At 41.3% G+C, this 67,983-nt stretch overlaps 9 protein-coding genes and 1 non-coding gene across 14 annotated transcripts; 3 read left to right on the top strand and 7 right to left on the bottom strand.

The window, feature by feature from the left end:
• The first annotated feature begins 12,873 nt into the window (after positions 1-12,873).
• On the top strand, positions 12,874-15,031 carry LOC115752758 (transcription factor CSA-like). Its single transcript, XM_030691107.2, has 3 exons — positions 12,874-13,398; positions 13,531-14,028; positions 14,431-15,031. Exons 1-3 carry the CDS (start codon positions 12,975-12,977, stop codon positions 14,736-14,738), a joined length of 1,230 nt encoding a protein of 409 aa, XP_030546967.1. The 5' UTR covers positions 12,874-12,974; the 3' UTR covers positions 14,739-15,031.
• An 863-nt stretch (positions 15,032-15,894) lies between these two features.
• On the bottom strand, positions 15,895-18,574 carry LOC115750121 (cyclic dof factor 1-like). Its single transcript, XM_048278541.1, has 2 exons — positions 18,103-18,574; positions 15,895-17,231 (listed from the first exon to the last, which is right to left on the bottom strand). The coding sequence occupies exons 1-2, from the start codon at positions 18,325-18,327 to the stop codon at positions 16,047-16,049; spliced, it is 1,410 nt and encodes a 469-aa protein (XP_048134498.1). The 5' UTR covers positions 18,328-18,574; the 3' UTR covers positions 15,895-16,046.
• Positions 18,575-28,799: 10,225 nt separating this feature from the next.
• On the top strand, positions 28,800-30,965 carry LOC115750140 (myb family transcription factor PHL8). 2 transcript variants are annotated; one of them, XM_048278542.1, is made up of 6 exons: positions 28,800-29,380; positions 29,486-29,562; positions 29,655-29,712; positions 29,817-29,892; positions 29,994-30,063; positions 30,144-30,965. In XM_048278542.1, the coding sequence occupies exons 1-6, from the start codon at positions 29,254-29,256 to the stop codon at positions 30,777-30,779; spliced, it is 1,044 nt and encodes a 347-aa protein (XP_048134499.1). In that variant the 5' UTR covers positions 28,800-29,253; the 3' UTR covers positions 30,780-30,965. The 2 variants fall into 2 exon arrangements, with proteins under 2 accessions (XP_048134499.1, XP_030543178.1); XM_030687318.2 differs by having other exon boundaries at positions 28,809-29,380; positions 29,655-29,730.
• Positions 30,966-31,075: 110 nt separating this feature from the next.
• LOC115750112 ((R)-mandelonitrile lyase-like) lies at positions 31,076-34,439 on the top strand. Of its 2 annotated transcripts, none has more exons than XM_030687287.2 (4): positions 31,076-31,502; positions 31,664-32,308; positions 32,433-32,453; positions 33,501-34,439. In XM_030687287.2, exons 1-4 carry the CDS (start codon positions 31,412-31,414, stop codon positions 34,352-34,354), a joined length of 1,611 nt encoding a protein of 536 aa, XP_030543147.1. In that variant the 5' UTR covers positions 31,076-31,411; the 3' UTR covers positions 34,355-34,439. The 2 variants fall into 2 exon arrangements, with proteins under 2 accessions (XP_030543147.1, XP_048134497.1); XM_048278540.1 differs by having other exon boundaries at positions 32,433-32,463; positions 33,505-34,439.
• Positions 34,440-35,612: 1,173 nt separating this feature from the next.
• Positions 35,613-36,179, bottom strand: LOC115754493 (E3 ubiquitin-protein ligase MPSR1-like). Its single transcript, XM_030693512.1, has one exon. The coding sequence runs from the start codon at positions 36,177-36,179 to the stop codon at positions 35,613-35,615; it is 567 nt and encodes a 188-aa protein (XP_030549372.1).
• A 5,560-nt stretch (positions 36,180-41,739) lies between these two features.
• LOC115750147 (ribonuclease 3-like) lies at positions 41,740-43,461 on the bottom strand. Its single transcript, XM_030687329.2, has 4 exons — positions 43,279-43,461; positions 43,014-43,169; positions 42,100-42,298; positions 41,740-42,017 (listed from the first exon to the last, which is right to left on the bottom strand). Exons 1-4 carry the CDS (start codon positions 43,384-43,386, stop codon positions 41,794-41,796), a joined length of 687 nt encoding a protein of 228 aa, XP_030543189.1. The 5' UTR covers positions 43,387-43,461; the 3' UTR covers positions 41,740-41,793.
• A 2,911-nt stretch (positions 43,462-46,372) lies between these two features.
• On the bottom strand, positions 46,373-48,357 carry LOC115750157 (ribonuclease 1). Its single transcript, XM_030687342.2, has 4 exons — positions 48,105-48,357; positions 47,840-47,995; positions 46,919-47,117; positions 46,373-46,642 (listed from the first exon to the last, which is right to left on the bottom strand). The coding sequence occupies exons 1-4, from the start codon at positions 48,204-48,206 to the stop codon at positions 46,422-46,424; spliced, it is 678 nt and encodes a 225-aa protein (XP_030543202.1). The 5' UTR covers positions 48,207-48,357; the 3' UTR covers positions 46,373-46,421.
• Positions 48,358-48,455: 98 nt separating this feature from the next.
• On the bottom strand, positions 48,456-51,422 carry LOC115750102 (pentatricopeptide repeat-containing protein At2g02980, chloroplastic). 2 transcript variants are annotated; one of them, XM_048279263.1, is made up of 2 exons: positions 49,464-51,422; positions 48,456-49,351 (listed from the first exon to the last, which is right to left on the bottom strand). In XM_048279263.1, exons 1-2 carry the CDS (start codon positions 51,238-51,240, stop codon positions 49,284-49,286), a joined length of 1,845 nt encoding a protein of 614 aa, XP_048135220.1. In that variant the 5' UTR covers positions 51,241-51,422; the 3' UTR covers positions 48,456-49,283. The 2 variants fall into 2 exon arrangements, with proteins under 2 accessions (XP_048135220.1, XP_030543136.1); XM_030687276.2 differs by having other exon boundaries at positions 48,456-51,420.
• TRNAT-AGU lies at positions 51,355-51,428 on the bottom strand. Its single transcript has one exon. It is a non-coding gene; the product is annotated as a tRNA-Thr (tRNA).
• A 255-nt stretch (positions 51,429-51,683) lies between these two features.
• Positions 51,684-53,741, bottom strand: LOC115750131 (amino acid transporter AVT1I-like). 2 transcript variants are annotated; one of them, XM_030687306.2, is made up of 3 exons: positions 53,586-53,741; positions 52,558-53,165; positions 51,684-52,204 (listed from the first exon to the last, which is right to left on the bottom strand). In XM_030687306.2, exons 1-3 carry the CDS (start codon positions 53,674-53,676, stop codon positions 51,686-51,688), a joined length of 1,218 nt encoding a protein of 405 aa, XP_030543166.1. In that variant the 5' UTR covers positions 53,677-53,741; the 3' UTR covers positions 51,684-51,685. The 2 variants fall into 2 exon arrangements, with proteins under 2 accessions (XP_030543166.1, XP_048134903.1); XM_048278946.1 differs by having other exon boundaries at positions 52,558-53,093; positions 53,586-53,730.
• Positions 53,742-67,983: the final 14,242 nt, after the last annotated feature.

The following is a 67,983-nucleotide window of genomic DNA, read 5'->3' as shown; positions in this document are numbered from 1 at the left end:
ATAAAATAAAAGAAATTGATAGGCTCTCGGGTACCACGGAACCGACCCTAGAACCTGTGACATGGTAGGTTCCAGGTTCCAAAGTATAGCGGGTAGGTTCCATATTCCAAAAAATGAGAAACCTGTTTCGACGGGTAGGTTCCAGGTGGAACCCGTAAGGAACCTAAAACCTCTCACCCCTACATGGTAACACTTTTGAAAGTAGATTTCTACTCGAAAAGTGTTTCCGGAGCGAAAATCCGTTTGGTTATGTAACTTCTAAAGTAGAAATCCATTTGATAAAAATTTATACTTCTAAAAGAAATTTTTACTCATGAAGTGAATTTTCACTTTAGAAGATATTTTTCTCCTTAATTTGAAAAGTTAAAAAAAATTATTTCTCAACTCAAAAAGTACTTATCATCTCACCCTCTTTTCAACACACCCTCACCATCTTTTTTACCACGCCCGCCTCCACCGCCGCCCATCGCCGACCACTGTTGCCAACTATCATCCATCGCTAACCGAAGCCCATCACCGCCCCGCGACCACCGTCAATCTCAAACCATCGCCAGCCGCTGCCCACCGCAAACATCCGCCATCTGCCGACCACCGCCGCCCCCCATTGCCAATCACCGACCTTCACTGGTCATCACCCATTGCTCGCAACCACCGCCAACCGTTGACCACGCCCACTATCGGCCGCCGCCCCCTACCGCCAACCATCGACCACTGCTAACCACCGCCCACCGCAGGTTGTCGCTAATCGTCAACCACCTCGTTGCCCACCGCCGCAGTCTATCGCCGAGTCGCTGTCTCTGGCCGCCGGAGTAAAAAATAAATAGTAATTTTTTATTTTTGAAAAGTTTAAAAATGAAGTAGAAATTTTTCAGCCGCCGATAATAATTTTTCATAGAAGATTTTGTGTTAATAATATTTTAAAAGTAAAAATTTTCAACCGTTACTAAGCGAATTTCTCCGATCAGAAATTAATTTCGGAGCAGAAATAGAAAAATCAACTTTTTTCCTTTTGAGTAGAAGTAGAAAAATCAAATTCTGATTAGAAATTGATTTCTGAAGCGGAAGCGTTGTCTTGAGCACCCTTAGCTACACTCATCCTAATCAGCCCTCATTTCCTTTGTTAAATACAGATGGAGAATCTTCAGGCTGCAAGTTTCTTAAGGACATAAAGCCAACCAGCAGATCCGTAGTTCATTGATTACTGCAGGAGTTCATGAGCAAAGACACAGCTACCGCCCTGAAAATGAAATGAGGAACCTACGCAGTGTTGTTCAATAGCGCATTTATGCTCCCTTCGGGAGAATAGTTACCTGTCTTTCAACGAGTTCAAAGGGTCTTGTGGGTCTCCGAACGTGTGTTTTGTTTTGTGCTTGCATCCACCAAAAGAACAGTGAAGTGAACTATCTTCATGACGAGTGGGTTGGTTCGTACTCGCACGAACGCACATCGCGAGTTCGAAGCAGAGAATAGTCTGACTGTTTATAACATGTGTGCTCGTGTGTGCGTGTGCGTGTCCCATCAAAATTTAAATGCCTGTTCAACTTCCAAAGTTGAATACAAGCTCGCTCTCTTGTCTCTCTCATGGATGAGGAGCAGAGACTGTGACGTGTGTGCACTGTCTCAGTTCTTAAAGCTTTGCAGAGGGTTAGTGGTACGGCTTTGAAGTTTCAGAAATGGGGAGGCTGGCTTATTGATCTGATCCCGAACAGTATGAGGAAACGATATTCAACACCACACCTAAGGAGTGACGAGAATTAGGAGCGAGTACGATTTCAGGTAAAATCGAGTGTCGTAAATTTTAGGCTAAAAATTAGAGAATCGATTTCGACAGGTAGATTTCAAATTTCAGAAGGCGAAATCTGAAATAAGTTTTTATGTGTGTGTGTTTTTTTTTGTTCTATATCTTTGCGCGATCATACGATATTTCATAGAGTCCGATGAGCGTGTAATTCTAAAACCATCCATCCGAGCTTTGATTTTCGGTGATATTCACGACTAAGACTTTTATTTTGTTAATGATTATATTTTTCATGTGTATAAATATAAGTTATGATCAGTGGATTATAACAGCAAATTGTGATTATTAGATATGATAATTCATAATAATCGTTCGATTAAGAATACATACGAAATTTGTATAAATTCTGGAACCTGTGATATGGGCAGGTTTTAGGTTTCGGAATATGCATGAGATATTTCCGATGCCAACAAATAGGGAAGCGATTTCGACGGATAGATTCTCCACCCGGAAAGAACCTCGAACCACTCACCCTCGAAAACGACAGTCATCCCCCTGTGACTCAAATGAATGCCCTTGGCCTAAGCTTTCAGTTACGCTCATGTCATTACTTGGTTGCTGTCCTGTGTTTGTTGAAGGCTACGGAGGTTGCTGGGCAACAACAAATGGTGTACAGTAAACCAACTAATGTACAAACTATGATTCCTGTTGCTTGTATGTTCCAAGGGGACAACCCCAACAGAAACTTATGTTGGGGAACCCTACATTTGATCTTTGAGGGCCCGTCTCTCTTCCCCTAACCTGTGAATGGCGATTCTTTTCTTCGTCCTTTCATCTATCTATGTCATTTACCTTCATTTGTGTTTGGCCACATCCTTTCCACACAACACGATAATGATTTCATCTAATTCATTTTCGACAAGAGCAGTCCGGGGTGCGGCCTCGCCAACCTCTTCCTAACACCAAATGCTCGCATCGAGGGTGATGACCCTGAGCAAGAAAAGGGTTAAGCATTCGGCCTACAATTAACTCTTAATTGAACTAGGAGTTGTGCCCGTGCATCCTCGGAAAAAAGGCAGGACCGAATCAAAATCAAGGCTACCTCATAGAAAACTTTTCGAACCATTGCAAAATGGCAAACATTTAACCAAATGCAACGACATTTATGGTGCTAATGACAATACAAAATGGCTCGAACGAACAACAATGCGATGCGGATCGTCAGCGCAAGAAAATGGTCTTTCGTCGAAACACGAAACGGTTGATCCGGAACACTTCACGTGGGCACCTGAGATCATAGAGGAACATGGTGTCCATCACCCCGTGGGACACCAGAGGAGGGTCATTGATGCTATAATACGAGAAAAGTTTGCTGTCTGCCTCTCGGTTCGGAGAATCAACAACATTTCCAGCTCAAGTCGCACATCATGTCCACTCGAACTAAATGTCCGTACGCGGGTCCTTCTCTAGTCCCGGCCCCGGCCCCAATTTGGCTCGTGATGTGGAAATGGCCACCACTACCAGCATCTGTCTTCATTTACGAACAGTGTTTGAGTGTCACAGCTTCTCATCTTCAGAGCGCTACAGCTCTAATAGTCCGTACATGGAGATGAACTCTGTATTGTTCTTTTGTGTAAGGAAAAGGAAAGGGGGGAAAAAAAAAAAAGAGACGGGCTAGAGGAGGCTCAATACCCGAAAACACCTTCAATTTTAACTCTTATCTTGATTCTGCCATTTTATCTTAGAAGAAAATATACTATCTTGATTTCATTACTGATTCTACCCTAAACATTATTTTGTCTTATAAAAAATTCTCATCTTTAGGGTTTGTCCCAATTTTACCATATATATATTTGTCCTATGAAAAACGTTCAACTTTAGATTTCAATCCTAATTTTATCATAATTTTTTTAATTTCACAAAAAATCACAAACTTTTACTTGAGTCACAAATCTACCCCATTAACCGTTCGTCCAAAGTTTCTCGTTGGGAACCGAGATATGAAAAACTCCCAGGCATGAATTATTCGAACATCTCGAGTGTAAGCTCTCCGGTCACAAGATATGAAACATTTCCAAGCACGAGAGATTGAAAACCGAGCGCAAAATCATTGAGGGAGATTTTAACGGAGGGATAATGAAGGCACATTTAGGATTCAAGTAAGAATTTGTGATCTTTTATGAGACAAAAAAAATCTAGTAAAATTGAAATTGGACCTAAAGCTAGAATTTTTTTTTTATGAGACAAAAAAAAATTTAGCCTAGAATTGGTACTGGACATAAAATTGAGGGTTTTTTACAAGACAAAAAAATATTTATTGTAGAATTGGGAATTGACCTAAAGTTGGGATTTCTTATGGGATAAAATTAGTTTATCATAGAATTTGGACTCTCCTTAAAGTTTAAGGTTTTTTATGAGACAAACGGTAGAATTTTAGGAAAATTTGAAAAGAGGGAGGGTGAAATTCCCTTACATAAGTTTACACTAGAGAGTAAAGAAGATATTTCAACCTTTTTTACTTTTTTTTTTTTTTTTGCATTAGACGGGTCACGCGACTTTCATAGTATACCAATAAGAGCACATCTTGCGACTATGGTTGGAATTCATTGATGTGTTGCTTATCTAACTTTTGTTACGTATGTGTAACACACTGTTAGAGATATTCAATATATTTTTTCTGATTTTCTATGTTTATTTTAATTATGCATATATAATTTGATTTTATTAGATAGTCCTCTAATAAAGCCTACAAATAGGCTCCCTGTAAACATTCTTCAAGTCGCTCTAAAGAGATGTAAGGTAAACATGGTTCGGATTCTAGCCAAACTATACTAATGGTCCGTGAATTTTTTCCCCACGTGCAATCCGATCCCGAACTTATAATTTATTAAATGTAATCCTCGAATTTTAGGTCAATATGTAATGATATTCCTGAACTTTTGATTTATTCAATGTAATCCTTGAATTTTTTATACATATTCAATGTAGTCCTTGAATTATATAAAACGTTTAATGATGTCATTCCGTTAATTCAAGATGAGGGATAAATATTGAACAATTTCATATAGTTCGAGGATTAAACTGAACATGTACCAAAAATTCAGAGATCACATTGCATATTGAGCTAAACTTTAAGGACTATATTAAATAAATGAAAAGTTCGGAGACCGTATTGCATATTAGATCAAAGTTCGAGTATCATTTGTGTTATTTTCTCTAAAGATTATAAACAGTAAAGTTCCATTTGTAAAATCAATCTAATAAAAAATCGTGATAAATATTTATCAGCCAAATAATGTGTGCACAACCCTTTTTTTTTTTTTTTTTTGACAAAAAAAAAAACATTTCTCCCTTACCAAAAAAAAAAACATTTCTTTTTATGTCAACACGCGATTGATGTCCTTGTGAGTTAATCATTAGGTAAAAAAAAAAAAAACACCTTCATGTTCACGAGTTCCATAGTATTTAATGTACCATAAACCATGGAAACCCTACCCACATGTCGTTTTCCCCATGGTACACAAAAATTTTGCAGATTTCGTCATTCTTAATGAGACCTAGCTCTGCATGGAGAATGCCCTAAGCCCTAGCCACCCAATACAGGAGCCATGTCCCTGTTGCCTAGACGGAGCTATCCATCCCATCATGGGTACGAAAATAGCAAGGGTTTCTTTATGAGAACACTCCCATCTTTTAGCTCAAAGCTTGAAGCACGTGAAGAACGCAGTAACTACAGTCCAAAAACCAGTGCTGTACGAAGAAGACGAGATGAATAGCGACCGCATATCACCCCCTCCAACTTCAATAAACTCTTCAAACATTCAATTTTTAACCTAAGAAAAGGTGGAGTGTCCCCCCCACTGCACGAGTCTAACAAATCCTCTGTCCTTTTCTCTTCGGGGGTTGAAGATGACCAGAGGCTCTTCTTCATTATTGTACTGGCCCTCCAAGTTTCAGTGCTTGGAAGAGAGTGCTCCCCCCATTGATATAACTAACCAAAGCCCGAGTAAGGTTTGATCTTTTTGGCACTTCAGCAATTGGAGAAGTTGCTTTCTGTAGTTTTCTCAGTTACCGTATACTCCCCGGGGAAGTGTGGGGTGGCAAGAAAGTGACCCTGCGCTCTAGTTCGAGAAAATGAAATAATTATGTGACTATTCTTCATATATTGTGATATTAACAGCTCATTATGAGTCACAAAAATAACAAAAAATAATTAGTTAAAAACTTTTGTAAGATATACTCTTTTAAGAATTCGTGATATGTAACATGCTGTTATTATCATGATCATAAAAAATGATATTATGTTAGCAAAATCTTTTCAGGAAATATCATGCAGATTTGTACTATACATCAAGTGACAGATGGAATCCACCATATCTGCTAAAAAATCCAAGCCGAAAGTCGAAACCACGAAATTTACATGTAATAGATGTGAGAGATACTTTCATTGATCTCTCTCATGTGTGGAGAAAGCATGCGTGGAGTAGAATTCTCCGATATAATGTGAAAAATGGCTATATCCAAAAGCATAAATTATCAGATGAAGGTCCTCACATTTACAGGCTGTTTCATGGATACCCAAATAGCCATATCTCTACGCTCTCGCACTCGAATTATAAAGAGATAGCCTTTTTTAACGAAAGGACATCTAGGCACCTATATCCAAGCTTGAGTTTTATTGTGGATTTAATGTGTCTTGTTGTTTTTTGGGAAAATTTCAAACGAATGTCCAAAATATCCTCATTTTCTCAAATAAGGGCATTACGTGGCATACCGGCGGAAGGGATGCCCTCCCGCCTATGGTCGCCGGCCCTCTGCTAGACCAGGGCGACGGTCGATGGCCCTCGCCCTCGATCGCCGAGGGCTTGCAACCCTTGCCCGGATTTTGGAGAGGGTCGCGGCCTTCTCTCGACGCCGGTCGGTGGCCACAGGCGGGAGAGCAGCTCTCTCGCTTGTTTGTGTGTGTGTTTGTTTCCTCACTTTTTAGTTATTTTTCTAATTTTTAGAAAACAGAAAAAGTAAAAAACAAAAGTAAATGACGAAAAAGCCCATAATCAACTGGTGAGTCAAGCCCCTTTTGAGACTAATAAGGCTACTTTAAGCTTTTATTTGAAATAATGTCTACTTCAAAGCTCTTATTTGAGTAAATGATGGCACTTCAATCTTTTATTTAAAATAAGATTCACTTGAGTTATTTATTTAAGAAAATGAGAGTACTTTAGATTATTATTATTTAAAATTTGCTCGTCCTTTTGAAGTGTAATACAAGTTTATCAGAACGAGCATGGTCAACAACTTTGTGAGGACAATATACACATCAATGTGTTGGACAAAAGAGTACCTGTAGTCTCAAAGGTCTTAAGAGAGGGGTATCCTAAGTTTCTTTGAATAGTAGCATCTGCTTTACTCACAAAAGAAATCCGGTTAAAAGTGACCCATGAATGGAGCAAGAGAGAGGGAGAGAGAGGGAGAGAGATGGGGCTAGGGCTCCACACGTGTGCAGAGGATTGCTTGCGAAGCACACGTGGTGAGGTGGAGGTACATTTCTCCAGGGAATAAAAGCAAAGGCAAATATGCGGATTCAGCTTTTTTATACGGGTGATGTGGATCGCACTTCGTGAGAGCAACTTATCATCCTGTCATTTAGTTTTCAACAGAGGAGCTGTTGCATTTCAAACTTGTCTTTCTCCCTTCTAATTCATTGCATTCAGATATGTAAACTAATGGATCGGATCGATTCATAAATAATCCAATCCAAATAGATTCATTTTATTCGTTTATGATCCATTTATTATAAAATAAATATAGTAACCCAAATCCGATCAGACTCATGCTCGATCCATACTCGACATGTCCTACATTTCTAAAGCACTTTCATATTTAATCAAACATAAGAAAAATCACACTAAAGTCGAGTGAAAGTGCATTTATGTACTTATGACCCATTAATTGAATAAAGTAAATAATATAACAACTCAGTCTATCATATATGGATCAATAAATTGGTTTATGATCCATTTTGATAGATCTAATTGAATTTGAACTTCACCGGATTATGGGATGATTCAAGGAGGAAATCATGCGACTAGCCACTATACTTAGACCCGGACGATGCACGAGATAAGGAGGTCAAGTGCAGAACGTTGCAAGCGAAGATCGGTCCTGTTTGACCGGGGCAAATTAGAGCGACTAGAAAGACAGGAACTTTCGAAACAAAATGCAGGACTGTAATCGAATCGAATTGAATGAATCCCTCTAGAGCTAAAGCTGATCTTTCCAGCGAGTTCTCGAGGAGGATATCTTTCTAATAGTCGGTCACTACTGTGACTCCAGGGATCGAGGAAAGCCTCTCAACTATTCAATTCGAACGAGGCAAAATCCATTAAAAAAACCAGGTATGGAGACAAATTGAAGAAAATCAAAGTAAAGGAATTTTATTTTCATGTTTTTTGGTGTAGGGTAGGGTTGGAGTTTGGGTGGGCAAGTAACTGTGAAAATGGAGCTGGGCAACATGTTGCGAGCTTGACCTTTTTCATGGCCTTTTTTTCCTCTTTTCCTACTCCTGCTATGGCGGGTCATCGCTCACTTTGGCTTTGTTTTCCCATTTAGGGTTTCTCTCTGCGCCTCTCCAATGGTCACTCATTGACTCCAGTTCCATTTATGGACATTGTGTGGTTTGGTTTGAAAGAAAGCATAGAAGTGCTATTTGGATCGAAAGAAGGGGAAAAAAAAAATTAATAAGTCTTACCAGAGTTCTAACAAAGTTTACTTACTTAAGTTTCAGATGATAACGTGACTTGAAGAATGGCTTTTTAAGAAATTGCAACAGATGTCGGATGCCGGGGTTTTAGCTAAACCTAAGGAGTTGCATCTAGGGTTTCGAAGGGAAATCGTGGGCACTTGAGGATGAACTGAAGCTGTCCTAAGATTAGGAACTTCCAAAACTAAATCCACCTTTTCTTGATTGATCAGTACAAGGGACGTCAAAACTTTCATAGCCCTGTCAAAACTGACGCTTCCGAAAACCCTACAGGAAACGCATCATGTATTGGGAATGGACCAAAGAGCTGAAAGTATTCTGGAAACTGAGAAATATGCTAAAAATTCGTTCTTTAACTGTTTGGTGTAACTTCTGGAGAGGGTACAAGATACGAAGACTACTTTCCGTGCAGTGATTTTACTCGGATTAATTGCAGGGTACTGTGCAAATTTGCTCCCTACTCACTAGTCATCTTCACCATTTATTGTGAGGTTTCGAACTCTTTTGAGTAGACAACCGATACAAGAAAAATCATCGTTTCCTTAGAAAAATGCGTCTCGATTTTTGAAAATCAAATCTCAACGTTAATTCATCCAAACTTAAGAACGAGTGCTTCCGCATTCTTCGTAATTTAATTATACGACTGATTTTTGTTCCGTGTGCATTTAATTTGCGGTGCTATTAATGGATATCGGGAGTCTAAGGAAGTGAAGCTTTTGCCCGGACAAAAGAGAAGGACGTCCATAATCTGAACAGAAAGATTGTCTTCTATGGATGGACTTGCTTCGGTCATGCATCATTGCCCACCGAAAAACCAGAAGTAACTCAGGATCAAACACAGCTTACGAGACCAAATCTCATATACGGCACGAGACAGAGAACGCAGGTGGGATCGAGTGGGGACTTCACTTCACTCCCGTGACGTGAAAGTAGGGCATCATCGTTTTTGGAATGTCGCTGATCGGTTCGGCAAAAGAGGAACATGCTAATGCAGATCAAAGGCACAAGTTCCATTTGGTTGTTGGGTCAACTTCAGGTTGTTAACCTCGTGATGCCCAGGTTAAACTGAATCACTGATAAGCTCTCGTTTTCAGGAAGTTCTCTCACTGTCTTGGAGGTGCACCAGCTCGACCCAGCATGTCACGTTTTCGAGCCTTTCTTGTCATTGCAGGATGAGACAGCCAAGAACCGTTTGACCCCATCCTGGTTTTCAGAGAGCTACAGTCACTTTCAAACGTGAAAGGCATTGAAGAACTCTGAATACCCGTTGGATCGAACGTGGGTACGAGAGCTTGGAAACACATCATCGGATGGATATGTGGCGGTCGGAGATCCAACTATCAATGCGAAAAACAGTGTGAAAATTCGATGGCTTTTGATGGGGTACCATTTTTTGTGCCTTTGGTTCAGCATTCTCTCGAGAAAATGAAAATGAAGTTTGGTTCGTTTTTTCGAAGAAATTTGGAGAAGTGCAACCGTATTTTCAATGGCCTTCAGCTCAACTCAGGCTCTGAGGTTTCTTGGAATACTTACTTTTGGATTGCAAATACAACTTTTCTTCTTCCAACTTTGCCCTCGATCAACTTTCATAATTTAAAAAAAGTCCTTGAAAACCCTAACTTTGCCGGGCAAAGGCCTCCATCGCCTACGAAGGACTCTGCGAGCGGCCAGATCGAGTCACAGCCAGCCTCCCTTGAGGTAGCATTTTTTCTTCTTCCAACTTTGCCACCTCGTTCGTGTGCTTTGATGAATGCTCCACTTGATCTGATTAAATTAGTATGAAAAGAAGCATATTCGTGGTCGAGACGAATCTGGCCAATTTGATTAAACAATAGAACGGCACTTCCCAATGTTTGAGGCTTCCGAACGGCTGGAGGGACGTTGGGGATGGTTACAGAAACTATGGACAGCACATCGACACCTTTACGAGCACATAAGAATGTTCCATCCGGTTTAATAGTATTGGATAGTTGACTCTAACTCGTACGTCGTATTCTCTCTCTCTCTCGGAAACGAATTCCATATCTAAAAAGACAAACGTACATAAAAGCATACGAAACATGCCCAATAAAATCACAAATTTGGACATACGGCCTTCGGCGTCGTATGATCACACAAGGAAACGTATCCGCTGTCTACAGATTAAATGCCTCCGGCGTATGGCCTTGCGAGAACCGTTGTCCGTTCAAGTGCGAGGGAGTCTAAAGAGAGTTATCATGATTCTTGAAAGCTTCGAAAGAGGAAGAGAAAACCGGCGTATATGGAACTGGCTTACGTTCCTTCTCTCCACTTATCTTTTATTCAAATAAAAGACTCCGGTGACCGTGGTAGGTTATCAGCCCATCATGGGATCCTATCATGACATAATGGGATCATGGATAGAATTAATTAAATTCAATTAATTAGTTAATTCCAACACTCTCTCTTCGGGTTAGTTCATCTTCTGATTGGGCATAGAGGCTTTGCGAACGAAACACATAAGACAATTAAAATCCCTTTTGACCCTAAGTTTCGTTCACACTTCGGTACGTATGATTTCCTACTTTAAATTCCACTTGTGCTTGTTTAGCTCGTGTGCCGCAAAATGTTCATCGACTTTCGTCTGAGGCAACATAAAAGATTGCATTCTAAAATGGCGGAAATCAATTTCTTTTGCGACAATGTGAAAGTACTTATCTAAATCAAGTCGCATGATGACAAAAGGGTGTGATATATTAACACACGGAAAATTATCGAAAAAGTCTTAAATTTATTGTAATTATGCTAATTCAGTCATTAACTTTTTTTTTTTACCAATTGAGTATTAAATTTTTTCATATTTTTCCAATTGAGTCAAACCGACCAATTTTAACTGAAAATTAATGATATGAATGTCGGCCGTCTATTTGCCGTCCTACGTGACACTTGTCGGCATTGAACTGGAATTTCTTAATTTTATATCCTTTTTTTTTTGTTATTGTTAACGCGGGTAGGAGGCCGCCCCTGCTAGCCACCGGTCGAAGCTTGACGATCTTCGTCGGACGCCGACGAGTATGTATCAAGAAATTTACATGGTTACTATATATCATGATTAAAATTGTCAATCTAGTCATCGACAAAATGGCTCTTCCAATATTTTTGGGGACATGGGGAGAAGCTAGCTAGTTAACGTGAGGCAAGGAGTTAGTTAAGTTAAACTTCCCTTTAGTCGTAGACACCTCTTCTTTTACCCCAATATCCCAAAAAACCTCTAATTTTAACATTTGTGACAATTACTTTTTTTTATCTCATAAAAAACCTCCAACTTTTACTGTTGTCTCAATTCTACCAACTTAGTACAAAAAAACCCTTAACTTTAGCATATGTCTCATATTACATCAAAAACTTTCTTTTTATCTCATAAAAAACCTTCAACTTTTACTTTTTGTCTCAATTATATCACCGTTAACCTTCCGCTTATAATCACTATTAATTGATCTTACATGGCATTTTTATGTCATTAATGAATTGCACCTCAATAAAGCTAACATGAAAAAATCTGAATTTTTCTTCTGTTGTTTGCTTCCCCTATATATCGTGGGAAGATACATAGTCACTCAAAACGGCACGTTTCGTATTCTCTTCGGCACTTGACAGCCTAAAGAACTGCTAGATATCGAACATGAGATTAAGAACCGATGTCCACAACAATGCACTTATTTTTATAACTTCTTTTAAAGGAAGAAAATCAAGGATGTATTGGAGCAGTACAACAGGTAAATCACATAATTGGTTGCAGCTACCGACGTTGAACTTATTTGTAGAGTCATGGCGGAGATATTCATACGAACTATCTAAAATCCTATCGTCCTTGAAGCCTATTGTTTCTAAATTTCGAATATTCATTGGTAAGGTCGGCGAGAATATTCGAGCCACGTAGGATTAACTAACGATGATTAAGAGTGGAAAGTTGACGGTAGTAAAATTGGGATAAAAGTAAAAATTTGTGATTTTTTATGAGATAAATTTTTTTTTTGGATATAATGGGGACACATGTTAAGATTGAGGATTTTTTGGGTATTAAATCGGTATAATCAAGACAAAAGCAAAAATTGAGAATTTTTTATGAGAATTTTTTTTGGATATAATTATTATAAATGCTAAAGTTGAATATATTTTTTTTTTGAGTATTAGGCCCTTTTCTTTTCAACATAGTCAAATTCATCGTCCTGTTTATCATTGGAAAATGAGTTGTTGAAATTTGTAGGAGTTATTAAGGAAGAAAACAAATCAAGAACAGTTGAGAAGCTTTAGCAGCTCTCTCTCTCTCTAGGTTTCCGTCAAACGCAAAATCGAACACCTACAGTTTTTGCCGTTTCTATTCTCTCCCCTCTGCCTGCGACACAAAACTCTCTCTCTCTCTACTTCTCTGTTCAATATTTACAGAGTAAATATTGAGTAACAGTCCCGAACCAGAGTCTCTCTGTCAGCAGAGCGAGAGCGAGCGAGAGAACGGAAATGGCGAACAAGTGCTTCGATTTTTCAGAAGCAAACGGCCACAACATCATCACCAGCGGCCATTATCCCTCGATCCCGTCTCCTTCTTCCTCGTCCTCGACCGGCATTGTAAACGCGGACATGGGCTCTCTCTCGCTCGCCGCAGCCACCGCCCACCATGGCCTCGCCGATCTCCTGGGGACGACGACGAGCGACCCCATCGATGGTCGCAGCCGGAAGGCCCACAGTAACAGTGTCAGAGAGAGCAATAGCGCGAGCGACGAGCACGATGGCGGGAAGGTCAACGGAGAAGCCGGCGGCCAGTCGAAGCTCTGCGCGAGAGGCCATTGGAGGCCCGCCGAGGACGCCAAGCTCAAGGAGCTCGTCGCCCTCTACGGCCCCCAGAACTGGAACCTCATTGCAGAGAAGCTCGAGGGTAGATCAGGTGAACAACAAGAAAAACATAAAACGTTTCCTTTTCTTTTGTATGTTAAATAGCGAAAAGATTGGATTTTCTCCGTGACGATGACGAAAAGACGTGTCTTTTACCTTTGGGTCGTCGTCGATGGTGGTATAGGGAAGAGCTGTAGGTTGAGGTGGTTCAACCAGTTGGACCCGAGGATCAACCGGAGGGCGTTCACGGAGGAGGAGGAGGAGAGGCTGATGCAGGCGCACCGGGTGTACGGAAACAAGTGGGCGATGATAGCCCGGCTCTTCCCCGGCCGGACCGACAACGCCGTGAAGAACCACTGGCACGTCATCATGGCCCGCAAGTACCGGGAACAGTCCACCGCGTACCGGCGGAGGAAGCTAAGCTTGTCCCAGCCGCCGTCGTCCGGTTTCGCCAGATTGGACGAAGCCCCCGCCGGCCATCACGATCGGGACGACTACGAAGACGCATCTGCGAGGACACATTACGCCGCGTCGTTTGGTTACGTGGGGATGTCACATTGGCCAATGAGGACGACGGCATTTGATCATCATCATCATAATCATCATCATATTCTTGGGTCGAGTCCAACGAGCAATGATGGAGAGATACTGGCGGTTCAGAATGGATTTGATTTTCTCGCTGGTGGGTCATTTGTCGCAATATTTGCAGTTTCGTTTGTTCTCCAATTTTCTTGGTTCGACTTTCTTCTTCTGCTCTATCTTTTGTTTTTTCTGTTTGTGCTTAGCATATCTTGTGTGCATTTATCTTCTGGCGAGAATGTCTGTCTTTCTGTTTGATTCATCATCTTCCACGTCCTTTCTTGTGTTAGGATAGGTAATAGGACCGATAGAAATTGTAAGTCTATAAGTAATGCCAGATAAAAAGGAAGGTTGAGAGATAAGAAAGATTTTGTGCCAATCAGTAGTTTTTTGATGTAATGTCTGCTTCAAATTCAAAACGAGGGAACAAACGAATCCGTCACTCAACCCTCTCGTCTCTCTTTATGATCACGACTGCAGTAAAAACTGAGTCACTGTTTTATAGGTCGGGACGACAACGACGACGACGAGATGAGGACGAGCTTGTTCAACCTCCAAACAAAACCCTGCGCGAACCCATACGGCGCTTGTCTCCACCCTCCCCCGTGGCCGCCGGCGGCGACGCAGAACCACCGCGTGCTCAGGGACCCGTACGCCCAGTACTGTTGCTCGGACACGATCTCGTCGATGATGGCCCATCAGGTCTCACCGCCGCCGCCGCCGCCGCGTCCGCGTGAATCCGAAGCTCCATCGCCGCCGTCGTCCTCGTCGTCGCCACCATTCATTGATTTCCTCGGAGTCGGAGCCACGTGAAGAAGGGAGTTCGGGAGGAAAAAGGAAAAGCCTTCTTCTGAGATTGGCTGGTGGTTGGGGGGGAATCGAATCGTCAGCGAGGAGGACCTCCTCAATGGGGATCTGCTCCTACATAATGGAGAGAGCCATTAGAGGTAAATCTGAAAAGATTGTTTCTTGCTGGACGTGTCAGCAACCGAGAAAAAGCCAAAATGCAACCAACCCCCCAGAAAAGAACGAAAAAAGAAAAGACGAAATCGAGAAAAAAAAAAAATGAAAACCGAAAAAGACATGCCTTTGCGTTTTCTCTATGATTTGTGTCTCTAATCACTCCAACCTCGTCTTTCTTTGTGCTGTCTTTCTCCGACAAAGAGGCCTTAAGCATATAATTTAACTGGTTAACCCGATGGTGACGTTAAGATTTGTCTCGCAAGCTCTGCTTGCATCGAGAGCAGATAGAAGTAGCCTGAGGGCTTATAAACAAAAACAGATAAGATGAGGGTTGACATCTGATCATGGTGTTTTTTTCCAAAGTTCCGAGCTTCTATTTACATTTTATCAGCGAGTTGAAGTCGAGTCGGAGGTCGAGTTTGAGGTAAAGTGCGAAATCCTCTATGTTCGAGCGAGTCGAGTCGAGTCTCGGGCATGTCATAGTCTCTATTCATAGTGCAGAGCGGCCGTGAAATACAGATGCACGCCAGGAGTTTTGTGAAAGCTCTCGTACACATTCCCTGGTCGGCATTTGCTCCTGAAACCCAACGAATTGCCTTTGGCCTCCGCGAGCATGAGATCCTTTTCCGCTTATTTCACGATACGGGCCCAACCAAATCGACCCTTACTCTGTCCTAAAAAGTTTGGCCATTTAAAGAAATTAAGGGAACTATGCTTTATAGCTTAGCATACGCATCGATATGTTATGAGCATAGCTACACCATCACGCACCTTAAAGCTAAATTGTCGTCCGATGGTCGTGTGTTTTTCGACGAGGTTCGTAGTTAGTCTGGAAAAGAAGAAGAAGAAAAGCAATTGAGAGTGAAGCGATCCCTCTTTGTGCAAGACAGAAGGGAAAATATTCGTGCATGGCATGTTGCCCTCCAAGGTTCAAATTGAAGTGGACTGGATTGATAAGAGCAAATTGGGTCTAGAATTCCGGCTCAAGCTCAAGAAAAGAAGCCCGGAATCAAAGAGAAATAGCCAAATTGGTGAATGCCTTCATGCGATGGAGCAGCAAAAATCTAGGAAACAGTCGGACGACGAGAAGCATAGGCATAGCTCTCATCTTGTTTTATCATACAGATTCGAAGTTCGGGTGGATTTTGTCTCTCCCTCTCACGTGCTCTCGTGGAAGTTCATTGACCGGCACAGCGCTGCGGGATTCGCTTGCAGCAATACAGCCCTTCTGTCATTGAAGCTCTTGCCTTTCGCCATGGATTGAAAAGCCTGGGAGAGAAGATGGTCAGACACCCCTAAATCAGAAGCTCCGTGCAGTGCTTCTCTTGCCCCGATGATCATCGATTTCTTGGTAGTTCCTCCACAATCGTCTATTGGATAAGTCTTAGGAGTCCAAGTGCCATTTCCAGGACTTGAGACATTCCTGTCTCGCGAATGCTTCCCTAGTTTTGTCGAACTTGGAGGACCAGCGCTCGAGCCGTCGTGGCTAAGTGAGGAGGGCAGTAAGGACGCCCTCGGCGTTGCGTTCGTGGAACCTGGCAGCGCATAAGCCCAATAACATTGTGGCGCTTGGTAAAATGAAACAGGGAAGCCTGAAGTAGATAGAGCTGGTGTGGAGTTCCAATGAACGGAATCCCATGGAAAGCCTCGATAATTGCAGACTGCCAGTTCTGGTGCGCTACAGTCGCTCGTCTTCCCCACTGAATTTGAAGCTGTCAAAGAAGATCCACTCGAACGTTCATCGCTGAAGTTATCTACCCCTCTACCAGAACATGAAATTGCTTGTCCAAGATCAAGAAACCCGCTCATAGTACTCGGCACCGGAGCTGCTGATCGACCACAATTAGGAGAATCCAAACTGATCCTCAGGATGGTGGTTCCAGCGGTTTTCAAATCACCAGCACCATCAGCTCGAAGAGATTCAGGTACTCCCATGTGCTGAAACAGCGCCGCCGCAGCTGTGTAAGAATTCTTGCTCCTACGACGTCCGGCTCCAACAGGGATGTTTCTCATCGTTCCTCCCGCAGTCCAGTACCGTTGACAGTTTCGGCAGAGATGCCGGGGCTGATTCAGGTTGTAGTTGTTGTAGTAACAGAACTTGGTATCCGTGCTGTTGCATCGTGGGCACGGTAGTATCTTGTCAGGCTTCTTTAGAGTCGTTTCTTGCGAGATACTCGTTCCGGTCTCTCCTTCGTTCCATGGAGCAGGTGAAGAAATTTCTCTGCCTGTTTCGTCTTTCTGGTTATTGCTCATCGAGTCAGTCAAGTCTTTCGGGTTTTCCGGGGCCCGATACCATCCACCTTCTTCATATTCGTGGTTCGTTGGTTCTCTTTCAGATAATGCCTAGTAATTCGAGAAGAGGCGTGGAGGATCAGAAACTAGTATGTAGCAGAAATAGGAAAGCATCTACTAGGAAAAGATAGATCCTTCTTTGAATGGTAGAAGACAAACAACCATAATCTGTGGTTGAACGATATGCTTCAAGCTTCTTAAACAGCATTTCTCTATCATTTCACTGTGATTGAATTCATCTTAAGTGTAAAATCCATGTCCAGTTCAATAATTTAAGCTGGTTCGATAAGAAGCAGAATTAAACAGAGAGCAAAGTAAGACTAAGAGCAGCAATCCAAGTGATTGACATTCATTGGCAATCAACTCAAGACAAGATAGTTGCTCTTGAGATGAGAAATTAGTTTTGGTCGATTCATGGATTGCGAAGCCAAGACTTCACGAAGTCGGGGGGGATCGCCAAGTACTCTGATCATGTTACATGGGAAGCAGCAACGAATGATGTCGAATGCCCGGATCTTTGCAGTGATAGACAGACTAGGATAACGACAACGGAGTTTATAAATAATCAAGAAACAAAATGTACTGGCACTGCAAGAAAAGGGTTGGTTCCGACCTCTATCCTGATCAATCTGTCCGTAGCGAACTTGTAAGTTGATCAATGGATCCCGACCAATTTATACGTTGCCATCCTCATGAGATTGGATGCGCTCGACTCGAATCCATAATTTGAATGACGATGAGAGAGAGAGAGAGAGAGAGAGAGAGAGAGAGAATGAATCGGAAACAGAGTTTACCCTCGAACTTCAGGGCATACCAAGCTACTAAAATTTCAAGCATGCGCAAATCCAGAAAGGCAGTACTAGACAATTGAAGGGAAGAGAAATTTATGGAAGGAAGCTAATTTATTGTCAGTTACCAATACCTTGTCTCCACGAGTCTCCTCTGCTTCTCTTCCATCTCTCTGTTCCCGTGAAGCAACATCAGCGGAGACAGAGCCCCTGCGATCCCATGCTCCTGGACCTCCAGCAGCTTCTGAAACGGAACCTTTTCCAGCTCCCCAGGACGGCCCATCAAGAACATCTCGCTTCACCGGGAGCCAAATCGTCTTCCCAAACAGCTTTATAGCAGGATCTTTCATCTCCAACATTCTCCTCGCTGCTACAGCTCTTGCTCTGTTGTCTTGATCTCAGCAAGATAAGCTGCCCGCCTTTGCTTCTCTCTCTGTGGAAAAAGAACCCCCCCCCGCCGAGTGCGAGCTCATGTTGGGAAGATGCCACATCAGAAACCGGGGGGAAATTTCTGAGCCACAAGTTCGTGTGGCCCTTGAGATCTTTCATGCTGTTCGATTCCCCCACAGCTTGCAAAAAGATAGTGCTCTTTTGTCCAACTCTTGTTCTCTTTGTCTGTGTCGATCCCCACTCGTTTCCTTCTCTTTTGTCCATTTCCAAAGCTCGTTCGATATGTTGACTTCCCTTATCGCCTTTACCTTTTTGCTCTTGCTTCACCTGGGGCGTGGTTCTCTGAATACCAGATTGTCTAGACATGTCGCCTGGAAGTTTGCTACCAAGGAGAAACATGTTTTCGACAATGGCAATGAGAATAGAGAGAATCGCCTTTAAATTCCATTGCATGAAATATGGTGAAAGCAAGAAGTTCTTGTTTTTCTTCCTCACTTAAAGTTCATGGCTTGTATGCATTCACCTCTAGAGAATGTTACAATTCGGTGAATTATACTTGTGAAATATCATGCCAACTTAATAGACGAAGTGAGTCGAAAATCTGGATGATCGACCCGACCCAACCCAACGTGACATTACGTGCACCTGGTGCATAGATGAATTGAATAAGTACCTCGTGAGAAATTCATACATATCTAAATAAACAACATGATAAAAACCTCTGCTTATTTATTGACAATATCCTCATAAATGGTTATAACATCCGTTCTAATTCCTTATCTTTTTATCAATCTTTATGTCGTGCCCCTCGTTTAATAAGCATGAGACATCCCCCCGGTTTCAATTGATTTGCTACTATGTTCCTCAGCTTGTTTCCTTTTGAATTGGTTGGTAATTCGAGCCAATTTATCATACTATGCTTGAGTTTGAGAGAAGTCGACGTCCGCACTTAGCTTGGGCTCACATGAATTGTTATATCACATAATGCCTACACGATCCCACCTCATCCAACGGTGGGTATGATCTGGGCTCATATGATCCCGGTTGATATTAACATTTCTAAGTTGGGTCCTTTCTAGATGAATTTTCAAGTAACATAAATCTGCATACTTATGTTACTAGATTATATCCGATTTTTTACTCTTTTTTCATTAAAGAATATCGGCAATTAAATGAAAACAAAAATCTGTGGATAAATTAGTCCGAGGGACAGCCAATAGTAAATTGCCAGGTGGGACCGGTGGGTGGGACCCACTGAGGAAGCACGTGTTCTGGAGGAGGCCTTCTAGTGGTGGGCGTGGCTCTGCTTTAGTGAGGATTTTGGCATTTGTTTGAGTGACCGACACGTTTGGCCGCCACGGGAGGAGAGAGGAGGAGTGGTTTGGCCTGTTTTTATTATGATGATCTTTGAGCATAAATTACTCATTTACCGAAAAAAAGGAAAAATAATGTATACCATCTAGGATCGAAAAATGGTTTAAGATTATACCCGATTGACGCCTTGGCGATCCTACGGCTCGATTAGGGTGCCAATGATTTAGTTCAATTCGATTTTTTGAAAAACCCTAATCGATAGGGCCATCCATTGAGATCTGATGGTCTTCTCCAAATTACTCATTGAATTAGTTAGGTTGGGTCTAGAGAATTTGGACGGTGCGATGGATTGATTTGGACAGATGGTCGATTTTAAAGCATCGAGATCGGTTTGATTGGATAGGGACCGTTACATATCTATTTTAAGTAGTTTTTTATCGTTGGATTTAATTCAGAGAAAATAACGATTCCGATTTTTGAAGTCACGAACGAAACTCGCGCGTAATCGTGAATGAATGCGGAAACGTGCAGAATTGATTACATACCTCTGGCCATTCATGAAGATGGATGAATACGGATGCATACGTTGAACGATCGACAAAACGGGAATGATTGATTACATACCTCCAACCATTGATGAAGACGAACGAATACGGATACGTGCGATGAACGATTGACAAGACGGAATGCTTCTAGCCAATTGTCCCTCTCTGATAATGATGGTGTGTATTCTTTGTAACGTACATTCTCAAAGAGGAACCGACGACGTAACTGATGTCCGACTAATTGAGGGGGTTTGGGTGAGACGATCCTTTTAAAAATTATCGTTCGACCCTTTTAGGTAACCGTCTTCCATCAAAACTGTGGGTGATGCGGTTCTCACGTAAATTAATGTGCATAATATAACGCTTATGAGATTAAATGTCGATATTTCGTTAACGTGGGATCACATTATTAACTATAACATTTATCGCATGGGCAGACTCGGAAATGATTGTTAGGGTCGACCATGGGCCACACTGGCCCCAGGAAACGAGCTTGAAGAATCGGTGAGGTGGGGCTCAAAGCCTCAAAACTGTTGTAAACTTTATCCTTAGTATCAACTCTATTTGTCCCATGTAAGAAATCACGACTCTATCATTTGGGTGCTCTCGCTAAAACGACCGGAAGACCAGTTTCTCTCGTGTATTACCAGCTTTACCTGAAGAGCTCGTAACAACAATTATACACGTAGAATTTTATTTTGACGGATCGGAATTTAGGTCCGAACCTTACGTAGCCTCTTTAACTCAAGAAGCGCAATCAAGGATTAAGCAAGGTCGTGTGCAATCACAAAGCACAACATCTTTTGTTTACGTGGTTAATCTAGCGTCGCCCCGAACCCATTAATCCTTCTTCGACCTTATGCGGATGCGAATCGCTTAGCAAATCGCGTGCTCGATGAGGATCTCACAACTTCATCAAACGAAGAGCTGACGAGTATTTGGTCGCTGGAAATTAAGGGCTGTACACTCGTTGAGCTCCCTCGTTCGCTATAAAAATCGAGGTACATGTCGATTGCCTTTCTCAATCAAGTGGGAAGGTCCGTAGAGTAAATAGCAAAAGATAGTTCTCGATTGGCAGTGTTAGGCGAAAAACGAGGTAATGGCACGAAGCTTATGATGTACAACATTATCTCGATCCACGTTAACTTTACTATCGTCCAATTTCTTGATAATTAGGTTCTCCAAACCGACCCCTTAATTAGATTCGAGTGCCACGAATTTCACTACAAGTTCGAAATTAATCGTCATTCGACAGCCCCTCCGAGTATTGCTCATTAATGTAAGGACACAGATCTTCTATCCTCGTGGGTACTTCCGTATGGTATCTCTATCATCTCAACCGTTGATCCAAATGAAAACGAGAGTCATTAAAACGTCCGGTCATATTAAATAATTGACTAATTGTGCTAATTATTACCGAACTCCAATTTGTACGAGCGGCTGGGCCCAATACGGCCTTGTGGGGTTGGAAATGACTCCTCTTAGTGTAATGTAAACCCATTAAAGGCAGAAAAGAACTAAACTCTTGAAAGTGAATGGCCCAATAGGGAAAGCCCTATTCCTGAATTAGGGCAAAATAGAGATAAAGATCGTCTCTTTTCGATTCTCATGACAAAATCCACCTCAAAATAGGTAAAGAACGAAATCCGACAAGACCCGAGCCAAAACTATTGCGCTTTAGCGGTGTTGGAAAATAGGACCACCGATGTGCACTCAATCGACGTAACGATAGTTACGGTGACTAAGATAAGCTCACGGGACGACAGAATAATAGTTCAGTTCGAAAGATATTTATATGAAGCGCTTCAGACCTTACATGAAGAGCAATGTTAAGTTCACAGACATCGTTCGTATGAGAGTGGTTTATTACATGATGTGCCAGACTATAATCGACTTGTTTGACAGGTACGCTATTTTAGAGAATCGGCCATGATGATTTGATACATCGATTAATGAACTAAATTTTTATGAACAAAGGGCAACATTTCTCTTATTTCCGTGGAAAAGGCCTCTCTACTCATTCGAGTTGTAAAATCCACGAGGTTGACCAACATTTGACTATTGTAGAGGGAGAGTGTTTTCTTAATTAATCCAGATTTCACAAGTGAAATTTTTTTTTTTAATTTATGTCCTCTGCACTTATTTTGCTTTTATCCTTTTCTTTTTCTCTTTTGCATCTTGAATTCTCTTTTTTTCCACTAGCCTCTTTCTTATACTTACATTCAACAAAAGAACATGAAATTGTATGGCAACATTTTGGAAGAATCTTTGGCAAAATTGGACGGCCGGCGATGACTGGACCGCTACGTTGGTGGTTTCAGGCGAAAATTATCCGGAAGAACTACATTGGAATTGCACGCAAATGTTGAGGACTTAATTGGTCAAATTAAAAGAATTTAGGACTGAATTGACATCCGTATAATAGGTTTAAGACCGATTGGACAATTTTTCACAATGTAATGAGACAAAAAGCTATTAGTACTGGCATGTAACTAAATTTCATCGTATCGACAAGATAAATTATCTCCTGAAATTTTTCATGAACCAAAAAAAATAAAAAAGGTTTGTAACACATGAGTAATGTGTATAATGAACTGAAATCGGAAATTTACAAAACCCTCTTCAGATTAGTCGAGTTTTGATATAATGATAAACCAGTACTCATCTTCCATTTCTTTTCTGGTGAGATTCTTGTCTAGGTTTCCTATTTACTGGGAATTGATTGATTTTACTTTGTCTATGTTTAGTGGACTCCATGATTTGAGTTCTATCTGCTTTGAAGCGTGAGTGGCAAAGAAAATCATGGCTTTTGTTCCCTCTTTGTTGATTTGATGGGAAAGATGGGGAAAAGAAAAAGAAAAAAGAAAAGAAGAAAGAGCAATTTCTAGAATCTTATTGCAATTATTAAGCACATACCAACACATCTCTCAGATTCCAAATTCACGATCATCTTTCTGGCATCCAATAGGGCAACGGGTTTCCGAAAAATGGTGGGGGCATTCTTATTAGCTTCAGCAGAAAAAAATCTCCCAATCAATCCTAAATTTATTGTATGCATATCAATTTCTTCTTAAATATTTTTCAATTTTATCAACTGAGTCCTAAATATTCGCCCGCGAGATACTAACATAATTCTTTCGGCCAGCTTTTGTCTGGAAACCGCTGACGTGGCGGTGTGCCGACAGTTTTAGGGCTGATTGGACAGTTTCCGTGACTCGAGCAGGTGTACGAGATATGTTGGTCCAAAGTGGAAAAAGAATCATAACAAGGGAAAAATTATTTTCAGGACATAACACAGGGTGAAGCAATTATTTAGGGCAAGGCGAATTTGGCCTAAATAATTGGGGGGGGGGCGAATATTTTGTGCATGATTCTATTTCGTCCCCATTAATGGAATCGTGGGGTCAGTGATGAGGATGTGCTCTCCTCTCAGTACAGGCTCCAAACACGTTGTCCACATCACGGGTCGAAGCAGAATGTGGCCATTTCTGATGATCTGACTCGTTCGAGAATATTGCAAGTAATTCACATCTTCCCGCAAGATCAGAGTCTTTTTAAATCTCGTTGAAGCTCGAAATGGACAATTTACTGCCAGCTAATCGTGTCGTTTTGGCGCTGAGATGAGAACTTTTTGTAGGGCAAACATCTTTGTTCATGTCTGATATTGTCATTAGGTATCAGGTCGGGTTTATTTTTCTTCGTTGAGCCATGTAATCGTGTCGTTAACAATGGAGAAAAAAGGTTTTTTCCTTTGTTTTTCTAAAAGCAGAAATCGATTGCCCGAGATGGTTCCATGTTGTGGTTATTGTTGTCACTGTTGAAATGCCGTTTCTTCCCGTTTAGAGGATCAAAAGTTGCACGTAGTGAATTATGACGATACCAGAAAACCCTAATTCCAAAGATTAAGAAGCTCTCTTGTCTCAACCATGAACGAGCCCATGATTGGAAACCAACGACTCTCTGCGCTGGCCGCCCTCTCCAAACTCCTCAACCAGTTGCCGCCCCAACAATCCTCGATCTTATCGGATAAGAGATCGCCGATGATTAGACCAGTTAAAATAGGTCATACACATATTTTTTAGCTCATTTATGATGATGGGAGTTATTATATTAGTTATATTCAACAAATGGAGCATGAATAAGTTTAAATATAATATGAGTGTTAAATAAGTCACAAATGGATTGTGAATGGGTCATAAATTAGTTTACAATTTACTTAGACGCAATTCACCACTTTCATCCTCACTTGATCGCTCAATCACTCACTTTTCACCCTCATCTCAATTTGAGTATGTATTTTTCTGAATTCGATAAAATATGAAAATATATTAGGAATATGTGTCGGGTCGGGTATGAGTCGGGTCGCAACAAATTGGTCATAAACGGGTTAAACGGGTTTATTAGGGTCGGGCCATCTATGACCCGATTCAAACCCCATCCGTCTGACGAGTCTACCGACGATGGCCGTCGGCGACCTTGAGCTTGAGGCTGTCGATGGCGTCTCGTGATATATCCTTTGGGGAGAGATTCGATCGCGCAAAAATGACGAGACTAGTTCCATTTCTTTTCTTTTTCTGCCGTTTCCATTCCACTTCTAGTGGGTTACCACCAATTTCCTATTTGCATCTCTGATCCTTTACCTTCACAGCAACTCTTTGATAAGCTCTCCTTACTTAGTGACGTGAAGCTCTCGTCATTATCGCGCGGCAGGTGTGTAAAAAATCACCACGCCACGCACATATCTCAAAAGCACTAGAGTTTCAATTATATTCTTTTCCCCGGCGGGGGGGTGGAGAGGAGATGGCGACTGCTGCCCTTTTTGTGTCTCCGCTTTTGCCCTGATTCCTGAGGCCATTATGTTCTTCTCATCTCATCCATCCTCCCCCACCTTTCTTTGCCTTTGGACTTTGTGCGTGGGAGAGAGAGAGAGAGAGAGAGAGAAGGAATAATAATAATAATAGTAATACGCAAGCAAATCGATGAGGAAGGAGGGGGGAGAGCTATCTCTCTCTCTCTCTCTCTTTCTCTTTCTCTTTCTCTTTCTCTTTAGTTGTTTGAGACGACTTTTTGATTCAACAAGACAGGAGGAGGGGGCCATTAGGGCATCATCCCAGAATCTACTTTACTCGTTATGGAATAATATTAAAGGGAAAGGGAGAGAAGGAGAAGAAGAAGGAGAAGAAAAAGTTGAGCTTCAAGTACAGCCAGGAGCTTGATGGGAAAAAGAGAGAGAGAAATTGCGTGCTTCACTTGGCACCTTTTCTCTTGTTTTGTCAATGTTTTAGGGCCACAAGCCAAATACATGCTTGTCAACAATTTTCTTTTATATCCCTTTCTTTGGAGGGAGGGTTTTTAGTTTGGCCCTTAAAAAGGAGGTGAGGATTTTTTCTTTTTCTTTTTCTTTTTTAATCTCGAGCCTTTTCGCCATTTACTAATTTAATCCTTCCAGCTAATTCTCATCGCAAATCGCTAACGTGATGATGTAGTCAGCGCCGACTGTCCTATTTGGCATGATTGCCGATGACATGAATAATTTTTGCATTTTTTTTTTAAATTTTATGACTTTTTTTTTCTTCTTCCTTTTCCTTTTTTCCCTCCCATCGGCCATCGCCAGGACTCATCGATGGCCCATGGAGGTCACTGGTTGCCCTCGCGGGCCCCAGCCCAACGATGGCCGACAGACGGAAAAAGGGAAACAATAAAAAAGGGAAAAAAAAACAAAATATAAAAATATAAAAAGACGAAGAAAAAATTAAAAAGGCAATTTTTTTTTTGTAAAATCAAAATCATCCATGTTAGCGACATCCGACATAGGGAAAAAGAGAAACAATAAAAAAGAAAAACACAAAATCAAAAAAATATAAAAGAGGAAGAAAAATTTAAGGAGATAAAAAAAATTACAAAAAATTCCACGTTAGCGACAGCCGTGCCATGTAGGGCGGTTGGCGTTGACTAGAATGCTACGTCGGGGATTTCCCGTCAAAATTAGCCAGAAGGGCTAAATTGATAAATGGTCAAAAAGTTTAAGACTAAATTGGTACAATTGAAAGATCTAGGAATGAATTGGCTAATCATCAAAATGTTTATGACAAAATTGAAGCAATTAAAAAGTTTAGAGCTGAATTAATTGTCGTATAATAGGTTTAAGATTTTTCGGAAAATTGTCCCATCAGGACGAGCATGAGAGGAGGCGCAAGCAATTGTAGTGAACTTGAATGTGAAGTGTTAGGTGAAGAGTATCGAGTCGCTAGAAGCTTGTTGCGTAAACTTTCACAAAAGTTCGCCATCCAAGTCCAAAAGTCGAGCATCAACAACCGAAACGTCCCAAATGAATGAACTAATGAGGTACCTATGGACTTATAGTGACGAGTTTATGCTGGTTGGCGGAATGGATCAAACCATTACCATGTGCCATGTGGTAATCCTTTGTGCCCGAAATGGATGGTGGATAGGTGGTCGCACTTCGGGTGGACAAAAAACCGATGACACTTGCCTCGTGTAAGGAGGGCAAGAGCTAATGACGGGTTGCCGCATGTCCGGAAAACAAAGGCCAATATCAAGCCCGCTACAAAAGATTAGGGAATAGGTCAAACCATACCCGACTAATTTTTAGAGAAAATTAGTTGACGAGAAATATTTTTATTATGGATAACAATCAATGACAAACTATTTTCGCGAGTGATAAAAATATTTTTTCATTCATCCATTTTAGTAAGCGATACAATCGATCGTTTTTTGATTTTTTTTTTTTTCCAAATCTTGAGTTTTTCGTGAAACAAACTCACCCCGCGTTAAGAATGCACGTATATGTACATTAGGGTACTCAGATCAAAATGCAGATAAACTACAACATCACACTATACTTTTAATTAAATTGTGAACAACATAGGATAGCGCTAAGGAAACATAGTGATGAATGTTTCGGACCAAGTGAATGTGCGGCACCGAGAAGGCAGTGCTTTTGGGGAAGGGGGGGAAGTGATCAATCATTGGATTTTGATTCCGGCGATCAACACGACAACAACCCAAAGGAAAACCCTTAAAAGATCGATCTGATTCAATTTGACTTTTACACGATCTTTTGTTGGCCAATGACATGTTTTTATCTTCTTTTTCTTTTGGCACCCCTCTTTCTCTTTGGTGGAAATAGTGGTGTGGAATACAGGCTAATAAAGCACATGCACTTCCCCCCACTTTGGAATATAAGTTTCTTTATCACACAATTCATTTCTTTGATTGCATTTTATGTGGCAAAGAAAGTGGGAAAAGCCATAGAACTTGTGCCCTTTTGTCACTTCATAGAGTGGGGGGGACGCTCCTTCCAATCTCTAATCCAAGTTTAGAACGTGAGATCTTTCTTCTGGGCATCTGATTTCTGAAGCCAAGAGGGAGTAAATAAGAACATTGTCTCTTATGGGGGAAAAGGATTTGCCAGATAATGTAAATTTAACACGTGAAAAAAGAAGAAGGGTTTATCGAATAGATTGACCTCGATGTATTCATTATCCGGTCGGCTCGCCATCGAATGTTATGTAGCTGATGGCGGTGCATCGCGGTGTTAAAATGTACAGTGAGTTTGTGGTTGGCAAGTAGAATAATGCCATTGTTTGACAGGTTGTGCGAAGGGCCCGGGGCCGAGATTCTCTTCCTCTTTGGATATTTTCACCACAAGAAGAAAAGAAGAAACAGATGTTTGGTCTTCAATTTTTCTACGAAAAGATATGTGAACTCGATCGGGTTATAAGGAACTCGAGTGTTCGCTTCGGTATGATGGTGAAGATTGATTGAAAACGACTTCTTTTTCGACGTTTTCGGAAAAAAAAGGAAAAGAAAAGAAAAGAAAAAAAAAAAAGGGAGTTCTGGGAGAGATAAGAGGGCCGACTCGATTCCCCCTTCTCTTTTTCTGGTGTGAATACTTTGTCAAGAAAAGCATTAGGTAAGGTCAGGTGCTGTTGGACAGCGAATGAATAAATAAATGAATAAGACCAAAGTTTGATTCATTCATCGCTATCCTCCTTTGCTAAGAACAAAAGGAATCTGCCAACATCATCACCAATCCCGAACGGGTTCAGCTAGAAAGATGAAGCATTGTAAGATATTGAGGACCCGTTTTTCGTCTTCCGATTCTTCCAGATGCTGCGTTTAAGGTCCCTTGAGAGCATCATCTTTTCAATACACCGAGCGATCCGGAAGAATACTATTAGATACCGTAGAACACGGCCCGTTCGTCGAAAAGGCCATTTGCAAATTGTCACCGTAGATTAGCATGCTAATTCAGCAAATTAATCTCATCATACCTAGCATTAATCCAAGAAGAAGAGGGGAAAAAAACACAGCATTCCCCTCTAGTTTCATTTTTATCATCCTTGATCACTCCAAGCTTTCTCAAGTTTAAGGAAAGCTGTACTGTATGCATGGACTCTTGGTGGGCCACGCCTCTCTCATTCACCAGGGAATCAAGCAGAGAGAGAGGTGGGAAGACAGCAAGACAGGAACAAACCATGTACTTTATTTCTTGGCCTTCTTTTCTATCCTTTTGAGACTCCATCAAATTGATGTGTGTTGGGCTTTCTTTAATTTCTAGCTGCGCCCAGAGATTCCCCTCCATCCCACCCCTCCCTCTTTCAAGTCAAAGAAGAAAGAAAGCAAGAGGAGAAGGGAAAAGAAAAGAAAAGAAAAGAAAAGAAAATTCTCTAGAAAAGAAAAGTTGGTATGGATTGAGAGGGACTGGTAAAGAAAAGGGCAGGAGCCAGAGACCTGAGTGAGTGAGGGCATATATTCCCCTGCCCCAACATTGCCCCACTCATGTTTCCAGATATGGAGTGAAGGAACATAGGACAGCCCAACAACAACTCCACACGTTTTATATAGAGAACCAGGGACACACCCTTCCCCATAAACGACCAGAGCTCCACACCCGAGAGAAGAAGAAGGATCAGACACCCAAAACAACCCTCATAATCCTATGTTTTATGTTCCTGTCATCATCCATACTCTGTCTCTCTCAGTCCCATCATACAAGCAGCAGCAGCTCAAATGGGTCTGCAGAATCATCACAAGATGAGCCTGGTGCTGTCCACTGATGCGAAGCCCAGGTTGAAGTGGACTCCTGAGCTTCATCATCGGTTCGTCGAAGCGGTCGTGCAACTGGGTGGAGCCGACAGTTAAGTTTGTGTATTCCCAATTGTTTTGCGGATAAGAATGAGAGATTTAATCATCGGTCCGTGAGTGCATAACTGATGTTCGTGAGTTTTTATGTGGTGGACAGAGGCAACCCCGAAAAGTTTGATGAGAGCGATGGGCATTCCTGGACTGACTTTGTACCACCTGAAGAGCCATTTACAGGCATTTCTCATGCCTCAAATTGCTGCAGTTATCATTGTTGCAGGAACCAATTGGGAAAGCTAAATGAAAAGTTTGCTTCTTTTTTTCTGCAGAAGTACAGGCTTGGGAAAAGCCAACAGTCAGAGTCCTGCATTGACACGAAGCAAGAAGGTGAATTCTATGCAACAGGTTGAGCCGCTGACTGATGATCCAAATCTTTAGAGCATGTGTTCAATTGATTTCAATGACGAACTTGTTATGCCTCTTAATTGCAGAAAGCAAAGAGATTCAGAGTACAGACAAAGATCAAAATACCAAAATAATCGATCCATCGACCTTCCAAAGCAATGAGTAAGACTCACTGCAATATCACAACTTATTCAGTATTGATAATGGGGTGATTGGAATGGTTATACAGAGGGATGTACTTACCGATCCTGTTCATGTACCAGAAGCTTGCAGATAGCTCAGGCTCACCAAATGCAAATGGAAGTGCAGAGAAAACTTCATGAACAAATTGAGGTAAGACCAGTATGTGCGTTTTTCTCATGCAAGTCATTTAACTTGCTACAGATGCCAATATAGTTCCACTTTCCTCTCAGGTGCAGAAGCATTTGCAGCTACGCATCGAAGCTCAAGGCAAGTATCTCCAATCGGTACTAAGAAAAGCCCAGGAAACATTAGCTCGGTACAATAATTCCTCAGTTGGCATCGAAGCTGCAAAAGCCGAACTGTCTCAATTAGTTTCGATGGTTAGCTCCGGTTGCCCTGGTTCTCCTTTGTCCGAACTGACGGAATTAGGAAGTTCAGGCCTCAGTGATGCAGTTAGGAAACAATCGAAAGGTATATGCTCAGTAGAAAGTTCGTTAACTTCTTCTGAGAGTTCGGGTCGAAACGAAGAGAAGCAACAAGGCAATGAGCATGGCGAAACGCAAAACTTTAGTCCGACTTCAATCGAGCTTTGGTTAAGTAACATACGGCCAGAAGAAGCCCCTTCACAGAACAAATGCAACAAAGCCACAGGGAGGAAGAGATGTGCCAGCAGTAGTTCCGATGATAATAGTCTCGTTGCAAAACAATCTAGCAAAAGTTCTCCAAAGACAAGCTACAAGCTGAAGAAATGTGGACTGCCGGCGACACTCGACTTGAACAGCCCATATCAGGCCGACTTCAATCCAGGCCCGAAGACCATAGACTTAAACTTTCAGGGAATCGAACAGGCAAATGGGCATTTCTAGTTCTTTCAAAGTGTTTGGGACGAGACAGGTTTGCGAGGCTTATGGAGTGCACTATGCATCAAAATTCAATCTGAGTGCTGATCTTTTCGGTTGTAGACTTTGTATATTGGCATGTAAATGGACCCGCAAGAAATCCTCAAGGCACATTATATATATAGAGAGAAGAATCAATATATGTTGTGTGGATACGTGTTTCTTCTGTAGTCTCCTATCATGGCCGATATGCGCCATCGAATTCACCGTTAAAGTACATCATCCCATTTTAAAGCTCGTCTTAACTAATCCAGGCAAGTTGACTCCTGCACAAAAACACTATCATTGTGTTTCTGTCTTCAGCACAAGTGAGGCAGGACTGTACATTAAGTATGCAGATACATGAAAAGCGCATTGATTAAAGAATACAGAGTGGAGGAAACTCATCACAGAAGCGAAATCATTAGTTTGCCAAAAGAATAGGAGCGAATCATTGGTCCAACCATGTGTACGCAGGCGACAACAAAGCAAGGAAAATGCCATCGATTAGATTACACCAATAGCGCGTAGATACTTGATTAAGAGGGAGACGAGCTGTTAGAACTAATAAATGTGTCCCTTCTTCCTCCCTTTCAGCCAGATCTGGGGAAGGACCAAACATGGCGATTCTGCATAAAACTCAGCTGCTTTCATTAAGATCGATCCTTTTACTTCAGATTTTATCTTCATTTCCTTGTACACCGTGCCAAGGTATGCAACTGCACCTTCTAGTTCTTATCTTGCGCCGGAAGTAAGTATAGTTGCATCGATTATGTCATCCAGAATTATGCTTTCAGAATTATTGCAAATTTAAATTGACATTGATCTGGATTCTGATATCGTCTTTTGGTCATCTTGCTCCTACATTCTAGGAAACAGGCCACCTTACATGACTTCGGACCTCAAAGAAGTCTCTGGCAAGTCATTCGATTACATTATTGTCGGGGGAGGAACTGCAGGATGTCCTCTAGCCGCGACTCTCTCTGAGAAATTCTCGGTACTGTTGGTCGAGCGTGGTGGATCGCCTTACGGGAACCCCCTGGTCATGGATAGGAAATACTATGGTTTCTCGCTGCTCAATACCGATGAGTATTCGTCGGTGGCACAGAGCTTCATCTCCACAGAAGGGGTTCCAAATCACAGAGGACGGGTACTAGGAGGATCCTCCGCGATTAATGGTGGTTTCTTCAGCAGAGCAAATGCTGATTTTGTCAAAAGAGTCGGATGGGACGTAGAGCAAGTAGAGGATGCATACAGATGGGTGGAGTCGAGAGTGGTTTTCCAGCCGGAGTTGACCCCATGGCAGTTTGTCGCCGAGTTCGGATTCCTTGAAGCGGGAATTTTCCCGTATAACGGCTATACGCTGGAACATCTCGAAGGAACAAAGATTGGAGGAAGCGTGTTCGATAATTACGGAACCAGACATACATCGGCCGATCTCCTTGAGGCAGGGCATACAGAAAACTTGACCGTGCTCTTAAATTCAACCGTGAGGAATCTCCTCTTCTGCAATCAAAGTGAGCCACTCAGACCGCAATGTCTTAATGCGTTACGTTCATGCAAACTTTGGAAGAACTTGGCCAATGCCTCATGAAGGTCACATACTCAACACTTCCATTTGATATCTTTTCACTTTTGCAGGTGATAACAATGAGACCCGGGGGATGGATTGTTAGTGTGGACGATTTGGAAGATATAATTGGAGGGCATGTATGGTTAGGTTCCATTTGTATACTTGGCGGAATCTGGCATATCTTAACCAAACCTTTTGCATGGGCTCGTCGAGCACTTGTATGGTCTGGGGAGGCTTACTTGTCTTATAGTTTAGGTGCTTTATCTGTTTTTGGTTTCATTGCTTGTTGCTTTGTCTGGTTCAATAATACCGCTTATCCTAGTGAATTTTACGGGCCTACTGGGCCAGAAGCTTCTCAAGCTCAGGCATTTACTTTTCTAGTTAGAGACCAACGTCTTGGGGCTAACGTGGGATCCGCTCAAGGACCTACTGGTTTAGGTAAATATCTAATGCGTTCCCCGACTGGAGAAGTCATTTTTGGAGGGGAAACTATGCGTTTTTGGGATCTGCGTGCTCCCTGGTTGGAACCTCTAAGGGGTCCAAATGGATTGGACTTGAGTAGGCTGAAAAAAGACATACAGCCTTGGCAAGAACGGCGTTCCGCAGAATATATGACTCATGCTCCTTTAGGTTCTTTAAATTCTGTGGGTGGTGTCGCTACCGAGATCAATGCGATCAATTATGTCTCTCCTAGAAGTTGGTTAGCTACCTCTCATTTTGTTCTAGGATTCTTCCTATTCGTAGGTCATTTATGGCACGCGGGAAGGGCTCGTGCAGCTGCAGCAGGATTTGAAAAGGGAATTGATCGTGATTTTGAACCTGTTCTTTCCATGACCCCCCTTAATTGAAACAGGAGTCCAATGTTTGAAGTCAGAATCAATTTGATTCCACTATCCCGCAGAAAGTTTTGTGCTTTGATAAAAAAAAAAGGGGAATTTTTTGAAAAAGAAGAAAAATCTTTCGATTTATAACGTTTTGAAGAATTTTTTGGAGTCCGGTCACGGGATCTGAATATTAAGTATGAATCATAGTTAATATTTTGTGATCTATTTCGTGCTCCGGATACTCGAATGAATATCCGACGAGGTAAAACCATCTATATCAAGATGACAGACCCATTTTCTGTACTATCAATAGGAATGGCATTGCGTTCATCAAGAGCGATGGGAGCTTGGAAGAATCATACGAAGCTTACCTCAATCGCGCAAATGATTCGACATTGTTCAGTGAAGTCATTTTAGCTGCAGGTTCACTAGGGAGTCCCCAAATCCTGTTACTTAGCGGAATCGGTCCTCCTAAGCATCTCAAGAAGTTCAACATCTCGTTACTGAGTGGCCTCAGGGGAGTGGGACGGGGAATGCAAGATAATCCGTGCGTTGCGCTCCTCGCAGATGCCAAACCACAGAATCGGCTGCCCGAGCCGCCCGTAGTTGCTGGCATAGCCCATGATCTCAAATTCATCATCGAAGCGGGAATCCTCCCCGTAAGTCACAACTCGACGAGGATGCCGGTTGCTGTCAAGTATGCCTTCCCAGCATCAAGAGGGAGGCTGAAACTGAACAGCACGGACCCGAGGAAGAACCCTACAGTGACATTCAACTACCTGTCCAAGGAAGAGGACATGAAGGCATGCACAGAGATGGCGCAGCTGCTCCAGAGAGTCGTGAGGTCTCAGGCCGTCTCTGTTTTCCTGGGGGTCGAACACAAGGAAGAAGAATTGTCGGGAGGAGAAGAGCTCGCGAAGTACTGCAAGCAGAACGTGCGGACATTCTACCACTACCACGGCGGTTGCGGGGTGGGTTCGGTGGTCGATGAGGAGTACAGAGTCTACGGCGTGACGGGATTGAGGGTGGTAGACGGGTCGACATTCCTGGAATCGCCCGGGACAAATCCAATGGCTACGCTAATGATGTTAGGAAGATACCAGGGCATCAGAATTCTAAGAGAAAGAGGACATTTGGGTGCCTCCACCACCCTAGATCATCCCTAGCAAACTCTCTATGCGCAATTAATCCCATGTCAAGTTGACAACTTTATGTAACTTTCTTGATGCAAAATCTTGATCTGAAGGTGCATTGATCGTGTTTCCATCAATCTCTTTCTAAATATTATGCTCTCCAAGTTCGATGAAAAGGAGATTCTGCCATTCAAAGTGGAAATTAGTATCTTATCATCGCCACGCTCATTGTTTTGTATTAGAAACGAGTGCAGGTTCATGGTAATTTTTTGAAGGAAAAACTCCAAAAAAGGGCCGCAAGTGTCCTTCCTTGTTGTGTTAAATAAATACCCGAAATGTACATTATTTCAAATGAAGACCTAAAATGACTATATTAATCTAAAAAAAGAGCCCGAGTCACTTTAATTAAAGGCATTTTGGTCATTTACTATTTTATTTTTTCATTTTTCTTTTTTTAATAGATTTTGAAAATAAAAAATAAAAAACACAAGTAAGAGGATGGGAGATCGTCGCCCTACCACTAGTGGAGCGACAACTATGGCCATCGGGGTCGCCAGTGCCTCAATGAAGGCCACTAACCCCACCGATCAGGCCCTCGCATGAGTTGGGAGAGGGTAGCGACCCTCTCCCGGATCTGAGCGAGGGTTAATGGCCCGTTCGACCATAGGTTGCGGTCATTAGTTGGAACCGAGGTAGACAGCACCCCCTGACCCACTCCGGCCGGTGGTCCCGACTGATGATCACGAACCTTGATTGCACCTAAATGAGTGTTGTCGACCCTTGCCTCTAATCGGTGATGGTGGGGCAATGGCCACAAACGGATGTTTTCTTTATTTTTTTTAACTTTCTATTTTTATTTTTTTATTTTAATTTGATTTAACGAAAAATTAGATTAATTTTATATTTTTACAAATAAAAAATCGACCAACAAAGTCAACTATTTATTTAAAATAATTATAATCACTTCAAACCCTTTTTAATATAATAAAAATAATTTTAATTTTATTTAATTCGCTTCAAATCCTTATATGAAAAAATTGAATGTAATTGACCCCTTTCTTAAATTTTCCCTTTTCTGAATCGAACGAGTGACGTGGAGTTTGGATTTCTCTGAGCAAGTGTCTGAATCATTCAAGAATGGCCACTAACACTTCGATTGCCAATGAAATGTACTCAAGGCGTATAACGCTGTACAACTTGTATGGAACGAACAAGAAAAAGAGCGAGGGAAAAAAAAAAGGAATCTTTGACCAATCCATCGTATAACATGATCAGGATCGCCCCTAGAAATCTAAGAAGAAGAAGAAGAAGAAGAAGAAGAAACGTGACCGTCGCTGTCGGCGCCACCGACACCAAAAGCGAAGCTCACCCAGACTCCCCCTTCTCGCTTCTCGCGGGCCTCCCCTTCCTCGACCGGCATCTCATACCTGCACACGGGGCACGTCCCGCGGACCCCCAACCACCGCTCGATGCAGCCCCCGTGGAACCTGTGCTTGCACGGCATCTCCTTCGCCGGCTCTCCGGCCACGAGGTTCTCCAGGCAGATGGCGCACTCGCACTCGTGGCCTTCCTCGACCTCCACGGCCGGCATGGCCTCCACCGAAGCCCTCGACGCCGGCGGCCGCCCACCCCCGGCACCCTGCGGGGGTTCCGGGCCGGTCCCGATGACGACCAGGCTCTGGGTGAATGGGTTGATGAGAACGAACCGCTCAGGCAGGGTTAGGAAGCCGGAGCCGGATTGGTCCGGCGGAGACGCCGAGGTCGAGAAGCCAAGGAAGAAGGGGAATAAGAGAGGGAGGTTTATGCTGTGGAGGAGGGAGGCGGCGTCGGGTGATGACTGGGGAGCTTCGCTGGCCATTGATCAAGAGCTAGAGAGAGAGAGTGACTTTGACTATGGAGGATGAGAGAGAATGAGAAAAGGAGGGAGGGGGTTATAAGGGGGAAGGAGTTGGGGACATACTGGAAGGTTGTGGAAGGATCTGGAAACCAATCTTGGCATTTGGATCTTTGAAGTAGAAGAAGAAGAAGAAGAAGAGGAGGAAACAGAATGTCGGGCCAGATTCGATGCTTCGGGTCTCGAAAATGGGGGAGGGTCGAGACCGACCCGCTCCCTTGATCGGGCCTGATTTAGTGTCCTGGCTGGCCCATCAACAGAATATCACATACCCACCCAAAGTGGCTTCAAACGACTTGATCCACGGTTTCAGTTGGGCCTACTTCGGGTTTGTACCTTTGTTTTTTGTTTTTTTGTAATTTTTTTTTTAAGGTTCATGTCTGAAAATGTTGAAATGTGTTTAAAAAACACCAGCGCTTAATCGACCTCCATAATTTATAATTGAGGGAATGGAATAGCTGTTGATTGGTTAGTTTATCCGGGGTTGCCTAAACTGTCCCTAGATACATAAATTGCTTGGGTATTAAAGCATTGAGAGGACTTTTTCCTAACATGAGAGAACTGGGAAAGTTCTCGTGGATGTTCATTTGCCGGCTTTTTAATCAACCTCCGAGATAAAAGGGGTTGTTTTTGGGGATATGACATGGGTTGCCACAATAAACATTAGGGGTCATTTCGTCGATTAAATCTCGAGACACTGGATTCCATTAGAATGAGTAGCTTTTCCTGAACTAAATGTCTGGTAGATTTAGGGAACCCATCTAAACGAATATGAATTTTAATCTGGCTCACTTGTATGTTGTATCCGAGAAGGGATGACAATTTTGGCTTGCTTCAATCATGATCTGACATTTTGCGACTTTTCCAATTGGAGTGGGGGTGTAACACATTCTCCTCGCTTAGGAAGTTGCACTGATAATTTAGCCCATCTCATGAAATATGTACACAATATTCATGTCATCGGTCCCCTTCAAATATCGGAGGATTCACTTCACAGCATTTTATAGCGAGTCTTCCCACAATTCTTTATGTAACTATTGACAATCCTCAGAGCTTGCAAAACGTCACGCCTAGGGCACGATATTCGAGAAAAATAAATAAATAATAAATAAAATATAATTTATAGGACAATGAATATGAATTGATTTTTGTTTTGAATTTCGATTTTGAATTTCTTTTATTTCTAGTTAATAAAAACATAATAAGCAAGTTGGAAAATGTCGTGCCGATCTCAATCACCTTGTAACGAATTAATAGTACACAAAAAAGGTTATACTAGTTTCCAGATTTATTTTTGAATGGGAATTAGGTTAACAAGGACAAATCATCCATTCAGTTTTCTTTCGAGTTTTCTTAATAAAAAAGATTCGTTGAGGCCATCACGATTTAGTCTCGAAAGATGGAGCGATTGAGAGAATGTTTTAGATATTTTTACAAAAATATTTCTTTGCAACATTCAAATAATCTCAAACTCGACACTCAACTCAACTCTAGCACATCAATATCAGGCATACGCCTAACTGTGTTCAACATGTTAACAATATATACTAGTAGATAAACTAATGACCATCCTCCAATGTCCTAAAGTAAATATAACTATGCGATTGACTTTCGAATAGTGCTGACTAGACATATAAGCGTCGAAATAATTCTACCACTGCCAATGAGACTGTCCAACCTATACAAAATTTTCTTTAATAAGCAAATAGAGTCCTTATAGCAATGTGATGGTGTGTTAGGCACCCCAGGTTTTCAATCACATGATTTTTCTCTGCTTCAAATCTGAAAGCGAAGGTGAATATCCCCAAACCCGTGAAATGGCTACATTTTCATTGGTCCAAGCTTTCCCCATAATATTTTGTAATGCTTTAAAATTCGGGAGAAGGACATCAGAAATGTCAAAAGTTGTATACGACGCTCACTATAGTGCCAAAAGTTTTCATCGGATCACTTAAATGCCAAATTAATATATATATATATATATATATATATATATATATATATATCACTTAAGTACCCGAGGCGAGAGATTCCGGCCAAAATTAATATGTAGCATCTATAATTAAATGTTAATATGACGTGGTACTTTTAAAAAAAAAATTCAGTCCACTTGGACTTCTAAAATAAAAAAAATTAATTTAAATTAAATTTAAATTTAAAAATGTGCTATAAAATTTTTTTTTAAAATACAAATTTTATTTAAAATAAAGTTAAGAATAAGCTAACAAAAAAAATTAACGGTGGAAACCAAGCGGCGAGGGAATGGTCGGCAAGGGTGGGGGATGGTAGGTGATGGTGGGGCAGCGACGACGGCGAGGACCGTACAAGATCCTCACCGCCCGGTTTCCGCCGTTATCTTCTTTTTGAGCTTATTTTTAATTTATTTTGAATAAATTTTATATTAAAAATCGACATTTGAACAAAAATGAAGTCGTCTTAGCCACGCTATTACCAAGTAGGAGAGATAAAATATTAAAAAATGTCAATGTTTTTCATTAGTCCAAATTGACGGAGTTAAAGGAATGACTCGTTTGCATCAATTTGACAAATTTTAGGACTTGAATTCACTTTTTATAAGTTTTAGAGCTCAATTACATTTTCGTAATAAGTTTTAAGACATCTAGTACACATTTCCTTTTTTTTTTTAAATTTTTATTTTTTTAATCTAATTAAGTTTGTATTTTTATTTTATATTATTTTTTTTTAAATTTTAATTTTTTTTTGCTAACTAGACTTTTAGCAAGCCACGTCATCTTCAGATTTTAATAAAAAAAAATGTCACGTCGAATTTCCAATCGGGTACATCGGAGTTGGCAATTAAGTGATCGTTTTTCAAAAAATTTGGCACTTAAGTGATCTAATAAAAACTTTTGGCACTAAAGTGAGAGTCATGCATAACTTTTGATACTCCTAATGTTCTTCTCTCTTTAAAATTCACACTAGGTTTTGTATAAGGGAAAAGTATAAAAAAAAAAAATTTAAACATATTGCACTGGTACCGATTCGATCGTAAATTTTTCAATTGAGCCAATTAAATCCTAAACATTTTGATGATTTGCCAATATAATTCATCCGATCGGTTTTGATCGAAAATCGCTAATAAGAACGTTAGCCATCTTATGTGGCACGGTCAATGCTAACTTGAAAATTTTTATATACTTTTATTACTTTTTTGTTTTGTTTTTCTTTCATTTCCTTTCTTTTTCTTCCCAACTATAAGCCGGCAAGGGTGTCGGGCCCTTGCCCATATCCAGGAAAGAGCCGCGACGCTCTCGCTTGGTTTGGGCGAGAGCCACGATACCCTTGCCGGCCACAGGCAAAGTCCGCGAGCCCCTCATCTGTGGCCAATGAGCACGCGAGTCCATTGCTCGTGGACGTGCAATGGCGTCGCGGCCCTTGTCGACGAACAGGCGAGGGCATTGGCCCTCATCTGGATTGGGCGAGGGCGTGGAGGCCCTTGCGAGTGGCCATCAATTGTTAAAAAAAAAAACAAAGAAAGAAAGAAAAGAAAAGGAAAAATAAAAAAAATTATAAAATTATCCATGTTTGTGCTGGTGGTTCCACGTAGAATGGACGTCGGCCAGGTAAGTTTAAGACATTTTTATACTTTTTTCGTTTGCACGAGGTTGCGCAAAGAGGTTGAGACGGCACTCACTTAGTAGTTCCTCATCGGAAACTAGACCATCCATTACAGCTACATCATTGTCTAGCTAGAATTTACCTAATCTCCTGCAGAGAATATGAATGCGAGCATCAGCAGCATCGTCCCCATCCACATGCTTCTTTCAGCTACGGACTACTGAACCATCGAAAATGGACCCAGCAACGAATGACATGAAAGTAGAGGAATAAAGGTCAAAAAAACTAAAGGGGAAAGAGATCAGAGAGAGACAGATCGGGCGGCTAGGGTTCAAGGGTTTGGTGGGGTTAAGCTTTAACTACCACCGCAGAAGGATACAGAGAAGCTCTTCCGTAAAGAGAGATCTCTAGATATCGACCCACTCAATGGATCCAAAGCCTGAGCTTTCCTACGAAAATGCATCGAATATGGTTTAGATCGGACGTGCATTACTTCATCTTGTCCGAAACGCCAAGCGACCAACCAGTTCCTTCAATAAATTTAACACTAACATGGAGCTGGGACCAGGCGTGCCTTGCAGAACTTGCTCCTCCTCCAAAGAAGGCTTAAAGCAACATCATCTTTCGAATTGTACGAAACAAATCGAATTCATCTCGAAGATACCAAAGGGTATTCATTTTTTCCATAAGTTACGGTAGGTCGGCTTCGGCGTGAAATGAAATCGAAGCTGACGCAGTGAAAGAGATAACAGGAAATTCTTTCCAAATGATAAACCAAATTTGATACAATGATAACGTAAAGATTACATAGGGCGGACGTCCATTATATAGATAGGATTCCTTTAGAAATTAGAATTACTCAAAGATAACATTAAATGAATCAAATCTAATCTAATTAAACGGAATTCAAATCAAATATCACGATTGTATATATTGCAAAGTTGCCTAAAATAAAAAACTGCTCGAAAACCTATCTAAACGACTTCGAAATAGGGGTGAGCATGGGCCAAGTGAGTAGGATCCGGATCCGGACCCCGAAACCGATCTCGTTATAATCGGTTCTCAATTTTTGAAACCGAGAATTGACCCGTTTATCCTAGAACCTGTTTTGGAGTCTACCCTATTTTTCGATCCGGTACCGGGGTTTACCCGAGAACCTGTTTTCTTTTTGTTTCTTTTTCTGATTTTATTTTTTCCATCAAAATAATATGAGTATCGATGAAATGATCCAAAGTAAAAGGTAAATAGTAAAACTCATTATCCGCCAAAAGTAACAATTCCCGATGTGAGCAATAAATATGACAATCCATCAAAAGCAACAATCCAAAATATAATAATAGAAGTTACAATCCACAAAAAGCAATAATGATCCTACAAAACGCTGAATTAACAAGTGCAATTCTTCCTATCGCACTACCACTAAAATCCACTAATAATCTCTCCTGTTTGTCTTGCAAGTCAAAAGACTCGAAAACCACTTTGAAACTTGCAAGGTTGACAAAAAAAGCAAGATAGGTTTTTTTTTTTTTTAGATAAAATCGGTTCTAAAGTCGGTCCGGGTGGGTCTTCACCTAGAATAGGGAACTGGACCGGTTTCAACCGGTTCCCAAAAATTGGAACGGATTCCTAGACCGGTTTGAGCGAGAACCGGTTCCCAACCCTATTTTTCGGGTGGTCTGATCTGAGTTCCGGGTCAACCCGATCCGGTTGCACACCCCTACTCCGAAACGCGAAAATCCATCGTATGTCACAGCAAAGCATGATTATTGATCATAAGGCCGTTTCGCTTCAGCCGACCGAATTTGAACTAAATCCGAGCTCACCAGTCCCAAATTAGTGAAATCTACCCGATTTCCGACGATCACGTTTTTCCAAAAAATCATACGCCAGTTGTTCTACATTAGAAGTAGTTATTCCGAAAGAAAAGGTGGATACAAGTTGGTCCGATGGATGGACAAATTATTGAGTTTGGCTACAGATCGGTCCATCGATGCCCTGGTTAAAAGGAGGGAAACTGGACCTTGGAAGCACATCTGCCCCTCGGCAAGACGGGACATTCGATGATCTCCGCGCCGGAAGTGTCCACGCAAACGTATATCTGATAAATCTGGCTGTTGCCTGATGAATCCACGTTGCATTCCATTCCGGGTTCGAACCCGATGGAATCCTTGATCGCTTCTTTCACGCTCTCTATGCTGTAAAACTCGTTGTTCGGCTTGATTCCTGCACGAGAGGTTTCTCGTGAGTGAGTCGTAAGGACATGGCTACTTAGAAGGGAGACTTGACACGATTATGGGAACCTTACCCGCGTTCTCGAGGCTTTGGAGGAGGTTCACTTTCTGCTTGAGCTTGAGGGCTGCTTCGAAATACTCGTGTTGGTCGAGTTCGGACTCGGAGCAAGTCCCGTGCTTCTCCCATTCGTGTGTCCAGAACTTGGTGTCGTCACTGCTCGGGCATGACAGTGATGGCCAGTTCTTCTCCAAGCTGCCGATCAGATCGGAAATCTGCGCCATTTTCCAAAGACAACATGAATTCGTTGCACAAATTATCTAGTTTAGTACCCAAAATCCGGATGCTATTGGGCTTTATTTCCTTTTTTGGTCTACGTACATATCATGAAAACAAATGTCAGACATACTAAGACTAGCTCACGAAATTGGTTTGCTAAGAGCTTATAACGATAGATCTCGATGGAAGAAATCACAGACGGATCGATCTCTGTTGATCAATCTAAGAGCTGCATAGGTGTTGACCTATCCATTCAATATCCAGGGTTATGTATTTACCGATTCCTGATCAAGTGTGACCAGCTCACAGCAATCGCATATCACATTACTTAGAACATGGGCGTGAATCGAAGTTACCGGATCAAGTGGTTGAGTATTTAATCCAAGTTTGTTAGGCTCAAGCTTTCCACATTAAGCATCTTTCGGGTTTACCTTGTTTCTTTTTTTGTTGCGAAGTCGCATCGTTTCTCTAATTTCACAGTGCATATCTCATTTCTGGTTGCGCTGGAGCTATTTTCACCATCTTATGATACACTAAACTCTGGAAACCTCAACTTATTGGCATGTTTTTTTTTTTTTTTTTTAAATCTCAAGCTGAAGTTTTGAGTTGAGGAAATTCTTCTTGCCAGATCCATTGACATGGTTGACTACATTCAAGTTCAAGAATTGGGTATGGATCAAGTCAAGGAAAGCAAGAAAAAAAGACCGTTACCTCAGATTTTTCGAAAGCATTCTCAGGGTTACAATTAGAAGGGTAAGATCCATCATTGAAGTTAGGCCACAGTCCATGGATGCTGAAATCCGCCGCCGGCTTTCCAGTTTTTGGGTAGCAACATTTGCGGTTCGTATCGCAGTACGACCCCGGCCACTTCATGAAACCATACAGAACACCAAACATCAATCCAAGAAGAGAAAAAGAAAAACGTGAAAAAGAATCAAACAACACAAGAGGTGCAGAAGTTGAGAGACCATCTTACTTGCTGAACGAAATAGAAGAAATCGAAGTCGTCGGCAGCACAAAGAAAAGACAGACATTGTGTCGCCAAGACTGTTACGATGATCGCAAACGAACCCTTGCCTTTCATCTTTCTTTCTCTCTCTCTCTCTCCAAGATTCTGTGAAAATAATATGAGCTGTTGAGCATAGGAAATGGCCGATCTGTTTTAATGCTAAGCAGCTGTATATATAGGCATTAACGTAAGACCAAGAACAGGATATGCCGTAGCGTATATGCTCTTGGCAACCTCATTTTTTTCAAATATGGTTTTGGCGCATTTAACAGTTTCCACACCTTTCTTACGTCACGGATTGGTACTACGGGTTAGGGTTAGTTCATAAACTGGAGTGGAATTACGTGCCGTGCTCGAGGAATCTGAGTTCAGAAGTTGTACGATTTAAATAAGTGTAATCTTCGAGAAAACACTGAGCTTAGCAGTTATAACATTTGGCCAACCATGTTTTGGTACAACGATAGGCTCACAGAAAGATCGTGAGACGAAGTTGTTCGCAAATGGATAGGGATGAAGTCGAGCGCGTCGATGGGTACAACCTAAATCAGCACGGCTCGTTAATTTTTTTCTCAAATTAAGTCGACCAAGTTCTGTCGGTTACCAACTCTCTCGTTTAAGTTATTTACCGACGAATTATCAGTCTCAATTAGAGCGACTTACTCGCTTCATAATTACCAACTTTTCTTATTACCGACTTCGATTTACTTCTCTTAAGACGTCTTGAATGAATGAAATCTTAAATGAAGTTCTTGGCATCAGTTTTAATGGTCCATCAACTTTTCTCCGTTTAAGTACGACGGTTACTTGAATTTTTTTTTTTTTTACCTTTTATATCGGATTACCTAATCGGGCAAAAGGTCCTTTTATTTGCATCTTATGCGTGAGACCTAATTAGCAAGTCTCTCTTTCGTTGGACAACCTTCCACGTCGGGCCAACATTACATGCCATCATTTTTAGGGCAAAAGTTATTAGTTTGCTTCTCCGAGAAGTGGTACAAACGTTCAGTATAATTTCTCCACACGCATCTAAAGATCGATGCTTTTAAGGTCACATCTAAGGTTAACACACGCATGGGCTACTAGGCTCTGTTTGTTTCGTGAAAAATAATTGATTGAAAAAATATTTTTCTAATCGCATGTAAATGAAAAATATTTTGGCAAAACGACACAAATTGTCCGTGAACTTAGTGTGCAATGTAGTCTTTGAAATTTTAATTTGACCATAATGATCTCTGAATTTTAAGCCAATATGCAATGTGATCCCCGAACTTTTAATTTGATCAATATGGCCCTGAACTTTTGGTACATGTTCAACTTAGTTCCTGAACTTGGATTAATGAAATGACTATATTGAACATCTTCATACAATTCATGGACTAAATTAAACATGTATCAAAAGTTCATGGACCATATTGTCAAATTAAAAGTTAAGGGACAACATTGCACATTGAGTTAATATTCAATGACTATATTGATCAAATTAAAAGTTCAGAGACTACATTGCACGTTAAGTCGAAGTTCGGGAACCATTTGTGTCATTATCCCAAATACTTTTCCCGTCCATAAAAATATTTTAGACATGAATTGTTGTTGACAATTATTTTATGTCGAGCAACAGAAGTGACCATTTTCATGAAAAAAATCTCTTTCAAATTATACATTTTTCGCGAAAACAAACGGACCTTGAATATGCTTAATTGCATTTAAGACGACTTTGATCATACGGTCATCGTATTAGTCGAACGCGTTGTTCGCACATTTAAGAATCAAATAAACCGCCGATTTCTTGTTGCATGTTGCTTCTACCGGCTATTCCAACATACTTTAATGTTTTTGTTACTTAAAGACTCAATTGCAGGATGAGGACAAAGATATGTGCTATCTCTATGAAGTATTGCAATTTGCATATTCTCAAATTGGATATGTCATCACCGTCATGATTTCACTATTGTTACATTTTTATAAAAATATAAGAAAAGTTGGTACTTTGCAAACTGCTAAAAAAAGCTGGTAATTTAATTAAAATGAGGATAGTTTACCGACAAATGCTGTGGAGTCAGGCAATTGGTAATCATTTTACTGACAATTTTTTTTTATTACTTAGGCTCCGTTTATTTCGTGAAAATTCAATGACTTATAATATATTTTCCTAAAAAATGATCGCTTATATCGCTCCAAATAATTGGATCAATGAAAGATGCTTTCGTTAACGGCAACAAGTCATGTCTAAGCATTTTTTGTAGATGATGAAAATAATTCTCCGTTCATTCATTTTTTTCATAACCTACACAAGCAATTATTTTTAGGAAAATATTTTTCAAATCATTCGTGATCCGCAAAACAAAACGAACTCTTGCTAAGGATTCTTTTTCAACTTGAAAATCAAGTGTGAACTAATGCTCCATATGTTTTGCGAAAATGAATGATTGGAAATTATTTTCTTAAAAATAATCGCTCGAAAAAATTAGTCCATGAAAAATGTTTAAACATCGATATTACCGTCAATAATTTATGTCTATACTTTTCATTGACGTTGAAAATATTTATGGTTCATTTATTTTTGTAAGCGATACAAGTGATCATTTTCAGGAAAATGCTTTTCGAATCTTTCATATTCTGTAAAACAAACGCACCCAGTTGTTTGCATCACTTACAAAAATAAATGAAGGAGAAATATTTTCGTCATCCCCACAAATATAAAGACTTAAATTGTTGTCGATAATAAAAATATTTTTTATTGACTAATTATTTTAAGCAATCGTTTTTTTTAAATATGTTTCCTAATTAGCCTTTTTTTTTTTTGTTGAAGTTAGGTATTTCTTTGTTGCAATGCCAATTGCGTACAAGCCACACCCTCTTGAGAAAGTTCACGAGACGCCACGTTCTTTCTGGCTTTTCGGTTAAAGCATACTCAGATGACACATTGTCTGAAGCAATGAGATCGACGTAGACATGGCCATTTTGCTGAAGAGGCTACCTTAGCCATGTTATTAAGTCCTTTTACGCTAGTAACATCGCGGGAATGAATTGGATGGAGTCATTAGAATCATGCGAATATAGCCTGACACATACACACGATACGACACCATGGGCAACCACATATTTAAGTCCTAAAAAGAAGGGAACTCGATCTCTGAAGAGCACGCGCCATGAGGAAACACAGGACATTTGATTAGGTCGGACCCGGAAGTGTCGACGCACAGGTAAATCTGGTAAAGCTGGGAGTTCCCGGAGGAGTCCTTGTTGCACTCGATCCACGGAGTGTACCCTACTGCATCCGTGATAGCGTCTTTTATGCTCGTTAAGCTGTATGAGCCTCCTGGTGTGATTCCTGCAATTTACACATCAAGGAGAGATCAAGTGACGAGTTGACATCTTAGGAAGTACAAGCATGGACTCCGTCACTCATGGCATGTCGGTGTTGGAATGCTCAGATCGAAAGGAACTCGCCGTGTCGAGGTCTGATCCAGCGACACCCACACGTGGAATTTAGTACAGCAACGTTTCCACACAGAACACTTATGTCTAGAGTCGATTCGACCTCATCTCGCGTCGATCAAAGTTCAGAAGTTCACTTGGTTGCTATTTTGACAAAACATACGAGTACCTGAGCTTGTCAGTGCTTGGAGGAGGTTAACCTTCTGCTTGAGGCCGAGAGCCGATTCGAAGTAAGCGTGTTGATCAAGGACAGACTCCGAGCAGGTACCGTGTTTCTCCCATTCGTGCGACCAGAACTGTTGGCCATCGCTGCTCGGGCACGCCAGTGTTGGCCAGCTCCTCTGCATACTACTTTGGAGGTCCGATATCTGATCAAAACGGGGCAAATGCGATATCTCAGGGTTCTGTCAACAATATAAATGATGTACAGCTGATATCCTATCTGGAGAACAAAACATTTCATTTTTTTCGGCGAAGTGATTGCAAGTGTAAGTAAGAAAGTCTATGCTGAAATTTTGTAAGGAATTATCCTGGCTGTTGAACTCCGGTGCAGACGTTACCTGGGATACTGTCGCTGACTCGCTGGGCTAATGTAAAAGAAATCTTGCGTTTAGTTCTTTCCTAGTGTCAAATTCATGGACGAGAGTCCCTGGACCGTCAGACAACATATTACTGCTAAGGACGTCCTTTAGTTAGAGAGCAGCTTTTGCTCTTTCAGAAGAAGACTAAAAATTCAATCTTTTGTCCAGTTAAAAATGCTTTTCCCCGGTTATGCTCCATGATTTCAGTTCCGAAGGAGATAAACGAAGACGTTTATTGTGTGATCGGAAGAGGACAAGGTTTCGACAACTTGTGATTTGTGTACCTGATACAGAGTGTGACTACATACCGTTTACCGTTTACGCAAATTCTGAACTACACTTGTATGCTCTTTTTGGGGGGGCTTCATTGTGGATAGTTATCATCATTTAGAAATAGCTAATCCTAATTATCAACAAGTGAATCCATACATCCCTCCTAGCAAATTTCGCTCGGTTCAACAAGAAGACAACAAAGCAATACCAGTTTGATGAGAACACTGGGCACGTACCTCCGACGGGCTGAAGGGGCTGTTGGGATCGCAGTTGGACGGGTACGAGCCGTCGTTGTAATTAGGCCAGAGCCCATGAATCCCGAAATCCGCTGCTGGCTTCCCAGTGGTCGGATAGCAACAGGACTGCTCTGTGTCGCAGTATGACCCGGGCCACTGTTCATCGTGAAAATCAGTAAGAATTCATGAGCTTCTACGTGCTTAAATGAAACTTTAGGATCTCACCCCAAATCTGAAACCACAAGTCAAGTCACACAAAACTCACCTGCTGAACGAAGTAGAAGAAATCAAAGCCTTGCGATGCGACGAGGACCACTAGGCATTGAAGCAACACGATATGGATCAGAATCGAACATTTGGACTTCATCGTCTTCGACACCTCTCACACTCTGGGTCTCTCACTGGACTCTCAAAGAGGGTGGTTGATGATGATGATGTTAGTGTGTTTGGATTTAGGACAGTGGAATGCCAGGGATTTATAGGCCAAAACGGAAGGTTTTGGAAGATAGTATCCAAAGAGCATATGCTCTGATTTCTTGCCAAATAATAATCAAATCCACACCACATGATTGATGCATCCCTTCAAGTGTGTATCGGTCTCTCCATGATTCGCATGATGTCGGCTCTTACCCTTTCATTCATCAATTTCAATCTCATGAATGAGGAAGCAATCATTACGGTTCATCATTGGCATGATGCAACAAAGTTTAAAAATCTGGCCTCTGTTCACAGAATCGACACTGCATTTATGGGTTTATCTCATTTTTGTTATTAAAAAAAAAAAGGCAAAAGTCATAGAAGTTCAATGGACAGCAAAATTCTTGATTGTGATCAGCCTTCACAATAATCTGGTTAAATATGAAGCCCCTTATTCAACCGAAAAACAAAGCCTATCCATCATGTTCGTAATGGCTACTTTGGAGCTTTCAGACTAGAGATTCATCTGGACTCGGTTCGCTGTCATCTGTTCTGTGTAGTCCAAGCATTGTCTTTAGTAGGCGGAATCCATTCACTGCTCGTGGTTGTTTCCACGTTGCACGCTAGGCCACTCCTTTGGCTGTTCTTTTTAACTCTCCACCAAAGTCAAATTAGGCGCAGACAAATGGCAGAAAAACTATTGATGCTTCCAATAAGAGATGCACGAAACTTTCAACCACCATAATGCTGATCTGTTTCCTGTATCCAAGCATTGTCTTTAGGAGGCAAGACCATTTCACACCTGCCCGTAGCTGTTTCCACTTTGCAAGCTTGGCCATTGAATTGGCTGGTCCTTTCAACTCTAACCAGTCATTTATACACACCAGACCTGCCTTTAAACGACAATTGCAATCACTCATCTCCCTCAAAGAGAGGAGAGTTCTTGCAGGAGAGAGAAATGCTCCAGTTTGTCATGTGAAAGGAGCAAACTTGATTTGGTTCTCTGTACACTGGTTCTCAAACATGGTCACAAGCAAGCACAGGGTGGCCCTCTGGGTGCCTTGAGGCAAGGCATGTACACCAGTATGCTCTTGCCTGCTTGGAAATTTGCTTGGTTAAGTGGTACGTCACAGCGCACCCACTTGAATGACTTAAATCAAACCTCCATTAGAGTAAAACTACCAGTAATCACCGCAAGAGCACTCACCGTCCTCGAAATGATGAAACCGTTGAATATCTCTAAGGACAATCTGCCTGCCAAAGATAAAAGATATAAGTTTGGCAGCAGAGTGGCAGTCCCTGCATACTCGCAGATTCTTCACCACGCGAATCGTCGTCCCTGGGGGAGTGTTTAAAAGGCCAAAAGCGATGGCCAGCTTCTCGCTGTGATATCTAAGTGTGATCTCTTTGTCCTTCTCCTCCATGTTCGCATGACAGACTAGAGAAGTATCGGGGACATACCCCGCCAGCTTCAGCTCTTCGATCAGCTGGTCAAGTGTATGGTGCAGCGACGTTGAAACAGAATGAACTCCATCCCCTGAGAAGAATTCATGCACTACATTGTCCACCTCTATGGAGCTACAACCAGGAACTTTAACCGCCCCGCGTTCATTCATCAGTTTCCTCAAAAAATCCACATCCTCCCATATGCCAGCTCGAGCACTCATGTTGGATAGCATTACGTAGTCCCCGCCATGGGTATCATCCAGTTCGAAAATCCTCTGAATGACCCGCTTCGCCATATCAATGTTGTCGTGGCTGCTACACGCAGACAACAATGTTCGCCATAGTATTGGCGTGGGCTTAATCGGCAACTCGTGTATGAAGTCGTAAGCCTCATCCAGTCGTCCTGCTCGTCCCAGCAAATCCACCATGCATCCAAAATGTTTGATCCCGGGATCAATCCCATACTCATTCTTCATATCACGGAAGAACCTGTACCCTTCCTCAACCAATCCAGTGTGACTACAAGCATGCAAGAGCCCCAGAAAAGTAACATCATCAGGCGATACTCGGGTCTGAACCATCTCTTCAAACATTGATATAGCCCTGGAACCATGTCCATGTGTTGCATAGGCCACAATGATTGCTGACCAAGCCTGCGTATCTTTGATCTTCATATTCTCGAACATGGAAATTGCATCCTCTAAACTCCCGCACTTTGCAAACATATCTATCAGTGAGGTGTTCACCTTCACACCATCCAAACCGTGCCTCTGCACGTACTCGTGTATCCATTTCCCGAGCTCTAATGATCCCAACAACGCACAAGAGGTAAGAACACTCAGGATGGTCACATCATCAGGCCTCCGATTACTTGCTTGCATTTCTCGAAACAATGATAATGCCTCGTTAGGCCTGCTACTCCGAGCATAACCATTTATAATTGAATTATAAATAACAACACAGGGGTCGGATATCTTATCGAAGACCCTTCGAGCTGCATCCACGTCGCCGCACTCGGTGTACATATTTATAAGAGTGGGCGACACATAGACATTCTGGGTCAACCCGAGTTTGACAGCGAAACAGTGCAACTGTTTGCCTTCCGCCAATGCTTTAGCGCCGGCACACGCCCTCAGGAGCGATGGGAAACTGTAATCATCAGGAAAGAGACCGAGATTCAGAACCCGCACGAACAGCGCCATTGCCCGAAGCGGGTCATCCACGCGCGAGTACCCGCGGGACATGGTGTTGAAGAGGACGATGTCCGGGTGGGGAATTTCATCGAACAGCTTCTGGGCATGAGCCATGGAAGCATCGTTTGGGTATCGAGTGCAGAAATTGACGAGCTTGTTGATCACAGAGATGTCGCGTTGGAGCTGGGTCTTCAAGGTGAAGGCTTGGATTTGCTTGAGCTCCTTCAAGGAGTTGCAGTTGGGCAAAAGCGAGAGTGGGTGATGAGCTGAGAATGCAGAAGCAGAGGTCGCGCCCTCTTTCGGTGGATACAATGTGCTTACTGGTGGAGGCGAAGCCGTCGCCATAATCAGTACAGATAAGCAGGAGGTTGCGGATGGAAGACGAACAAGAAGAAGCCGGATAAATACTTAAAAAAAAAAAAACACAGAAGAAGACGAAGTAGAAAAAGTGAAGCAGATTGCTCTCGTTGAGAGTCGAACTCAAGACCTCCCGCTTACTAAACGGGTGCTCTAACCAACTGAGCTACGAGAGCTGGATGCCTTCTTACCTGAATTTTAATAATTAATAATTAATTTTTGGCCTTACCATACAAATCCATGCATTTAGTGAAGACATCTGACATTTCCTCGTAAGTCGGATAATAGGAGAGCACTTAAAATGATTTGATACTAAAAAATTTAGAATTAAGTACCCAATCGACTTATATCAAGTCCCAAAAACAATGTTGCAAATATACAAATGCAGGTTCTCAATTTTTGTACCTTTGACTCTTAAATCACCTAAAGCATATCACTTTCTCAAATGGTCCATAATTTGTTTCAAAGAGAAATAAGTACCCGCGACACCGACGAAAAGCCCGATCAATATGATCCCAACTATAGCTCCAACCTCTATACTACTCTTCTTCGAGCCTTTGTATATCTTGAGATAGCAAAAGCAAGGCAACAATATCGACATCGTGACGCTCAAGAATGAACCTATAAACACCATCACGTAGGCGAAGAACGGGACCACCAGCGCCACGATGACCGTGCTGACGACGATGACCGTCCTCACCAGCATGCTCATGGGTCGGCTGTCGCGGAAGGGGCATGTCTCCTCGAGAGCCGTCGCGATCGGGTTGATGATGACCGCGTACTTGGTGAGGGGGTTGATCAGCGTCATATAGATCGCGATCTTGGAGCTCATCTTTCTAATAGGGAGATTCAACGTCACTTGCGATTTCAGATGCTCGCCAAACATCGAGTAGCCTAGGACCGCCATCGACCCGTAGGTGACGGTGCTCGTCAAGAAACAAACCAACAAAACCTACACTCACGCATGAAAAATGATTATGTGACGGTCCTTAACCTAGTGAGATTAACAGCTTATTTTGGATCACAAAAAAATATATAACAAATAATTAGAAATTGTTGCGAGGTCAATCTCTTCCAGAAGGGAAAAGCATCCAAAGACTGTTCGCTAGTAAATTATTGTTTAGAAATTATTGTTTAGAAATTGTTTAGAAATTATTGTTAACAAATAATTAACAATATGCTGATATTCTGAGTCATCCAAAGACTGTTCGCTAGTAAAGCCTGTATCATCCAATGCAAAGGGAAAAGCATACTGTAATGCAAAGAGTGGGAACAGCATACTGCAGAAGCCTAGAACTAGTATACCTTTGAGAATTGACTTCGATCTTTCATGGAATTGCAGAGAGTGGGAAACACTGCGTGGCCACAATAGCAAAACGCAAACAAGCTTATGGCAGTCGGTATGCCACTCCAACTCAAGAGCGTCCCTTCTCCGTCAAACCCTACACCATCGACGGCGCCAACCCACAACACACACAGAACCAATACAATCGAAGCCAAGACGCCTCCGGCAGAGACGTAGGCAAGAGCGCCCAAGCTTCTCAGCCACGTCGTCGGCAAGATCACGAGGGCGGCTAGCAGGACAAACCCTTGCTTGCCTCCGATTTTAAAATGACCCAATTTGAAATCGTGGTCGGGGAACAACTTGTCGAGGTTGTCGCCTTCGAGTATGAGGAACTCGACCGCGACCAGGTAGAGCTCAAGGTACATGAAGATGCATATTACGGCCCTTCCTTTGCGCCCGAAGGCCAGTTCGCCGATGTCGGGGTAGGTCTTGATAAGCGGGCTCGCGTCCATGCAACGTTGTAGGAGTAAACCCGTGTACCAACATAGGATCGCTACTAGGAGGAGAAACATTAAGCTCAGCCATCCCCCTTGAGACAGAGCAAAAGGGATTGACAGTATCCCAACACCTGCAAATTGCTGTACCTTTCATTCTGACTGAAGGCGAAAAAACAAAGAATTTTCCTACGCACCTATGACACCCAATTCAGGAGTCTCAATGCAATGGTTTTTTTTTTATTTCAATGACTAAACTTTTTCACCGGAACATATTGTACTAAGGTCGATATTGTCCTCAGGGAGGACGTTTCCGAAAGAAGGTTTCGACATTGCGAAGGTCCAAATGCATGCTGGTGGCCTATGGTACGGCGGATATGCTTATAACATGTCAGTCACCTAGTGCTCGATGACTACATGATTGAGCTCGGGCGACCGGCATTTCAAGCGAAAGCAATACACATGAATACATATGTTGCTCTTCAAGCATGTCTGTCTGTGCACATCGTTATAGAGAGAGAGAGAGAGAGAGAGAGAGAGAGAGAGAGAGAGACCTGATAAGGCATTGAGGCCATTGAAGCAAGTCCGGAGGAAGGTGGTTCCTTTGGCCTGAGGGAGTGATGATCTCTCGGGTTGAGCCTCCATTTTCCGCCTTCCTTTTTGGCCACTCTCAGGCTGTGTCTGTCTCCCACTATTTGCAAAGGGAATGGACAAATATATAAGAAAGTAGAGAGAGGTTTTGCTTTTCTGGGGCTATGCGGTGGACAATCCCATCGCCATTATTGCCTTAAAAATACGACTCTTTTGTTTCATGGCCGGGGGGGGGGTGTGGGTGGTGTGGGGGAAGAAGGGAGATGGTGAAGATGAGTAGATTGTCATTCGGCTCCCAACATTTTGACGAAAGCAATATTTTTGTGGCTCCACGAATTTTGGCTTATTTACAAAAGTAGCTAACCCACTCGTAAGTACTTCAAGTGCCCTTGCCAAGTTGCCATCCACCTTTTCCTCCTAGAGTAAGCATTACTTTCTTCTTCTTTTTTTCTTTCTTTTGCGAAGATTAAGCTCTGTCGAATGTCATAATCCATCCTTCCTAGGGTAAACAACCCGAAAACCCTAGCCACACGCGATCCACATGCCTGTTTCGACCTAGCTCGGCCTCCACCCTCGCCCGTTGCCCGCCACCACTTCCGCTAGGGGTGAGCAAATCGGACCGCCCGAACCAGGAACCGTCCGGACCGGACCGAACCAATGGTCCGGTTCTCGATTTTAGATGGGCTGGTCCGGTTCCCGGTTCTTCATATTGGAACCGGTGGTCGGGCGGTCCGGTTCCCGGTTCTAGAGACGTAGAATCGGACCGGTCAAACTTAAAAAAAAAAAAACCATAATTGTTTATTGTTTCGGGTTTGCTCACCCTTTGTGCCTCTTCTGTCTTCACGTCTCAAGCAACTTGCAACTCTCGGCGTGCGCCTCTTGCTCACCGCCTCCCGCCTTGCTCGCGTTGCTGCTCACTGCCTCCGGCCTCGCTCCCGTTGTCGTTCATCGCCTCCAGCCTCGCTCATGTCGCTCGGTCCCCTCTCGTGCTTGCGCCTCTCACTCGACGCCTCCAACCTCACTCAACTCACTCAGCCCCTCTCCCTTGTGTCACGTCCTTCTCGGTCAATGCCTACCGCTCGGAATCTCGGCTCAACTCGGGACTGTTGCCTCCCTCACTCACTTTGTTTTGAACAAATCGCAACCGCAATTGCATCTCATCAAGGTAAGTGCTCCATGCTTGCGGTAGTGAATGGTCGAATGGAGTATTGGGCAGTCCTCGTAAAAGCTTATTGCGGTATTGCTTTTTTAGGCCTTTTGCGACAGTTCCCGTGCTTATCTTGTTAGGATTACAAATATAATTGGGAGAAAACAAGGTAGATGTTGCTACGTGATTTGCTTTTACCGGGTTTTGTTCTTTGTCACTTTGCTGCTGTTGCTAGCATTATGTGGGACACCTTAAGCACTAATATCGGATGTTATATGATGACTTACTAAATGTTCTTGTCGGATTATTGTCATGATTTGTTGTGATTACCCGGATTTATGTTGTTCTTTGCTTTAGTTTGTATTTGCTATCCACACAATTAAGCCAAACTAATGGAAGTTCACCAAATGGACATTTTACATAACATACGGGGAGCCAAGCAAGTAGAAGTTCACCCTTAGCTTTTATAACTTATAATCTTTTTTATTTAGGTGATTTACTTACATGTCAATGGAAGTGGACAAATCCATTGATGAGATGACTTCGCCAATGGACTCACTCGTACACGAAGGTGAAGAAGTCTTCGAAGAGGAAGTCGACACAAATAAGGTATCTCATGATTACCCCATTGCCACTTCTACTGGTAAACGAAAGTCATCAACAACCTAGTGTCATTTTCGTAGAGGGGGCCATTTGGGCCCGTGGGCCCGGAACCAGCCCGTTGACCGGCCCGGAACCGGTCCGTTGACCGGGCCCACGGTTTCGGAAACGTGGGAACCGGCCCGGAACCGGCGGTTCCAAACCGCAAAAAAAAAAATAAAAAAAAAATAAAAGTGGGCCCGGGGCAGAGAGCCGTTGGGCTCTCTCGCCCCGGCCCCCCCCCCCCGCGGCTTTGGGCCGTTGCTTTCCAAATTTTTAAAAAAATATATAAAAAAAAAAATGATTCTTGCCTATAAATGCATATGCTTCCCCTTTCATTTTTGTCACAAATTCTCTGAACAATCTCTCGAATTCTCTCCGAAATCCTCTCAAATCGCTCAAATTCTCCCAATTCTCTCAATCCCGACTCAATTCTCTCAATCGGATTTCCGATCAATTCTCTCAAAAATGGCAAGTGGAAGCGAAAATGCCGACAAGGGCAAGATGGCTATGGGAGATTCCGAGTATCCCTTTCATGAATACGATTCTCGTGAGTATGCAAGTTGGGAAGACGACGACGATAATATCAACTATGTCCCGATTCCGAACGTCGAGCACATCCCAACACAAGAAAGTCTTCATCCTCCCACCGGTGTCGAAGAAACGTCAACGGCAAATGAGTCGGAACGGAAGGGCCGAGATAATACATCGGACTTGTGGCTACACTTCGACAAGGTACGTGATGAAGTCGAAGGTAAGTATAATGTAAAATGTAAATATTGTTCGCAAACTTATAAATTCACGAAAGGAGACGGCTACGGAACATTCCGTCGGCATTTGACGAAAAAACATCCAACGCAAGCGGGGATCGACAATACGCAACAACAAATTTCCGGGTACGCCACTTCTAAGCCTCATCCTTTATTTCGTTTCACTGAAGCACTTTATAAACAAACATTAGGTGAATATGTTGCCCTTGATCATGCTCCGTTTAATACTGGTGAAAATTTTAATATGAAATATTTGATAAATACTGCGTTGGTTCCGCAAGCGCCAACTATTCCAAAAAATACTCTTAAACGCGAAGTTTTTCATCTTTATAAAAAAGGAAAAAATCTTTAGGAAAATTTTTTGCGGAATTCAATGGACGTGTGCATATAGGTAGCGATATTTGGAGTGATCCTTGGCAAATTCATTCTTATATGGGTGTCACGTGTCATTGGATAGATGACAATTGGATGATTCAAAAAGACTTATTGCATTCCGAGTTTTTGATGAAAGCCATTCGGCTCATAATATTTATAGAATAATTAGGCAAGTTTTAGAAGAATATAATTTAATAAATAAAGTATTTTCAATTGGTTTTGATAATGCCGCCGCAAATACCGCTTCTATTCCCGAATTAGAAAATATTTGCAAACCCACTTTTGGCGGACAATTTTTTCACATTAGATGTGCTTGTCATGTTTTAAATTTATGTGTACAAAATGGTTTACGAACTCTTGACACTTCTCTCGCCCCAATAAAAAGTGCAATTAAATTTTTATGGAGTCGTCCCCAATGTATGAAATCGTGGGGAAAATTTTGTAAAGAAAATGGGAGAAGGCCAAGAAGATTTCCAAAAGATATTCCGACTCGTTGGAATTCTACGTACGAGTTGCTTCGGCAAACTTTTGAATATAAAGATTTATTATGTATGTTTATTTCACAAAATATTCCCGAAATTACTTTACTTCCTCAACATTGGGACGTTTGCAAGAAAATTTTAGATATTTTGAAAATTTTTAATGATGCTACTAAGACTTTATCTGGTATTTATTATCCTACAACGCATTTATTTTTAATAGAGTGTGTTAATATTAGTAGTGTTTTTAGTGAATATGAAAAAGATACCAAATTAGGTCAAACTATTTTAGTAATGCGAGAAAAATGGTTGCATTATTATTTGCAAATTCCTCTTGTCTATTTAGTTGGTATTGTTTTTGATCCACGTATTAAATTAGACGGTTTACAAGATTATTTGAATGTGTATTATCATGATTGTTTACATTTGGATGATTCAATAGATATTTCAAATATATTAGGACATGTTAAAGAATCTATAGTAGTATTATATGGAGAATTTTGTAGTAGATATGGTTTAAGTGATTCCGGATCTTTACAATCTACTGCCTCACGTAGCGAAGGTGGTAGTTCACTTAGTAGAGGGTATAATATGCTTAAGAGTAGGCAAAAAAAAATAAAAAGGGGCAACAAGTAATATTTCTGAATTAGAAAAATATTTAACCACTCAATTTGAGTTTCGTGATGCGGAACATAGTACAGATTTCGAAATCCCGAAGTGGTGGAAGAGTCACCAAATCGAGTATCCAGTTCTCGCCCTCATCGCTCGTCAAATATTAGCAACCCCTTCTTCAACGGTTGCAGTTAAACAAGTATTTAGTTCTGGAGGATTAATTTTGGACTCTCGCCGTTCAAGATTAAGCCCGGATTCTGTGGAAGCTCAAGCTTGTGTCGGCGATTGGACGAGGGCGAAATATCGACACCAAGAGTTAGATCGTGAACACGAATTTTTTAGCGATGATGTTGGAGATACCACCGCCACGGGTACCACAACGGGTAGCGACGATTGACGATGAGGTAAGTTGGGGTTCTCAAAGGTAAAAAGAACTACATGGGTTTTGATTCTTCTATCCCCAAGAAGATATGTAGGCCGCTTAATGATAATTCATTAAGTTCAAGCCCATTCCTTCTTTTTTTTTTCCCATATTTTATTACAATGTACAATTTAATTGTATTTTATAATTTATAATTTATTATATTTATTTTATTATTTATTATTTTAAAAATTATTATTAAAAATGAATCGGAATGAACCGGCGGTTCCGAACCGGAACCGGAACCGGCCCGGAACCGCCGGTTCCACCTTTTCGTGGAACCGGAACCGCCGGTTCCTGAACCGGAACCGGCGGTTCCACCGAACCGGCCGTGACTACATTTTCGTAAAGGCAATGAAGATAAGAATGAGAAAACCGAGGTATTTTGCAAATATTGTGAGGCAAGGTATTTGTATTGTGTTAATAATGGTACTTGTGCTATGTTGAAGCACTTAAGCAGGTGCAATAAGTATCCTCGCAATATAGATAAGAAGCAAAAATTGTTTGTCCCATGTAGAGTGGATAGAACTCAAATGACTAAGGGAAATACCAGTACTGGTAGTGCTAACGTCTTATCGACATGGGAGTTTGATTAGGAATGTTGTAGGCAATTGCTTGTTCGGATGATTATAGTGGATGAACAACCTTTTTCGTTGATTGAACGAGTGGGATTTCGTGATTTTATCAACTAACTATAACCTCTTTTCAATCCCATCTCAAGATTTACAATGGCTAGAGATTGCATGAAATTGTATCTTGCTGAAAGAATAAGTTTGAAGAATTTTTTTCGCAAGCTTAAGTCTAGGGTTGCACTCACGACCGATACATGGAGCTTTACTCAGAACTTGAACTATTTATGTCTCACTGCACATTTTATTGATGATGATTGGAAATTGCACAAAAGGATCATCAATTTTGTGATGATGTCTAGTCACAAGGGCAAAGAAATTGGGAAAATGATTGAGAAATGCATCTATGAGTGGGGAATAGAGAAACATGTGTCCATGATTACTGTGGATAATGCTAGTTTGAATGATGTAGCCATTAAGTTTATGAAAGCTAAGTTTCTAAAAGATAAGCTGTTGATCTTAGATGGTGAAGTTTTACAAATGAGGTGCACGGCTCATATTTTAAACTTGATTGTAAGGGATGGATTGCATGAGGTACATGATTCTAGTACATGTATTCGAAACGTTGTTAGATATGTGAGGGGGTTCTCCCATGAGAGCTAAATCATTTCAAGTTTGTATTGAGAGTGTAAGGATTACTTATAAGGGCTCAGCTTGTCTTGATGTTTCCACTAGGTGGAACTCCACTTACCTCATGTTAGACACTGCCTTAAAGCTAAGAAAGACTTTTGGAAGGCTAGAAGAAGATGATCCTTTTTCCTCAGCTAAGCTTGAAGATGAAATTCCTAAACAGGAAGATTGGGAAAATGCGAGCGTTCTTAACATATTTTTGAAGAAGTTTTATGATTCCACCAACAAGATATTTGGGACATTGTATATCACTTTAAATGATTATTTTGACGTGATAGCTGGTTTATATAAAACTCTGAAACAAGCGGAGAATGCTTTAGATCCTAGAGTGAAATCTATGGGGGTGAAAATGAAGGAAAAGTTTAACAAATATTATGGGAGTTTTGAAAAAGTGAACATGATGGTTTTGATTGTGATGATATTGGATCCAAGAAAAAAGATGAAATATGTGCGATATTGCTATAAACTAATCTATGATGATGATGAGATAGTAAATGAGAGGTGCGATTATGTGAGGACTTACTTGGAATGCTTGTTTAATTTTTACGAGAAGTCTTGTGGTTCCGGACCTTCTGGTGACAAACATTTGGATGGTCAACTTCTCATTGATGCTAGTGCAATTCGAATCCTAATGACCATGAGAAAGGTCACAAAGATGAGGTTCGTTTCACTGCGGGTTTCGATGTGAGTTTCGATGGGGACAAGGCGTTCGAATACTTTATGGATGAGGACAAAAAAGTGGCCGATGGCAATTTATCCGAGATCGAAAAGTATCTTCAAGCCTCGCGTGAAGAAAGTCGTACTCTTGACATTTTGATGTGGTTGAATACTACCGGCCAAAAGTTTAAAATCCTCTCTTTGATGGCTCGGGATATCTTGACTATTCCTGTAACAACCGTTGCTTCGGAGTCCACTTTCAGCACATCCGGTCGCGTGCTTGATGGCTATCGAAGCTCTTTGACCCCTAGAGTGGTGGAAGCTTTGATTTGCGCTCAAGATTGGTTGAGAGGGATTAACAAGCCAGTTAATGCTGAAGAGTGCATCGAAAATGCAGAGAAGTTCGAGTCGAGGTAAGTCGTGGATATATCTTTTCTTTTATATCTTGTATTTCTTTCGTATGTCTAACAAGTGAATGCTTTAATTTATATCTTGCTTTTTTTAGCTATGGATGATGCTCATTTGAAGCTTACCGGTAAATAGAGTTTACAAGTTGATGGGAGGAATATATATGGTGAGATTTTTCATTCATTATTTGAGCTCGATTTCTATGAATTCTATTTCCAGTTCAAAACTATTGTTCGTTGCTTATATATACTTTTTGCAGGTTGCCCGCACTTTTGCTTCATCCATCAAATATCAAGAAAGGACTTGAAGTCAAGAAATCTTCTCATTTTTCTATTTTATTGTCATTTCAGTTAATGTCCGGTGATCATCTTCCCCCTCTCCCCCCCTTTGGGTGTGCTTTCAATGTGCTATTGATGATCATACGAGGATGCATTGAATTGTTGTTGAATTTTAAAGCTTGGACCATGGGCACCCTCTTTAAAAATGTAAATACTACATATGTTTTCATTCAATGCATGTGCATTCAGGTCTTCGATGCTTTCCATGTCAAATATGTATCCACTGTACTAAGAGGTAGGTCCATTGGCAGTATAGAAGTTTTTGCTTATTGGTCCTTGGAACCGATTGAGAACCGGACTGGACCGACGGTCCGGTCCGGTTCCTAGTTCCTAGGGTGGCCGGTCCGGTTCGCGGTTCCAAAAAATGGGAATCGGGACCACCGGTCCGGTTCTAAATTTTTTAGGAGAACCGGACCGATCATCCCTAACTTCCGCCATTTAGGCAGCCCCGTCAATGCCGCTCAGCGCCATCTCTCTCTCTCTCTCTCTCTCTCTCTCTCTCTCTCTCTGTGCCGTCACAACGCCCTTTGTTAATTTGCGTAGTTTGCATTCACTTGATCTACATGCGCTTCATCATGCACAGTATGCTCTATATACTCGCAATCGCATATAGAGCATACTTTACTACGAGTAGTGTTTCATAACTGGGTGTGGATAATTCAGCCATTGCCCGTGCACTTTACCAAATGTGTTCATACCCTACATAGCCAGAGAAAGGTTATGAAAGGACGATTGTTCTACGTTCATTCCAAAAGGATAGGCACCATTGCCTACAGTACATACGGTTCATAAAGTAAATTTGGTGAAGTATTCGATCATGTGCGTCTTATATTTCACGTAAGAAACTTCGAGACTTGAAAGCATGAGTTGGGCCATACGTCGTTAGACACGATGCGTGCCGCCATGGAATTGGAGGTTCCATCAATTCTTATTTTTCATATGTAGCCTTTTTGGAGAAACTTGAAACGAGGTTCCCTCTTAAAAGTTTGATGATGCACCACCTACTTTCTGGTGCATTGGGATATAGTGGGTTTAGCCATCGATCTTTCTTTTATTCTTTCCTTTCTAATGGTGGGGATGGATCCAGCATTCATGTGTGTGTTTGACTTCGACTGTACGTATAAACCTATTGAAAAAAGCAAAATGTTTCATTGACAACGCTATCGAAGACGGTATAATTTCAATCCTAGATCCACACACCATTATCGTGTGTTTTGCATAAAACAGAAATTGATTGAGAGATCGTGTGGTTGGAAATAACCGATAGTATTGTCGGACTATTATTCTAACAGCCTTCATTAAAAAACTTCTTTAGGAAAATATATGTATAAAAAAAATCGTAGATCTATTACACTTATGTCAATTCATCCCTAAATCTTTTAATTTGATCAATTTCATTATAAACTTTTTGACAATTTGTCAATTTAGCCAATCCGACCAATGATCGGAAATTGCTAAAGTGGCACTATCGGCACTAAAGTTGAATTTTTTTTGCAATTTTACAATTTCCTTAAATTGTAAATTATTTTTTTCTCTTTTCTTTGGGCCAACAAGTGCCCAGCTACGCTTGCAAGCCACTGGTGAGGGCCTGCAAGCGTCGCCTCGTCTAGGCCCTAGCAATCCACAGGCAAGGCTGTCCCTCACTGTGGCTTATTGACAAAAAGAAATGAAGAAAATAGAATAAGGAAAAAATAAAAATAAAGGATAAAATAAAAAAAAAATAGAAAAGGTTCAAAATATCTTCCACATCAGCGTTGGTACGCCAAATAGGATAGCCGACGTTGACTAGACCGCTAATTCGGTGTTTTCCAGTTTAAAATTGGTAGGAATGATTACATTAGCAAATCGCTAAAAAGTTTAGTATTGAATTGACACAATTGAAAGATTTATTACTGAATCGGCATAAACGCGATAGGTTTAGGATTTTTTTTTTTGTAATTTTCCCGGACTTTCTGTTTTTGCCTATTTTTATCAAACAAAAGTAGGGTTTTCTCTAGAAACTAAGGTAAGTACTTTGGGAAGCCAGTTCTGCTTTCACAAGGGAGAAAATTGGAGTTTTCCCCAATTTACATGCAAAGTTAATTTCGTAGATTTTGTAATGTATGTCGAGGTACTTCAACTTTTCCTATGATTTGCGTATAAAGACGTTGCTAACCCTACGAGCTACGAGAGACGAAAAATCGACTCAAAATAGAATATCCATTCTTTTCTCAAAGCCTTTTTCTAGCTGACGTGTAATGTTTCGGAGAATCATGATCTATAATAAAAGGAAAAGATAGTCGCACGAAGGAATCTTAGCAAAAGGTTTATTGCCCACTCTCGCGGAATCCTTCGTATTTTCTCGCACTATACCAAAAGGCAATTGATTTGTGACTAATGCTCTGTTTGTTTCGCGGAAAATATGACTTTTTCGAAAAATGTTTTCCGGAAAGTCATTTTCCAAGAAAATGACTTCCTTTTCCGGTGTTTGGCTAAAACTTGAAAACGTTCCAGAAAATATTTTCCGCCGTTTGGTAAGGAAAATTCGTCTTTTTTTTTTCCCTTCAAAATAGACATACATTATTTTTTCACCATTTGATAAAGAAAATTCATTTTTTTTCTTCAAAATAAACAGCCCAATCAACAACGTCTCAAAAATCTAGAATTTTTTAATAAAAAAAATCTCGATAAAATTACAACATAAAAATCGTCTCCAAATCCACTCCCCTCAATGAAGATCCGGAAAAACGAAATGGCCAAGATGCAAAAATTCTTTTCCAAAAGATTCGTAAAAAATAACTCCAAAATCCAAGTTAAATCTTGCACTTGATAACATAAATCCTCCGACAAAAAAAAAAATACCATAAATCCACAAGAGTTCATCACATTAGCTACAGGGCAATGGAAAAATGGCCAAGGACAGGAGAAGATGCCACCATGGACAACACTCACTTCAGAATTTCAGAAGAAAACAACGGATTAACCAACCGAACAAAAAGAAGGGTTCTAAAATCATGACACCACCATTGAAAGAACAGAGCACGAGAAGTATAGAGGTTTGCCGAACGAAGAATACTACATAAGTTTTATATTCCTCTTATATCGGATGTGATAAACAACAACAGAGCATGCAATCCCACAAGCAACGTTAGCTATGGCTTTCCTCTTCCAACTAGCACAAATCCACTGCAACTCTTCCAACTATTCATCGGGCAAACATCATTTAATTCTCGAAGGACAAGGCCTTCCATACCAACAGCAGACATGTCTCAATTTAGACGCATGAGACTCCAAAAGGCACTAATACGAAAGAACATTTCTCAAATTCGTGGACTGACTTCACTCAAGAAAATCAACAAACACATGGTGATCGGTTCAAACGGAGGATATAGATGCAATGTCCAAGGACCTATTCAAATCCAGAATTTCATAGTCAAATCCGAGTATGTTTAGGTTACTATTCGATGCTTAATCAGAATCGACTTTCACACAAACTTCAATCACAGCCCCCGGACCTAAGCTCACCAAAATAGAGCAGAGCGAGACCGAACCGAGGCTTCTTTGGAACTTCGATCGAGCAGAGCGAGACGATGGTTAGGGCTCGCGGTGAGCTTCGAACCGTGGACGATGGGATGCTCCCTTAGGTTGCTCGATTCGGTAGAGGAATTGAGGACGGCACAAATCTGAAGCTGAAAATGGAAAGACCGCACGAGAGGGGGTGTGGGTTTACGATAGGGCAATGTGAGGATGAGAGGGTGAACGAAAGTCTGGAAAATGATTTCCCCATTTTTACGGATGGAAATTGTTTTCCTTACTTTTAGAAGGTTTTTTCTGTTGACCAGAAAATATTTTCCGTTGACCACTCATTTTCTGCCCCCCAAACACCGGAAATTAGGGAAAATGTTTTCCAGAAAAATATTTTCCGTGAAACAAACAGAGCCTAAAGTAAAGACAATATTCTCTTTCTCATCTTGATTTTTGGTTTATCGTCAAACCAATCTTTTCGGGTATCAAAGCTTTGACTCAGCGGCTCCTCCTCGTCGTTGTCAATTCCGAGGGTGACCTCAATAACGGGATTTCCGGCAAGAGAGATGGAGTCACTAAGCTCGATTTTAATCAATAGGAATCAGAAAATCCGCTGTTATGATCTATTACTTTAATAGTAAGGAATGGGGTCCCAAGAATCACACACGATGAGCACATGGTCATATTCTAGATTAAAAAAGAAAGTAAATTACAAGACAACTTTATTTTCACGAGGAGAGATCTAATCACCCATAAAGCGAGTTTCCTAAGATAAGCTTGTTTTCGCGATAATAGAAGTATAGCTAGTGGGAAATGAGAAAAAGGTAGAAGACCCTGAAAGCATGATCTATTTATCTTTTTAGATCTTCTAGATTTAGTGTGTCATAAAGTTAATTCGGACAAATTAATCTACGACATGCAAAAGTTCCTGACGTTTGCAAGAAGGATGACAATCTATAATCTGTCCATGTCAGCTAGGAAAATTTTATCATGGGCGTGCCGCGCATTTCTTTGTTTTTTTTCTTTTTTGATACAGCAAAAAGCCATTCGACATCCTTATGAAAAGCAGCTATGAAGGTGCTCGACTTTAGGGAAAAAACAAGGGCAGGCTCCTGAGAAAATGACTACGTAGCTTTCTGGTAGTGGATGTTTACACAGCATCCCCCTTCAGTTTTGTCCATTTGATTGGTCTCTTTTAGAAGCACTATTCAGAGCGAGCGCGACCCGTCAATCGAAATGGATCGGCCTTCGTATTTTTATATGTCGCATGTCACATCGTCGATCGACATGATGCGCAATAGTTACTGTTAGGACATAATTTGTCGCGAACGAGATGTTGTCTTTCGAAATGAAACAAATGGTACGAATGGAACGTTATTTTTTGTTGCCAGAAATAGAAATCATAGATCATTACTTTCCACTATTAAGATGACATCATCCTTTTAAGGAATCTCAATCATTTTTTCCCTAAATTAGTTATTTTGAAGGATTGTATCCGGGGGCAAATGTGTAAGTTGATAATTCCATTTTATCTCCCACGGAATCTATTTCAAAAGTTGCATATCTTTGTATTGTCTATATGTACAGTTAGAAGAAAAGAGCTAGAATGGTGAAGATTTTTAAGAAATTGGAGGGGCTATTGCAATTGGGTATAAATTTATGACGTAACGTGTGGCTCGCACTATCGTCAGCGGAGTGCCCCACATTCGCCAATCTCCCTTTCACAAAAAGCTAAAGCACCTGGCTTTTTTTTTTATTTTCTCTTTTTCTCTTTTAGGCGATCAATTCCGTGCGTGCTCGGAATTGATCAGAAATTCTCGATCCATCCAAAAAGCACAAGCTCGAGAATTGCCATCCACACAATATTTGATCACGCTCGATGTTGAGAAGCACACTTTCATCACGTGAAGAGACATTTCTGACCGCTACCATCTTCATGGGGCTGCGGTAGCTAGACGTGTCATTATGGGTCAGCAGATTTAAAAAATAGGTCAAATATGGGTTTAGGCTTATAAAGCCTATTCAAATATAAGTTTTAACTCAATCCACTTTTGACCCATTTTATGCCCATGGCCTGCACTGTAGCATTCCAAGCATCACTTGTAAATGGGCCTCAATTATATTAATTTATATATTTTTATTTTTTTAGAAGTAAGAGAAACAAAAAATAAAATTTAAAAAGTAAAAACTATTTTGAAACGCTGCCTGCCACCGCCACCTGCCGTCCGCCACCTCCGGCCCCTACCACCTCCGCCTACTGCTGCCCCTCACCGTCCGCCACCTTTGCCCTCCGCCCGCCTCCCGCCAACCCCCCCTCCCCCCCACCACCACACCAACCAAGCCGCCTACCTCCGTTGCCAACCACCTAACTGCATGAAGGTGTTACCAATATTATTTTTCTTATTAAATTATAAAAAAATAATATTTCATGATATATAAGTATTTAGGTAATACGGATCGGGTTGGGTATGGGTCGTTAAATTTGTACCATATAAAATGTGTCAAAACGAGTTAAATGGGTCAATATGGGTTGGACCATATTCGACCCAACCAAAATCCAATCCGACCTATTCATTTGACACCTCTAACGGTAGTAAAGCGGAGTAACTTATAATTCCATATGGATATTCCGTAGTGGATGCGGAGCCATCCGGCATGAAACCGATGTTTATTGACTTCAAAAGGCTAGATTGTCAAATGAATGTCCGTCTTGCTTGCTGCATTCTGTGTCGGAAAAGTGTGTTTACCACAAGAAAAAAAAAAACCACTAAGGAGCATAATGGATGCCAGTAGTTTGTAGTAAGTAACTGACTCGGCATCAAGTTATGTCCGATCTTTTTCTGGCGGAGTTTTTCTAACTCGGTATAGAGCAGACAGACGCACGCACTCCCTTGTCTCTGCCAAACCTTTGTCCAGAATAGCAATTACTTTGTCAGTCTTGAAAAAGTCATGAATTGATAGCTTAAGCTTGCCCACGTGAATCAAATCAGATGATTGTATTTCTCAATCTTTCTTATTTGTGCGTAGCATGGTATTCTTTCTATTGCTATGTTAATTTAATATAGAAGGGTTCCAAAAGGAATAATTGAAATTTTTTCTTTGATAGAGAACACTCATGTCGATGAAATTATTTGGCCTTTATGAGCCTCTAAAATAAATATCTTTTTATACCATGATCAATGCCCCGGTTGGTCCTATACATAAGACCTGCTATCAAGAAAAGAATTGCAATAGCTAAATGATGATAAGCAATGTGCTTAGCCTCTTTTGCTTCGCAAAAAAAAAAAAGAATTATTTAGAAAATATTGTCCTTTATGCTTATAAAATAAATTGACAAAAAATACGTTGATCATCCACAAAAATATTAAGACATCAATTATAGTCGGTAATAAAATCATTTCTCATTGCCTAATTATTTTAACAAACACAAGCGATCATTTTTAAGAAAGTATTTTTCAAACAATTTATTTTTTGCGAAACAGACGGAGCATTAAATTTAATTTGATTTGAGAGCCTGAGTTTGTCGATACATCCCGCACTTAGACTTCGTTTGATGGATTTTCATATCATGCGCCACATTCTTAGGGTGCGTTTGGCAACGATTTTGATCCAAAACATCAATTCTGTTCAAAATCAATTTTTTCTAATTCTGTTTCTTGGACAAGTTTTAGAGAATCATAATGCATTTGGTGATTGCACAATATTTGTGTTCGCGGGAATAATTTCTCTTCTCAATTTTTTTCATTTAAGTC

Source organism: Rhodamnia argentea, chromosome 5 (assembly GCF_020921035.1).
Source record: "Rhodamnia argentea isolate NSW1041297 chromosome 5, ASM2092103v1, whole genome shotgun sequence".
NCBI lineage: Eukaryota > Viridiplantae > Streptophyta > Magnoliopsida > Myrtales > Myrtaceae > Rhodamnia > Rhodamnia argentea.
The sequence above is the reverse complement of the archived record's forward strand: the minus strand, read 5'-3'. Positions and strand labels throughout refer to the sequence as shown.

What these genes read in the sequence shown, in the direction of transcription:
- LOC115752758 (XM_030691107.2), top strand. Translation starts at nt 12,975, where the DNA reads ATGGCGAACAAGTGCTTCGATTTTTCAGAAGCAAACGGCCACAACATC. An exon ending in GAAGCTCGAGGGTAGATCAG is followed by an intron (nt 13,399 to 13,530) that starts GTGAACAACAAG and finishes ATGGTGGTATAG; the next exon opens with GGAAGAGCTGTAGGTTGAGG. An exon ending in TGGATTTGATTTTCTCGCTG is followed by an intron (nt 14,029 to 14,430) that starts GTGGGTCATTTG and finishes ACTGTTTTATAG; the next exon opens with GTCGGGACGACAACGACGAC.
- LOC115750121 (XM_048278541.1), bottom strand. Translation starts at nt 18,327, where the DNA reads ATGTTGGAGATGAAAGATCCTGCTATAAAGCTGTTTGGGAAGACGATT. An exon ending in AGGAGACTCGTGGAGACAAG is followed by an intron (nt 17,232 to 18,102) that starts GTATTGGTAACT and finishes TCGAATTACTAG; the next exon opens with GCATTATCTGAAAGAGAACC.
- LOC115750140 (XM_030687318.2), top strand. Translation starts at nt 29,254, where the DNA reads ATGGGTCTGCAGAATCATCACAAGATGAGCCTGGTGCTGTCCACTGAT. An exon ending in ACCTGAAGAGCCATTTACAG is followed by an intron (nt 29,563 to 29,654) that starts GCATTTCTCATG and finishes TTTTTTCTGCAG; the next exon opens with AAGTACAGGCTTGGGAAAAG. An exon ending in TCGACCTTCCAAAGCAATGA is followed by an intron (nt 29,893 to 29,993) that starts GTAAGACTCACT and finishes TTCATGTACCAG; the next exon opens with AAGCTTGCAGATAGCTCAGG.
- LOC115750112 (XM_048278540.1), top strand. Translation starts at nt 31,412, where the DNA reads ATGGCGATTCTGCATAAAACTCAGCTGCTTTCATTAAGATCGATCCTT. An exon ending in TCTCCTCTTCTGCAATCAAA is followed by an intron (nt 32,309 to 32,432) that starts GTGAGCCACTCA and finishes TCACTTTTGCAG; the next exon opens with GTGATAACAATGAGACCCGG. An exon ending in GAGACCCGGGGGATGGATTG is followed by an intron (nt 32,464 to 33,504) that starts TTAGTGTGGACG and finishes TATCAATAGGAA; the next exon opens with TGGCATTGCGTTCATCAAGA.
- LOC115754493 (XM_030693512.1), bottom strand. Translation starts at nt 36,179, where the DNA reads ATGGCCAGCGAAGCTCCCCAGTCATCACCCGACGCCGCCTCCCTCCTC.
- LOC115750147 (XM_030687329.2), bottom strand. Translation starts at nt 43,386, where the DNA reads ATGAAAGGCAAGGGTTCGTTTGCGATCATCGTAACAGTCTTGGCGACA. An exon ending in TCTTCTATTTCGTTCAGCAA is followed by an intron (nt 43,170 to 43,278) that starts GTAAGATGGTCT and finishes GGTTTCATGAAG; the next exon opens with TGGCCGGGGTCGTACTGCGA. An exon ending in CCAAAGCCTCGAGAACGCGG is followed by an intron (nt 42,018 to 42,099) that starts GTAAGGTTCCCA and finishes CCTCTCGTGCAG; the next exon opens with GAATCAAGCCGAACAACGAG.
- LOC115750157 (XM_030687342.2), bottom strand. Translation starts at nt 48,206, where the DNA reads ATGAAGTCCAAATGTTCGATTCTGATCCATATCGTGTTGCTTCAATGC. An exon ending in GCCCCTTCAGCCCGTCGGAG is followed by an intron (nt 47,118 to 47,839) that starts GTACGTGCCCAG and finishes CGTTTTGATCAG; the next exon opens with ATATCGGACCTCCAAAGTAG. An exon ending in CCAAGCACTGACAAGCTCAG is followed by an intron (nt 46,643 to 46,918) that starts GTACTCGTATGT and finishes TGTAAATTGCAG; the next exon opens with GAATCACACCAGGAGGCTCA.
- LOC115750102 (XM_048279263.1), bottom strand. Translation starts at nt 51,240, where the DNA reads ATGGCGACGGCTTCGCCTCCACCAGTAAGCACATTGTATCCACCGAAA. An exon ending in GTTTCATCATTTCGAGGACG is followed by an intron (nt 49,352 to 49,463) that starts GTGAGTGCTCTT and finishes ATTTCCAAGCAG; the next exon opens with GCAAGAGCATACTGGTGTAC.
- LOC115750131 (XM_030687306.2), bottom strand. Translation starts at nt 53,676, where the DNA reads ATGGAGGCTCAACCCGAGAGATCATCACTCCCTCAGGCCAAAGGAACC. An exon ending in TGGCCTCAATGCCTTATCAG is followed by an intron (nt 53,166 to 53,585) that starts GTCTCTCTCTCT and finishes AGCAATTTGCAG; the next exon opens with GTGTTGGGATACTGTCAATC. An exon ending in ATCGAAGTCAATTCTCAAAG is followed by an intron (nt 52,205 to 52,557) that starts GTATACTAGTTC and finishes GCGTGAGTGTAG; the next exon opens with GTTTTGTTGGTTTGTTTCTT.